At 40.8% G+C, this 72,089-nt stretch overlaps 2 protein-coding genes across 4 annotated transcripts; one reads left to right on the forward strand and one right to left on the reverse strand.

Annotated features, from left to right (window-relative positions):
• Window positions 1-7,563: 7,563 nt before the first annotated feature.
• Window positions 7,564-41,109, forward strand: FAM117B (family with sequence similarity 117 member B; the record flags this gene model as incomplete). The annotated part of the gene is given in 10 exon segments (XM_083372038.1): window positions 7,564-7,699; window positions 7,702-7,750; window positions 7,752-8,503; window positions 24,465-24,613; window positions 27,662-27,754; window positions 28,294-28,407; window positions 31,552-31,695; window positions 32,442-32,667; window positions 33,631-33,751; window positions 35,287-41,109. Coding segments are annotated over 10 exon segments (2,103 nt in total). The 3' UTR covers window positions 35,606-41,109.
• An 8,281-nt stretch (window positions 41,110-49,390) lies between these two features.
• WDR12 (WD repeat domain 12) lies at window positions 49,391-70,291 on the reverse strand. 3 transcript variants are annotated; one of them, XM_083352888.1, is made up of 14 exons: window positions 70,139-70,291; window positions 68,201-68,295; window positions 67,340-67,434; window positions 65,907-66,013; window positions 64,022-64,137; window positions 62,352-62,506; window positions 61,247-61,292; window positions 59,674-59,765; window positions 57,676-57,816; window positions 57,463-57,568; window positions 55,062-55,194; window positions 54,259-54,331; window positions 50,099-50,178; window positions 49,391-49,831 (listed from the first exon to the last, which is right to left on the reverse strand). In XM_083352888.1, exons 1-13 carry the CDS (start codon window positions 70,177-70,179, stop codon window positions 50,101-50,103), a joined length of 1,278 nt encoding a protein of 425 aa, XP_083209014.1. In that variant the 5' UTR covers window positions 70,180-70,291; the 3' UTR covers window positions 49,391-49,831; window positions 50,099-50,100. The 3 variants fall into 3 exon arrangements, 2 of the variants coding, with proteins under 2 accessions (XP_083209014.1, XP_083209015.1); XR_014491240.1 differs by lacking the exon at window positions 49,391-49,831 and adding an exon at window positions 51,296-51,352 and having other exon boundaries at window positions 50,107-50,178; window positions 54,258-54,331; XM_083352889.1 differs by lacking the exons at window positions 49,391-49,831; window positions 54,259-54,331 and having other exon boundaries at window positions 50,155-50,178.
• Window positions 70,292-72,089: the final 1,798 nt, after the last annotated feature.

A 72,089-nucleotide genomic window follows, 5' to 3' on the forward strand; every position in this document is an offset into this window, starting at 1 on the left:
GACCATTGGATACATACCGTACTACTTCAATGTTCCTTCTATAGAGCTATTTGGAAAAACCATATCCTCCCCATAATTGATAAGTATCTTGGTTGTTCGGAAAGTATTTATCTCCAGTGGCTGCTTAAGGATGAGCAGGCAGTGATCACGGAGAGGTGGCTAGGTTCTGTGCAGCAGCACTGGCGATTCACCAGAAACATAAACAAACATTTTAGTTCTTTTATAATTAATTTTATTACCGTATATACTTGAGTATAAGCCGACTCGAGTATAAGCCGAGACCCCCAATTTCACCCCCAAAAACTGAAAAAAGTTATTGACTCGAGTATAAGCCGATCCGCCGTTCTGCAAGCCTCTGCCGCCAGCAGAGGCTCGATCCGCCATTTTGCAAGCCTGAATACACAGGAATACCCTGTGTAGCCGCGGCTCGTCGGCAGGTCTCCGTTCCTCCTGCCGACCTTTGGGGAGGTTTGGGCGCCTCCCCAAACCTCCCCAAACCTCGGCAGGTCTCCGTTCCTCCTGCCGACCTTTGGGGAGGTTTGGGCGCCTCCCCAAACCTCCCCAAACCTCGGCAGGTCTCCGTTCCTCCGCGCAGACCTGCCGACCTTTGGGGAGGTTTGGGCGCCTCCCCAAACCTCGGCAGGTCTCCGTTCCTCCTGCCGACCTTTGGGGAGGTTTGGGCGCCTCCCCAAACCTCCCCAAACCTCTGCAGGTCTCCGTTCCTCCGCGCAGACCTGCCGACCTTTGGGGAGGTTTGGGCGCCTCCCCAAACCTCGGCAGGTCTCCGTTCCTGTTTGGGGAGGTTTGGGCGCCTCCCCAAACGTCCCCAAACCTCGGCAGGTCTCCGTTCCTCCGCGCAGACCTGCCGACCTTTGGGGAGGTTTGGGCGCCTCCCCAAACGTCCCCAAACCTCGGCAGGTCTCCGTTCCTGTTTGGGGAGGTTTGGGCGCCTCCCCAAACCTCCCCAAACCTCGGCAGGTCTCCGTTCCTCCGCGCAGACCTGCCGACCTTTGGGGAGGTTTGGGCGCCTCCCCAAACGTCCCCAAACCTCGGCAGGTCTCCGTTCCTGTTTGGGGAGCTTTGGGCGCCTCCCCAAACGTCCCCAAACCTCGGCAGGTCTCCGTTCCTCCGCGCAGACCTGCCGACCTTTGGGGAGGTTTGGGCGCCTCCCCAAACGTCCCCAAACCTCGGCAGGTCTCCGTTCCTGTTTGGGGAGGTTTGGGCGCCTCCCCAAACCTCCCCAAACCTCGGCAGGTCTCCGTTCCTCCGCGCAGACCTGCCGACGTTTGGGGAGGTTTGGGCGCCTCCCCAAACGTCCCCAAACCTCGGCAGGTCTCCGTTCCTCCGCGCAGACCTGCCGACCTTTGGGGAGGTTTGGGCGCCTCCCCAAACGTCCCCAAACCTCGGCAGGTCTCCGTTCCTGTTTGGGGAGGTTTGGGCGCCTCCCCAAACCTCGGCAGGTCTCCGTTCCTCCGCGCAGACCTGCCGACGTTTGGGGAGGTTTGGGCGCCTCCCCAAACGTCCCCAAACCTCGGCAGGTCTCCGTTCCTCCGCGCAGACCTGCCGACCTTTGGGGAGGTTTGGGCGCCTCCCCAAACGTCCCCAAACCTCGGCAGGTCTCCGTTCCTGTTTGGGGAGGTTTGGGCGCCTCCCCAAACCTCGGCAGGTCTCCGTTCCTCCGCGCAGACCTGCCGACCTTTGGGGAGGTTTGGGCGCCTCCCCAAACGTCCCCAAACCTCGGCAGGTCTCCGTTCCTGTTTGGGGAGCTTTGGGCGCCTCCCCAAACGTCCCCAAACCTCGGCAGGTCTCCGTTCCTCCGCGCAGACCTGCCGACCTTTGGGGAGGTTTGGGCGCCTCCCCAAACGTCCCCAAACCTCGGCAGGTCTCCGTTCCTGTTTGGGGAGGTTTGGGCGCCTCCCCAAACCTCCCCAAACCTCGGCAGGTCTCCGTTCCTCCGCGCAGACCTGCCGACGTTTGGGGAGGTTTGGGCGCCTCCCCAAACGTCCCCAAACCTCGGCAGGTCTCCGTTCCTCCGCGCAGACCTGCCGACCTTTGGGGAGGTTTGGGCGCCTCCCCAAACGTCCCCAAACCTCGGCAGGTCTCCGTTCCTGTTTGGGGAGGTTTGGGCGCTTCCCCAAACCTCGGCAGGTCTCCGTTCCTCCGCGCAGACCTGCCGACCTTTGGGGAGGTTTGGGCGCCTCCCCAAACCTCCCCAAACCTCGGCAGGTCTCCGTTAATGTTTGGGGAGGTTTGGGCGCCTCCCCAAACCTCCCCAAACCTCGGCAGGTCTCCGTTCCTCCGCGCAGACCTGCCGACCTTTGGGGAGGTTTGGGCGCCTCCCCAAACGTCCCCAAACCTCGGCAGGTCTCCGTTCCTGTTTGGGGAGCTTTGGGCGCCTCCCCAAACCTCCCCAAACCTCGGCAGGTCTCCGTTCCTCCGCGCAGACCTGCCGACCTTTGGGGAGGTTTGGGCGCCTCCCCAAACCTCCCCAAACCTCGGCAGGTCTCCGTTCCTGTTTGGGGAGGTTTGGGCGCCTCCCCAAACCTCCCCAAACCTCGGCAGGTCTCCGTTCCTCCGCGCAGACCTGCCGACCTTTGGGGAGGTTTGGGCGCCTCCCCAAACGTCCCCAAACCTCGGCAGGTCTCCATTCCTGTTTGGGGAGGTTTGGGCGCCTCCCCAAACCTCCCCAAACCTCGGCAGGTCTCCGTTCCTCCGCGCAGACCTGCCGACCTTTGGGGAGGTTTGGGCGCCTCCCCAAACGTCCCCAAACCTCGGCAGGTCTCCGTTCCTGTTTGGGGAGGTTTGGGCGCCTCCCCAAACGTCCCCAAACCTCGGCAGGTCTCCGTTCCTCCGCGCAGACCTGCTGACCTTTGGGGAGGTTTGGGCGCCTCCCCAAACGTCCCCAAACCTCGGCAGGTCTCCGTTCCTGTTTGGGGAGGTTTGGGCGCCTCCCCAAACCTCCCCAAACCTCGGCAGGTCTCCGTTCCTCCGCGCAGACCTGCCGAGGTTTGGGGAGGTTTGGGGAGGCGCCCAAACCTCCCCAAAGGTCGGCAGGAAGAACGGAGACCTGCCGAGGTTTGGGGAGGTTTGGGGAGGTGCCCAAACCTCCCCAAAGGTCGGCAGGTCTGCGCGGAGGAACGGAGACCTGCCGAGGTTTGGGGAGGTTTGGGGAGGCGCCCAAACCTCCCCAAACAGGAACGGAGACCTGCCGAGGTTTGGGGAGGTTTGGGGAGGCGCCCAAACCTCCCCAAACGTCGGCAGGTCTGCGCGGAGGAACGGAGACCTGCCGAGGTTTGGGGAGGTTTGGGGAGGCGCCCAAAGCTCCCCAAACAGGAACGGAGACCTGCCGAGGTTTGGGGACGTTTGGGGAGGCGCCCAAACCTCCCCAAAGGTCGGCAGGTCTGCGCGGAGGAACGGAGACCTGCCGAGGTTTGGGGACGTTTGGGGAGGCGCCCAAACCTCCCCAAAGGTCGGCAGGTCTGCGCGGAGGAACGGAGACCTGCCGAGGTTTGGGGAGGTTTGGGGAGGCGCCCAAACCTCCCCAAACAGGAACGGAGACCTGCCGAGGTTTGGGGAGGTTTGGGGAGGCGCCCAAACCTCCCCAAACAGGAACGGAGACCTGGGGAGGTTTGGGGAAGCGCCCAAACCTTCCCAAACGTCGGCAGGTCTGCGCGGAGGAACGGAGACCTGCCGAGGTTTGGGGAGGCGCCCAAACCTCCCCAAAGGTCGGCAGGAGGAACGGAGACCTGCCGAGCTTTGGGGAGGTTTGGGGAGGCGCCCAAACCTCCCCAAAGGTCGGCAGGAGGAACGGAGACCTGCCGAGGTTTGGGGAGGTTTGGGGAGGCGCCCAAACCTCCCCAAAGGTCGGCAGGAGGAACGGAGACCTGCCGAGGTTTGGGGAGGTTTGGGGAGGCGCCCAAACCTCCCCAAACGTCGGCAGGTCTGCGCGGAGGAACGGAGACCTGCCGAGGTTTGGGGAGACGCCCAAACCTCCCCAAACGTCGGCAAGTCTCCGTTCCTCCGCGCCCTGCCTGCCTGCTTCTTTCCGCTGCGGAAAGAAGCAGGCAGGCAAGGCGCGGAGTTTGGGGAGGTGCGCGCTCCTCCCCAAACCTCCCCAAACTTCGGCAGGTCTCGGACGGCGGTGGCTTGGGAGAGGTGCGGGCGATCCCGGAAGCACCAAAGCCTCGGCCGCGCACAAGTCCTCGGTAAGTTTTTTTTGTTGACTGGAGTATAAGCCGAAGTGGAATTTTTCAGCCCAAAAAGTGGGCTGAAAAATTCGGCTTATACTCAAGTATATACGGCATATGTTTTTATCCAGCATTAGACTATACTCAATGTATTTTTATTGTTAGGTCAGTATGGTTCAGTTTTTCTGAAGCTAGCTGGTTTTTGTTATACTATCTGTAAAATTAGGCAAGGCTTGGTCACCCACTGATTACATCATTAGTTGTAATATATTGCTATGTCTTCTTGTGTTGGGTCTGTTTAGTTTTGCTTTATTTGAATGTTTAATTTATGTGTTGGCCTTTGGTGTAATAATAAATTGATTGATTGATATTATCAATGGCTGAATAACTACATGTCTTTATGATTGGCAAATAAGGGATTCATATTGCTTCCCTTAATTCCAAAAGATATACCTCTAGAAATAATTATTTTTGCTTTTGTATGATATCCTGAAACATCTGCTTGCATCCATACAGCTGTCTCCCCAGGCTATCAGCTCAGAATTTTTGTGGAAAGCTGACAGAATGGTTCCATAATCCACTGAGGTGTATATAAATCAGTGACATATGTTACAGCATGTGGTATAGAGCGGGCAACCAATAGCAAACTGTGGGCATGCGGAGAATGATGGCTCTTATGCAGACTTTCTGGAAGCAGGCATTAGCAAGATGGTTTGGGACACATGAAAGTAAATAAACTCAAGCTCAAACTTAAACAAGATTTTTACAATTTGATGCAGAAATTATTATCTAACTACTACTGTTTGTCTTTAACTAGGCATAATGGTGCAATATTTTTTGAATTAGGGTACCTTAAACTGGCTAACTTACAGAATGCATCCAAAATTCAGGACCCACGACTCTTGTAGAATTGAAATTTGGCAAATTTTATAAAACTTTTTATGACATAAACATTATCATAAAACATTTAATGGTATAATACAAAATGTCATAAAACATTTACTCTGCGCTCAACTCTTAAAGTTTAAGTGTGCTATTTTCAAGGCAGCTACATCTCTGAATATCACCCTAAATTTTTAAGAACATTTCCAGCAAAGGCAGTAGATTAGAAGCTTTGCCATTGTTGAAGGCACTGAGGAAACTGGTAAAGAAATACCTCTGAAATGATGACTCAATGGTCATGGTTGTCTAGTGTTGTTATTTTAACAATGAAAGAATGTAACAGTGCAGGACAGGTTTTACTGAAAAGCCATAATTAAAGAAAGGGTTTAAAGTTACACTCAAATCTGCGAATCTAGTCACTACAACTGCCACTCAAACAATGGTGAAATAAACCATAGTTTCAAATGACTGATGGATCTAAGTGCTGACTACATTGATAAGGCAACTTTGGACAGAATATTTACTACTGTACAGGAAAAAAGTGCTGGTAAGCTTGATTGGATATACTAGCACGATGTAATGTTCGGGATTCAATTTCAAAGATGCCTTGGAGAACACAGGAAATGCAAATATAATTTCTAGATACAAATCACTTGTTTTTTTTCCAAGAATTATACATGGCTTGCAAGGGGCTGTTGGGCGATTCTAGGAAAAAGATGCAACTTTTTAATTAAAGAGTTGCAGTGAAGTTCTAGGTTGCATTCTTGCACACTCCAAAATGCCTTTTTCTAATTACTGCTGAAGCACTGAACAGCCATAGTAGAAACTACCTTTGTTTGGCTCTGAAATTTACACTATATTAATCTCCACACCACACAATTACTGCATAGCTAAAATATTGCTCTTATGAGGAAGAATGGAAAACAAATACAGTACATAAATATTTTGATAGAAGCTGCAGCAGTAGCAGATGGACAGGTTTTCCTTTTTTCATGCAGCAATAAGATGTACAGTGGGTTACATAGGGTGTGGGAAATGATTATTATTTCTTAATCAGGTTTAAACCTGTTCATTTGATTCCTCAAGTACCCCACACCCTTTTCTCAGACTCAGTAGATATTTAATATGGGAAAAGGTTGCAGCCACAGGCATTCAAAGAAGTGCTGTAGCATGGGATCAGAAATTTGGTTTTGTTTTCAGTATAGTAGGAATCAGGTTAAGCCAACCTGGTGCCACCAGAAATGTTGGATTATGATCTTTATCAGCCAGGGATCAGTATGACTGATTACTGGGAGTTATAGAACAAAAACAGTGAAGGTTGAAAGGGATCCTAAGATAATATAAAACTAGTATATATTCAAGTTTGTATTTCTTATGTTTGTGTGTGTGTGTGTGTGTGTGTGTGAAAACATGCTATTAGAAAAAAATATTTACACAATGTGCTTAATCATGTTAAGATAAACCGTAGCTTGTATAATTTTCTGGATTCACATAGCATACTATACATTTGATCACAAATCTGGATTCATAAAACCCTAGATATCTGCTACCTGATTTGCATTTCAGTGGAGCAATGCCATCACAATACATTGCTTGATGACAATCTAGCTACTACATATGTTAATCTATATTAGTGCTTTCTTCAAAGATAGGAAGTGCTGAGCTAGTTGGCAAGCTGCACCCAAGTAAGTAGAATTAATATAGGCCTACCATTTGTTTATTCCTAAACAAGATGATTACCAGGAACCCTGACTGTACTCAGTTGTTTGCTAATTAAATCAACAATTTAGTATATTTCTATAGTTGCTGGCTTTGATAACATTTGGAACCTGTCAGAAGAAGGAAGGTTAAGAGCAGGGGTCTTCAAACTTGGCCCTTTTATGACTTGTGGACTTCAACTCCCAGAATTCCTCAGCCAGGCAAGCTGGCTGAGGAATTCTGGGAGTTGAAGTCCACAAGTCATGAAAGGGCCAAGTTTGAAGATGCCTGGTTAAGAGTATCTGATATTCCATGTCTGTTTTTGGAACAAACTAAGGATCAGCGGTGGATGGGACTGTGGGACAGGAAAGCAGGGTATTCAGAGATGTATCTGCCTTGAAAATAGCACGATTTCTGCAGGGTGGACTGGAACATGCTGAAGACATAGTGAGTAGGCCTCTAGTTGGCTTTATGTGGCCAAAAGCAGAAGCCCCTCGTTCATATACGTTTAACTTCAAAGCTGCGATATTGTGACCAGGATAGAAATGTAAGCAAGCATTCAGCATTTCCTAGACGAAAGGTAAGACTACGAGTGCGCTGAATCATTACCAGATCCCTCCCTCAATCGAGTAGTAGGCACACAGGCGTAGACAGCGCCCTGTCACACGACTCACGCACCTTCCTCTTACGTAGCCCAGATAGGGCCCTGTCCCTTTAAGCCTCACCCCCCCACACACACACCCCTAGACCACGCCCCTCGGCCAATCAGGACGCTGTAGCGGCAGGAACGGAGTCGATGCGCCTCCAATGGGAGAGGCCGGCGAGGCTACTATTGTTGATGAGGCGGCCGGAGAAGCCTCACGAGTGTCTCCCCGTGTGTGAGGATTCAGTGCTGGTGTGGGGGAGGGACGGGGAGGAAGGTGGGGGTTTGGTTGGCTTCCTCGCCTGGCTCTCACTACCGAGTCAGCCTCGGGCGGGCGCCCGGGAAAAAAGACCCAGCATGTCTTCCCAGCCGCGCGTCAGGCGCAGCGGCTCCCCGACCTCAGCCACCACCTCGGGGGGAGGGGGAGCCGCGGCCGTGGCGGCGACGGCGGCGGCGGCGACGGCAGGCGGGGCAGCCGGCACGAACAGCCGCCTACAGCCCATGCGGGCCACGGTGCCTTTCCAGCTTAAGCAACACGGCAGCCCCACGAGGAGCGGCGGCGCCGGCGGCGGCGGCATTCCGCGAGGGGCGGCGGCGGCGGCAAACGCCCCACTCCAACCGCCGCCGCCGCCGCCGCCTCCCTTGCCTTCCGCGCGTGCCGCCAGCCCCACGCGACCGACGCTCGCGAGCGGGAACAACGCTGGCGCGCGAGGGGGCAACACCAATCTCAGCAGCAGCAGCAGCAGCCCGGCCGTGGGCACGCAAACGCTTCTTGGGGCCGCGGGCGGCTCAGCCACGGGGACGCCCTCCTCGTCCTCTGCCTCGGGCTCGGCGCGCGGCAGCCCCACGGGCGGGGCAGGGGCGCGCGGCAGCCCCCCTCGCCCGCCGGCGCCGCCCCTAGCCGCTTCGACGCCTTCGCCTTGCTCGTCCCCGGTTTCGCCGCCGGTGCCTGAGGGCAGCGCCTGTGCCGCCTCCGCCGCCGCCGCCGGATCGTCGGGAGGCAAAATCCGGCATCGCCAGCAACGACGGCATTCGCCGGAGCAAAACGGGGCCTCACCGGAGAGCAAGAGTCCTAGTTCTCCTGTTTGTAAAGGTGAGAGAGGAAACAAACGGTGGTTTGGGAATCGTGCGCTTGATTAAGTGGGCGAAAGGATTTGGGGCCGGTTCCTCCAAGGAATGGCCGAGAGGGCTTCTTTCTCTTTTGTGATCCCGGAGTTGTAAAAGTCCCAAGTTCTGCAGCCTCGCGAGCTGACCACGAGGCGCTAAACTTCGGGCAGTTCTCGTTCTCGTAGGGAAATTCAAATCGGATAGACTCCAGGGGTCGGCAACCTCGGCTCTTTTATGACTCGTGGACTTCAACTCCCAGAATTCCTGAGCCAGCTATGCTGGCTCAGGAATTCTGGGAGTTGAAGTCCACGAGTCATAAAAGAGCCGAGGTTGCCGACCCCTGGGATAGAGACATCTTTTCTTCTTCTTCTTCTTCTTTTTTTTTTTTTTTGGTTTTTCGCCGAAATTCTTTCACTGCTCAGCTACCTTTTTCTTCCTAATTCTAATGGTCCCTGGGAGGGTGGGTGTGATGGTCTGCCACAACCGGCAGAAATAATAAGGCTGTGAAACAACAAGCGTTACGTCTACAAAGAGAGTTTAAGAGATTACAAGTACGTGTCTCGACTTGTCTGCTTTTAAGGCAGATATTCGTATCTATTTTTTTTTTTAATTTTATGCCCTGCTTTTCTTTTTTACATAAACGCACAAGGCTTGCCATAAAACAAAGTGCAAAAGTTTCTTACCATGATTATTAAACAATAAACCTTAGCTTAGAGATAACAGTCTTGTCGAATTTGTCTTTATGAAATGGCTAAGAATGACGTTGGCGTGTCTTTTAAGCCTTATTTTGCCTGATCTCTGAAAACACAAAAGACGACTGTGCAGCAGGAGAAAGAATCAATAGCTACTTTGGGGCTCTGTTAGATTTCATCCTCAGTCCAGGAGGAAGGTGGGCTTGTAGGAAACAGGAATAAGATGAGGTAAATGAAAATGAATGTAAATAACTAGCTTCGGGGGAAAATAATAATTTAACTGTCATCTACAAAAATTGTTCTGTTATTTACCGTATTTTTACAGGCAATAATAATGTCTTGCTAACATGCATCTCCCACATTTAGTTAGATATGCACCACAGAAGCTAGCTGTTTACCTAATAGATTCATGAATGTGTAGAAGAGGTGATAGTTTATTTATAAAATGAGATTAAGTGATTTGTTTGAAATTGGTATAATGCTAGTAATAGTAATGTAGACTACCTCATTATTTTTGGTGACTGACAAGAGTGCCCAGTTTCTGCAAACCAGGGAAAAGTTTGCTTTTACTCTACAGCTCCTCCCCCTTCCCCAAATACCATAAATAACCATATTTTTGTGCCTATATTAAACATGCTTTATAAAATGGTATGTTAGGTATTAAAGAGGCCTATGCTGCTATCATTGCTTATCAGTGGATCATTTCCACTGAATTTCAAACACGCTGGGCAGTCTTCTGATTTATGAGAAAAAAAGCCTGAAAAGCATGCCTGTCATTGGTTAATTCAATGCAATCTTAACTTTATTCAGAAATATAACTGTTGAATTCAACAGTACAGAATTATATCTTAAAGTTTTGGCCCTACTCTGCAAATGACTAAATTGACTTGTTATTGTCAGTTGCTATGGTCTTTGGAAACAGTGACTGCTTTTCAACCCCTCTTCATTCTTTACGAGAAAGTGATATCTGAATTTTCCAAGTGAAACAATGTGGCTATTAGAATGCCTTTGCTGGGCAGGAAACAAGAGAAGATTCAGGTTTGAAGAGGCCAAAGTATAGTATTTATGGTTGAGAGCATTTGGTGTAAGCAGCCTGGGAGTGAATTCTTAAACTGTGTTGCTAGACAGCTTTCCCACATATTATAGATAATCTAAATATAACTTCTTATAAACTCCTATAATGCTGCCAAGAAAACTGTATATGCATAACAGTAATGTTTATATAAGTTTGGGTCTCCATTGTTGGGAGACTATCAGGAGATAGTGGTTACTGGAAAAGAGGATTTAATTTTTACAAATCTAGAGGGCAGCGATGATGTGCCCAGAACATAAGGTCAAGAAAGTTTGATCACTGATGGTGTTAGTATTGAAAGAAAAGTTTCTTGCTTTACAGGGAAAATAAAGTTGGAACTAGAATGTAATGGCATTACCCATCCACCTCCACACCCCCCCCCAAATCTACAACAAAAATTGATTTGATAGAGGTTAATAGTTTTGCAAAGTTCAGGTAACATAAATAAGACTCCACACATTATTGGATGAGCAATGTCAGAATCAAAATACTGTAAGCTACATAATAGTAAACAGAAATGCATCTAGTCAGTCAGGATTCCAATATATTTGATACCAGTATCAAATATACAGATTGAAATAAGGAAAGGTGGAGATGTTTAAACAATATCTACTTGAAAGAACTCACATTCAGAATATAAGATAAGTGCAAAGAACAGATTTGATAAATTTATGAGAAAAAAAGCCTGAATAGCTACTGAATGGAATGAGACGTTGTTAATATCAAAGCCAAAACATGTCTCAAAATGTCAAACAGGAGGAAATGCAAGTAGGTTTCAGGCCAGGCTAATTAAGATAGATAGGATGGAAGATGAAAGCCTTGGGCAACAAGTAGGATGTAGGATGGCTAAATACAGGTAAAGGTTCCCCCGCACATGTGTGCTAGTCGTTTCCGACTCTAGGGGCCGGTGCTCATCTCCGTTTCAAAGCCGAAGAGCCAGCGCTTGTCCGAGGACGTCTCCGTGGTCATGTGGCTGGCATGACTAGACGCCAAAGGCGCACGGAACGCTGTTACCTTCCCACCGTAGTGGTCCCTATTTTTCTACTTGCATTTTTACGTGCTTTCGAACTGCTAGGTTGGCAGAAGCTGGGACGAGTAACAGGCGCTCACTCTGCTACGCGGCACTCGGGATTCGACCCGCCAAACTGCCGACCTTCTGATCGACAAGCTCAGCATCCTAACCCACTGAGCCACCACGTCCCTAAAATACAGACATTCAACCAAATGGCAAAGAAAGATATTTCACTTAAGAGCATCAATAGGTTCAGGAAAATAACAATAAAAATGAGAAAGTATTTTAGGAAAATAAATCTCTAGAAGAATTATAGGTGAAATAGGACTGTTCAAGAATTAGTAAACATATAATAGAGACAAATGAAGTTAAAGGAAAATGAAAAGTGCAACCTTTAAGAATCAAGATTGCAAAATCATTGGGGCACAGAAACATCAGATGGGAAAATAAGTCGGGTAATAGAGCAAGAGAAGAGGTGCACCTTTGCTTTCTTGACAGTGGCCTTTATTTGTAGGTGATCTCAGCACATGGCATGCATTAAAGTTAATGAGTGTGCCAGAGTAACTATTTATTATTTGAGAAACTTATACAAATGAACATGATAGGACTATAAGAACATAGTTTGGAGAACAATTCAAACTTGGAAAGAGTGTGAGAGAAGAATACATCTTTTTTTTAACTTTCAGTGATTATATTATGGCAAAATGGCAAGATTGGAAGAGATGACAGCAAAAAATAAAAATCGGAAACTGAAATACTAAAAAATTGAAATATGCAAAAAATGCCACATTTCTATTCCAAAATAAAGAAGATTTACAGGACCTTATTATGCAAGTAAAATGGAAAACGAAAAATCTTTAACATTTTAGTGGATTTATAGTTGATGACAAATGTGGCAAAGTGTTTTGTTTTTTCTGGAATTCTGCAATATATAACAGACACTGGAAGATTAATCTTAGAGGAAGGCAGTGACAAGCTTAGGATCATAAAGGATAAAGAAAGGTATGATAAAAATCAGAATCAGTAAAGCAATAGTTTTTCCTGTGAAAGGTGGAAAATGAGAAAGAATGAGAGAGAAAAAGATAGGATGGACCCATAATTCAGAGTTGTCTAAGAGTGCTATGAACTACAAAAACAATTGTTTTGAACAGTATTTGAGGCAATTATCAAAAAGCTGAAACTCACACTCCTTGGGGCTGTCATGTGTGAATTGATGGCTAGATAAGCATTTATGTGTGGCAAGACTGAGGATAATAAGAAAAAGAAAAGTGGATAAATGCAATTTAAAAAATTCCTTGAATATTCCTAGAAATATTCCTGAAAATATCCTATTTTATTTCTAAGATTCCGTGTGTGTGTGTGTGTGTGTGTGTGTGTGTGTGTAAACTATAAAATAGTATGAGGCAAAACATCAGTCAAGTATAATCTTTATTTTGAAGAATATTTCTGGGGTATAACTTAAGAGGATCCTTAGAAAATAAAATAATGGTTGTAGCCAAAGAAAGAAAGAAAGTTGAAACCCCAGCAATATAAACATATTGGAGTCATAAAATTGAATACACTTGAATGGTTTAAAGAGGCTGAGTCAAGAGGATTCTTTGTCTTTTGTGGAGTTTAGATTGTACTGGACTGTAATCACTACAGCAAGCAATCTAATGTTAAAATTCTGAATGTGCTTACGGACTCAAGAAGATTGAGAACTCATTTTCATTGTCTTGAAAAATGAATACTTGAGAGTTATGGTGGCTGGGTGTGAAGTTTTTGTAAGCATCCTTGCTATCTTGCTAATTTCAACCTGTATATTTGATACCGTTTGTCCTTTCTTAAGATGAGTTAAGAATTTTTTTAAAGAGCTATCTTAAATGTTCAGGAGCGTAAGTAATAAATTCTTTTCAAAAATACGTTTTGTCTGTTGATAAAATTCACTGCCACATTCAGGCTAAAGTTTGAAAATGAAAGCTATAATTCCGTGGGAGCAGGATTTCCATTTTGTACTCTAGATGTGTACAAACATGTAAAGAAAACTAAACAATATATTGAAAGAGGTAAGAGCTAGCACCAGAAGCAGTAATTTAAAACTATAATAAGGTACATAATAATTTGAAGAAACAAAGCAATTAGAGATCAGCTGGAACTTATTTGTAAACCTCCAGACTCTTTGAAGATAACGCAGAATATAAATATAACAGGAAGTTAGTTTTGACTTTTTGGATTTTGTGCTGCCTTTTGCTCTTTTTAAGACTTTGTAATACCATCCCTTGTTTCTTTAAGCTTGAATTTTGTCCAAAGTTGTATTGGAAAATAAAGAAACAAGACTGAAAGTTCAAGGAGTGGTAAAGTTTGTGTATAAACCTATATATAGCTTAAAACGCTTACAATATTCACATAGACATTGTGGCTTGCAGACTGAAGTTCTTAAATATCCTCATTACATTCATATTCTTTGTCATTCAACTCTGAAATCTTAAGTTTTAAAAATACTAATATATATTATTCACTGTTCCTTCAAAATAATTATTCCACAGTTAGTCATTGCATATTGAGTCAGTTTTGGAAAGTGATTGTTTTAAGTGTCAATTTTTTGTTTTAACACAGCATGCTACAAAATTAAATGGGAGAAAGGTGCTTACTATAATTCTGGGTTCACATGGTGTGGTAGGATGGAGGGTTTGTTGTCAATGTGTGTTGGGGGGAGGCTCAGCTAATCTCAATGTACACATGTTGTACTTTGACAATAAAGGTTTATTATTATTATTATTAAGGGACGCGGTGGCTCAGTGGGTTAGGATGCTGAGCCTGTCGATCAGAAGATCAGCAGTTTGGCGGGTCGAATCCTGAGTGCCGCGTAACAGAGTGAGCGCCTGTTACTCGTCCCAGCTTCTGCCAACCTAGCAGTTCGAAAGCACATAAAAATGCAAGTAGACAAATAGGGACCACTATGGTGGGAAGGTAACAGCGTTCCGTGCGCCTTTGGCGTCCAGTCATGCCGGCCACATGACCATGGAGACGTCCTCGGACAAGCGCTGTCTCTTCGGCTTTGAAACGGAGATGAGCACCGGCCCCTAGAGTCAGAAACGACTAGCACGCATGTGCGGGGGAACCTTTACCTTTACCTTTTTTATTATTATTATTATTATTATTATTATTATTATTATTATTATTATTATTATTATCTCTGTGGCATCAAAGCTGTCTTTACCAATCAAGGTGACCATTCGCAGAATATCTTCTTCAGGAGAATAGATGGATCATAATGCATCTGCAAGAGTAGTGGAGTTCTGTTTCTTGTTGGGCTTTTGGAAATCAGCCAAGATTTAAGCATAAACCAATCTATGCATAATAGAATTTGAAATCTTGCTGATATGCAAGATTTTTCTGTGGGAACAAATAGTCTGAAAAGAACACATCTGCATCAGATTCAAAGCTCATCTACTGTTTTCTCCCATTGTCTCTAATACAGAGTTTCTGTACAACTTTGCTTTCTTACGTGGTGGTTCATTGCATAGGAAGTTGGCTCAAAGATAGATCCCAGCGTGTGCTTGTTAACAAGGACACTGTCTCTAAACAGAGACCAGTCTCGATGACTGGTATGGCAATGATGGTATGACAGAAAGATAGCTAGGTAAGATTTTTTTTACCGAAGACACAAAAGTGTGTAATAGAACTGACATTATTGGGAGTATTCGTAACATGGAAAATGATATATTGCTGGAAAATTTGTCAAAAATGTGGAGTCTGCAGTTCAGTGTTTCTAAATGTCTTGCACTTGGGAACATGGAAGCTTCTTATGAAATACTTTGTGAATGAAATTGCTCTCATTTTTGAATTGGGTGCTGTTTGAAAATTCATGACCCGATTATTGTCCCAATAAACCTAATGATTCAGAACTAGCAATTGCTTCTGAGAGAGAGAAGGCCTCCTATATTTTTGAAAGGATTTGTGTGGAGTTTGTGTAGCAATTAGAGGTTCCCATATTCTGGAACTATTTTACAGTCAGTAAGGTGACTTAGGGTTTAATGGTTTCTTGAATTCTATTGATTTCTCATTGTTGAGAAATGGAGGTATCCTCCTTATCTTTTCAAACTTGTCCTCCAGGATATAGGTATTCTTTGACTTAGGTCCACAATTCGCACCCAAATTTCCATGGCTAAGCAAGGTGGTTGTCAAGTGAGTCATGCCCAATTTTAAGACCTTTTTGCCACGATTGTTAAGCAAATCACCCACAGTTGCTAAATGAATCACACATTTGTGCAGCAAAGCCAGCTTCCAGCATAAACTTTGCTTGTAGGAAGCCAGCTGGGAAAGTCACAAGTGGCTAAATCACATGACCTTGGGATGCTGCAACCATCGTAAATACATGCCAGTTGTCAAGTACCCAATATTTGATCATGTGACTGTGGGGATGCTGCAACGGTTGCAAGTCTGAGGACTGACTATGAGTCACTTTTGTGCCAGTGCCATTATAACCTTGAACAGTCACTAAATGCATAGTTGTAAGTTGAGGACTACCTGTACTAGGAGGAAAGAGAAACAGAACATTTAAGTGCTGAAATATATTTAACATAGTATACTACTGACTACCAGACTCTCTTGATGGCATACAATGGAATTTGTCATCCTTTTTGTCTCCGGAAATCCAAGCTTGCTGTAGGTATGAAGATTTGGTAGATTTTATTAATGACCCTTGTCTACAAATAATAATGATACGGATTTTATCATTTGAAAAAAGGCATGCCACTGTAGAGCCTGGAAAATAAATGGAGAAAGAATAAACCAATAAGCTGAAGTAATTCTCAGAAGCTTTTGTTGAATATGGAATAAGATAATTAGGACTCATTCAGATGTCTAGGTAGCATGTTTAGCATTCATTTTTTTAAAAAGTACAATTTATTTGTTTGTGGGCCTGTGTGCAAAGATTTATATTTTGGTGCCTTTCAAGAAATCGTGTGGTTGATAAAATTGACAGATAAGAATGCATAAGAGTACACAAGAGTACAACAGAATGTAAGACTGGATCTTCAGGGCTTCTACTGTGACATTATGTAAATTGTAGGGCAACTTATTGAACTTTTCCTGATTTGCCAATGCTGTATAAATGCATAAATAGTACTTTTCAGCTAACTTTCTTATCCCTGTTTTACCAATCTTTCAGTCTGAGTTAACTACCCATTCAGTAGGGCTGTGAGAGAAGCAGCAGCTGTTCACATCAATTTTGGCACTAGAGTATATTCAAACCGTTCATTAGCTATTATGCCTACTGTGTGCCAGAACTTATGTGCTGGCATATTATGCAATCCGACATGAGTTTGGCTACTTGCAATTCTCTCTGGATTGTTGCAAACAGTATGGTGACATGATGGAGCACCAGTTTCAGCTAACGGTTAAGGCATTAGGCTAGAAACCAGGAAACAGAGTTCTAGTCTTGCTTGAGAGGTGGCTGAATGACTTTGGGCCAGTCTTTCTCAGGTTCTGGTAAAGAAGTTGGTTGGTTAATTCCTGTTGCAACCAATGGATCAACACACAGCAGATCCTTCCAACTTGTGGGAAAAACATTAGGAAAAATAGAAAATATAATGACATGATGAATGGAGGAAGGGCTAGCATTTTACCTGATTAGATTTACTGGTAGTTAGTTTATTGTGCAGTAATTTTATCCATTAAAAGGCAAAGGAATCCCTGCAGATTTGACTTTGCTAGTCATTGCCAACTATAGAGGGTGGTGCTCGTCTCCGTTTCAAGGCCATTGAGCCAGCGCTGTCTAAAGACATTTCCATGGTCATATGGCCAGCATGATGTCACGGAGCACATTACCTTCCCACTGAAGTGGTGCCTATTTACTCACATTTACATGCTTTTTTGAGCTGCTAGGTTGGCAGAAACTGGGATGAGGATGGGAGCTCATCCCGTTGCGTAGCGCTTGGGTCTGGGACCTGGGCTGCAGGCTTTCTAGCTGTCAAGCCTAATGTTTTAACCACTGCGTCTCTCCAGTTTATCCATTGCCCTGTTATTTTTGAATTGGAAAGCATGTAGTCCTGATGCTCTGCAAAGAAACCCAATTCTGTTTTTGTGATATAAGAGTAGAAGCATTGATGCTACTATGAGGAGAGACATATGCCATTCAGTTCTTGCTTCTGCCCTGAGTTGTTACTTTTCTTGATGTGCTATTTTATAAATTATAGTTAGAACAGAGTAATGTTTTATCTTAATGCTTTTTATAAACATTAATGAAGCAGATGATTAATAAAACATGCCATATATGGACTGTTTTAGAACTATTCTGAAATGGTGTCTGTGCTATAGTTTGATAGCAAAGCCACAGGCGGCTGCATTTATAATAGTGGATTTCTCTACAAGGGCAACCTTGTTATGGAGGTGACCAAGACACTTCTATTTTACCGGCTTTTATTAGCACAAATAAATCAATTATTTCTGGATTGTTATTTTTTAAAAGTGCAAAAATCACGTGCATTTTATTGTAAAAAGTAATCTTTGATAAACTTTTTTATGGATTTCAGAGAAACATTGGACTAGAAGCATAATTATTCCTCTCTGTTCATTTTTTTAAAAAATGCAACTCAGTTTCATTTCCATAACAGGATTTTCAGGATTACCGGTCCTCCCTATTCTAAATACAGTCAATTTTGCAGACCTTTATTTATTTATTCAGATTTATATAGCCACTTGCTCATCTCATCTATATGACTTACAAACAAAACAAATATAAAAACAAAAAGCTTACAAACAAAACAAATATAAAAACAAGGTAAAACAATATAAAATCATACAGAAACATCATAAATGCACAAAACTCGCAGCCAATAATCCATTCATCAAAACAGTCAATGTAGCCATTGTACTGGCCGCATCACATTCACTGTCACTATGCCCATTGGCATTTCTTTAGGTTCTTGTGAAGCCCGGTTGTATGTTATCCAAGTTGTAGTTTTCCCAGGCATGGGAGCAAGGAAATCCAAGAAATAATTAGCTGAGAAATAATTTTATGTATTTTAATGAGCCTGGTTTTATTACATTAGTTAACCAAAATTAAATTATAAAGATGCATTTGTTTTTCCTAAATGAATCAGTATGATTCTACAGGTGAACAGATAAGACATCCACTTTTAATTGATTTCCAATGCATTTTTAATATTTGAGTATAATTGAAAGACTATATTGAGTTGCAATGAAACACACATTAAGCAATCCATTTTATTTGCTGATACTGCTTAATTTTTAGTTCATACAGGAGGTCAATGAATTTTTACCATAGATTTTTTTCTGTAGTGAAGCGAGTCCAATTGAAAAATATTCAGGAATATTGTGTAGGGAGCTAACATAGATTATGATTTTCAATGCCTCTGGGAATGTTTAATTTATCTGTATAGTACACGAATATTGTGTGTTTGTTAAAGAAGATTTTATAATCATATTTTGAGATGAGAACATCAAACGGAGGAAATACTGAATAGTTTTGTAGCAGTTGAGCATAGTGTAATTTGGTCCAATAAAATGAAGGCATTGCTCAAATGCCACTACTGTTCTCATCAGCCCAGCTGTTGTAACTGCTATCTTTAAGCAAGAATATCTCTTGTTATGTAGGTCACATCATGTGAAGCTAGCAGCTGGGCAGTTGTGGGGGAGGGTTTGAATAGCAGAACTAAGGTGAAATGATAATGAAAATACTACATGGGGATAGATTGTATTTTATGAAATATTTTCAGACAACCCAGGAAATTATATGAAAGAAAATGGATTCAGAAAAAAGTTTTAAAATACTTTGTTGGTAGAATTAAGTGTAGGACTACCATATCTAGGTAGCAAAAAAACAAATACCCCCCCCATTAAAAAAGCAAAGAAATTGTTGCCTTCTAAAGCAGAGGTCCCCAACCATTTGGGCACCAGGGACCAGTTCCGTGGGGAGAGGTTTTTCCGGGGACTGGAGGGGGTGTGGTTTTGTGTGCTGCCTGCATCCCGCGGATGGGTCTTTGATTGTGCGGACCGGTTGCTGGCATGCCACGGTCCACTACTGGTCCATGCACCGGGGGTTGGGGACCCCTGTTCTAAAGGCTATTTGGAGTTTTGCCATTCAGATCTGGTAGCCCTAATTAAATAGAGCTTGATATTTGCAGTCTTGAAACTGCTCATATATATTTTGGCATTTGCTTAATTAATACATCTTTGTATCTGGAATTAAGAATCAGTCAAGATGGACAACTACTGGTACAGAAGGGTAAAATATTTCTGGATACTACGTAATAAATTGAGCAAACAAGCAGCAAGGTTATAAAATAATGAAAAATTATCAGTTTAGTTACAGTTGTCTGAAGTATTATGTGACAAGCTGTGTGTCCGTAATATGAAACCACACAATAAATTTCTGCTAGGCTTTTATGTTTCTAAGTTGACCTATATATACCTTCCCTTTAATGGCTTAATGTGGTGGACATTTCATTAAATCTGAACATCTGTTGAATCCAAATGAAATTTTACACTTGTCTGTTTTGTGTATGTGCAAAATAGCAGATGGGATTCAATACATACACAAAAGGATATAACAGTTGGAAGTCTCAAAAACATATGTTTATTAAAGCATATGTAAGGAAAATAGCCTAATTTTAAATACCAGAAAAACCGAAGAGATCATTGTCGATTTCAGAAAAGGGAGGCACGGCCACACTTCTCTGTGCATTAATGATTCACTTGTGGAGATGGTTACCAGCATCAAATTCCTGGGTGTGCAGCTAACGAGTAGGCTGGCTTGGTCACTCAATAGTGAGTGACTGGTGAAGCGGGCACAGCAGCGCCTGCACTTTCTGTGTCGCATGAGAAAAGCACATCTTCCTTCCCCTGTTCTGACCACTTTCTACAGGGGGGACGATTGAGAGCATCCTGTCATACAGCATCACAGTCTGGTTTGGAAGCATCACTGCTTCAGACAGGAAGGCGGTGCAGAGAGTGGTGAGGATGGCCGAAAAGATCATTAGCAGTTCCCTCCTTCCCATCCAGGACACAGCACAGAAGCGTTGCTTGAGCAGGGTCCGTAAGATTATCTGGGACACTACACATCCTGTTCACGACCTGTTTTCCTTGTTACCTTCTGGGAGGAGGCTGTGTGGTATCCAAAGCAGAACATCCAGATTCAGCCATAATTTCATTCCATACAGCATTAACCTTGTGAACTCTCAAGCTTCCTTCTTCCGTTATATATTCAAGATGGACAGTATTTAATATTGATTTGTTATGTAATGTAGAGGTGTGGGTCTATACATGTGTTGTATATAGTATGGTTAGGTGTGGGTCATGTATGTGTTTCACTTGAGAGCGGGCAACTAAATTTCATTTTTGATGTGTGCCGTTGTGCCCACAGCAAAAAAAATGACAATAAACGTCTGTCTGTCTGTCTGTCTGTCTGTCTCTCTCTCTCTCTCTCTCTATCTATCTATCTATCTATCTATGGATTTATTTTACAAACCCAATATGAATTTCAGTTTCAGAAGAAACTGGATGAAATGGGGAGATATTAATTGCCTTGTTGTATATGTCTAAATCAGGTCTCTGTATATCAGTTTTTTTCAGTTTTATGGTGGATTTTTAACGAATATGTTCAGAAACAGTGGCTTTGATTGAATTGCTATATTGCTATAATTAATGCTGGTTCAAAATGAATACTTCTTTTAAAATTGTATGAATAAATTTTTCTATGTATACTGTGTAAGCAGTTGAGTGTTAGCAAATAAAGCTGCAGGACCATGTGCATCATTCAATTGCTCAGCTTAGATATCCGAGTGTGGTACTAGCTGGATTGATTTTTCCACTGATTTAGATCTCTGTTTTAAATTATGGTTCCTGGTAGGTGTATCACTTATGTACTAAGTGTGAAATACCAAAAGTGGTATCTGCCTCATTTGCACCACCTGCCGTACCTTGATGAAGAATCCAAGCCCAAGACATCAGTACATTTGTGCAAACCTAAATACCAGACCCAAATTAAGATCCAAATCTGCATAAATTAGTATTGAAGCACATGATCCGAGGATCCATATTGCAGCAAAAAAACCAGCTTGTTGGGAAAATGGTACATGCAGTAAGAGGTACCCAAATGGACACATCCTTTCATTATTCAAAGATGTCTGGAAAGAGAAAGGATTTTGTTGCAAGTTGATGATCATTTGCAGCAAACCATGGAAAATGCCAAAATAACAAGAATCCCTAGAGCAGTGAGAAATTTGTTTGTTGTCTTGTTAACAAACATTGAAATCAACAATCACATGACAATTGTGGAACTGGTTCTTCAGACTTCTGAAGATTTTCTACAAATCAAGAGAACTATCAGTGATCCTAATATGATCGATGAGAGGCATTGTGAACATGTTCTTCTGTATTTCTAAGACAACCTTGTGAAATTTGGAAAAACTCCTGAAGAATATAATTTGCTAAAACCAACAAATGATACAATTAATCCAGATTTGGTAATCTGGTTTATTGAAGTGAAGTGCAATACAACAGACAGCAGGAATTTGTACTACACAATGAGCCCCTATTGAACATTGAGCAACTGTGCATGTAACTACTTGGAAAGCAATCTTTTTTCAGTAATTTTCATTGATGCACCAGGGGGTAAAGGAAAATACATTTGTCACCAATTTGATCCTTGCTAAAGCTAGGGGAGTTGGAGATGTTGCTTTTGCTGTAGCATCATCTGATATTGCATCAACTTTGATACCTGGTGGTGGGACAGTGTCTTTAAGAATCAACATAACCCTCATAGTGAATAAAAATACTCTTTGTAAATATTGAAGAAAAACCCTTCCAGTACTGCAGATTTGCTTCTTCATGCTTATTTTCTGGGATGAGAACCCAATGATTAGGAGGGAGGGTTTTAAAACTGTACTCTTTAAGTTATATGTGGCAAGAATGAGTCCTTTGGAGGAATTTTAACCATTTGCTGTGGTGATTTCTACAAGCTTCTACTAGTTATGAACAGAGGAAATGATGTTAATGTGAATTATTCATGCATCAAAAAATCATGCTTATGGAGAAGTTTTGTGACGTTTCAGTTGAAAAGCAAAATGTGGTTGGGTGAAAGAGAAGAAAGATATTCTGAATTCTTATTGAATATTACTGAAGAAAAAATTCAGAAAAATGAAGATGAAATAGAAGTGTAAACTAGAATGTGCAAATTTCATCTACCCGACATTCAACAATCCTGCAGAACTGTTCTCAGATATCTTAATTCCCTTAAATGAAATGATGAGAAAAATAAATTTCATGCGTATTAAACACTTTCCTGGAATCATGAAAAATATTGTTCTTTAATGCTGTCAGTGAAAAAACAAACTCCGCTCATTCTCCAGCAAAATTTCCTGATACATTTGAACTCCGGATTGTCACAACGTAAATCGGAATTGAAGATAGAATATCCGATCATTTTAATGAGGAACTTCAATCTTCCAAGGCTTTGTAATGGAATGCGGAAGATCTTGGAAGAACTCCTCAAGAATTTGATTTGATTTGATTTGATTTATTTGATTTATATACCGCCCTTCTCCCGAAGGACTCAGGGCGGTGTACAGGGCAATAAAAATAAGAATACAGGATACAAGATTTAAAGTTAAATGATTGTGCCCAATGTAGTAAGTTAGTTAAAAACAATGTTAAAACCCCAAACCCTTGATCGGGCGTTTCTCAGGGGCTCCGTTCTCACCGGCCACAGAGCCAGCCTCGAGCCGAGCCCCTTTCCTTGAACACGGGGGCTTTTTAGGCCAGAGCTGAGACAATCCGGGCGACCGCTAGGGGGCAGCCGGCCAGAGGCGGAGGGCCACGTGGGGCAGTGTGTTCAAAAATGTCATTATTCCAAGAATTTCGCTCAATTTATCAGGTGAAGATATCACTCTTCAGTGGACCCAGTTCCCAGTATAGTCATGCTTTGCTTTCAGTATACGTATATAAAGCCTAAGGACAATGGAAAATGTGCTGATTTATCTGGAGAAACTGGTATTTCAGCCTGGTCAGCTGTATACTGCTTTAAGCCAAGGAAAAAGAAGTGAGAACATTATAGTATTCTTAAAGAATGGCAGATCAGCCACAAATGTTGTCATCAAAAGCATCCTTTATTAAATGAAAAGCATCTACATTTGCCTTCTATGCATCCTTCTTTAATAAAATGATGTTTTCTTCTTTAACTTTAAAGCCAGAAGAATAGGTGATCATTCTGTTTCTCTTCTTTAGGTATGAAAATGTCTCTGAAAGGATGACCCAATGGGGGTCACACCTTGTCTAGTATAAACTGAAATGCTATTTGACACTAATAATTTTAAATTGCATTGCTGTAAAAGTGTTTCCCCCTCCTGATCGTTGCTGTAGTTATGTTCTCTTAGTTATTATCTCCTTGCAATTTATATACGTGTAAGTTTTGGTAAATGCTTACTAAATGTTGTCTGCATTGTAATATATTATTACTCATTTGGCTTGGTGCTTAAAAATGCATGGAAGTATATTATGTGGGGGGGGGAAAAGTCAACAAGGGACAATTCCAGGTTTGAGTAATTCTTAGGAAAAGTGCCTTTGCAAGCTTGGAAAATGTACCTAATAGACCAGGAATGTCAAACTCGATTTTTTTTCCCCATTGCCGGCAATGGGGTGGGCACGGTTTCGGCCTGACGAATCCAGCCTGCAAGCCAGCAGTTTGACATACCTGTAATAGACTATAGCCATTAGGCAATGAATTAATTTCTCATAATGCCTCTTGGAGACTTATGTTAGGATTAATATAGAAAATTGAAAAGACATCTTTATTTACTTACTATGTTGGGAGCACTGAACTAGGAAAAAATACAGGATTTGTAAGCATTAGGGATGAGCTCTGCTAGGGTGCTGTGGCCTTGGCAGCTGCCCAAGACCACCACGTGCTAGGTTACTGGTACTTCTGGACTCAGATATGTACTCCCTATTGTCCATTGTGCACTTCATGCATTTGTGTATAGTCTACATTTTAGTAATCTATGACTGTTGTTTTAGCATAGGATACCTGAAAAAGTGTAAGGAAAAATATATGCTAATATACTGTAAAGGCTTTTTTTTTACACAAAGTAACAAAAATATAATGAATTTAATGAAATCTGTAATGTGTATTATTTTTGCTGATGGAGTCATATGTGTGTGTCCCATCTAGATAAACCACGGCCACCATCATCAAGCCCTTCTAGTATTTCCCGTCGTACCCCTTCACTAGACATACTTGCTGCTCCGTATCTTGCTGGGCAATGGCCTCGTGATAATCATGGGCAAGTCACACCTTGTATGAGGGATAAAGCCACACAGGTAAGACAGCTTCCATATATTATGCAAAAGAAAGAAAAGTTTTGTTTTTGAAGCTTTATAGATAAGTCTTTATTAAATAAATGCTTCTTTGATTTAATCATGCAGATTATAAGATATACATTCTGTTGTGTTTTTTTAAAAAAGGAATATAGATGAAAAGGAAATGCAGTTACGAATATGCAAAACCTAAATGCCAATATTAAAAGTACATGTTATTTTAAAGATAAAAACTAGAAAACTGTTCTAATTAAAATAGAGTGATAAACAAATTAGGCAATATATGTGTATTAATACAGTAGATGGTTTTCATAACTTTAATAAGTTAGACTGTGTTTATGAAGAGGATCATGAATTTAGTAATGGACAATTGGGTTTTATATATATATTAAAATTATAATCAGCTGCCTGTGGAGCTCCAGATGGCTCCTGACCTTTGCTCTTTTCGCCGTGACCTGAAAACCTGGTTATTCGAGCTTGCCGGCCTGGACTGAGGGATTGGGGTTTTAAATTCATAATTTAATTTATTTTGTTTGGGGCTAAATTTAATTTAATTTATTTTTAACTTTTGTATGTTATATTTTAATTGCCCTGTACACCGCCCTGAGTCCCTCGGGAGAACAGCGGTATATAAATCTAATTAATTTATATATATATATTATTTATTTATTGACTTCATTTACTGTCCCTGGGCAGAAATAACATGCTAAATTGTGGGGAAAAGTTGCTGATTGTCTTTGTATATACTGGAACTTTTGTACATATTTGAGAAATTTTGGAGAATGAAGGGATCTATTGATAATAGCAATACAAAAGAAAACACGGAGAACCCAGAGAACTATACATCAGTCATGACACCAATGCTGGAGAAGATTCTAGAATAGATCATGAAGATCAGTTTGTACATGTCTTGAAAAAAATGCATGATTGTTAGAAGATGCATTTGTCAAGAACAGGTTCTTATTAGATTAAATTTATCTTGTTTATTTTTTTGAAAAAAATTGATTGGTTACTTAGTAAGGATATGGTGAAATATGTCTTCAACAAAACATTTGGCAAAGTACTCCATAATAGTCTGATGATCAAATTAATTAAGTATGGATGATGTGATTATCAGATGAATAGTTATCCTATGAATATGCATATGTACTATAAAATAGATATTTTTTTCAGATTTTTTAAATGCCTTTTTCATTTCTATGTATGCATGCTTTCAAGTCAGCATTGACTCCTGGGGATTGCATGGCTAGTCCCTGCAGTTTGCTTGGCAAATTTTTGAAAGTGGCTTGCCTTTGCCTTCTTCCCAAGTTTGAAAGTGAGTGACCGTTCCAAGATCACTTAGCTGGATTTATGCCTGAGACAGGACTAGAACTCCCAGTCTCCCATTTTTTAACCTGATGCTGTAACCCAGACATGTCAAACACAAGGCCCATGCGGCCCACGATTGGTCAATATTTGGCCCGCGCGGATGCCCCAGAAATAGCGAGGGACTGGACCCCACTGCCGTGGACCCAGCCCTGCCCCATTTGGTGGCCCCCAAGGTGCATGCACAGGAGACGGTGAGTGCGCAGGGGCTGACGGTGTCTGGCAGCAGGGACAACGTAGCCTGCTGTGAATACTGGGCCGGGCCTCCAGCGGCAGCACTACAGTGGTACTGGCAACACACGGAATCGGGGAATGTGATGCACACTGCCGGAAACGCCTACTCCGTCCCATCTCTTTTTGGTTGGAGAGCAAGTCACCACTGGTCATCTCGGCCCCTCATGGGTGTTGCCCTTGGCCTGCAATTGGAGTGCATTCCACCTGCCACAGCCGTGGCTGCTAGCTGCTCGTGCAGATCAATTAGGCCGCTGCCTAGAGCTGCAAACCTGCCCAGCATGAAGGTAGGTGAAATGGTCAGCTAGGAAGCCCCAAGTAGAGGTGGTAGAGAACGCCCAGGGCCAGCAGGCAAAAGGCCATCCCGAGTGTGGAAAGCTGGATCCCCATCAACACTATGGCTGCCCAGGCCCAGCAGAGATAGTGGGGAGGGACGCAATCCTGGCTGGGACTGGACGGCCATGGTGCCAATGAGGATCTGTTTTTCCCCACTCGGGGTGACCTTTTGGTTGCTGGGCATGGCAGTCCTCTACCACGTCTACTTGAGCTTCCTAGCTGGCCGCTTTGCTTCCTTTGTGCTGGGTGGGCCTTCTGCTCTGTGTGGCAGCAGTAGCTTAATGGAACTGCATGAGCTGCTGGCGGGAGCAGCCCAAGGTGGGGGCAAGGTGCATTGGGTATGCAAAGGGAACAGGTTCCACATGTGGGCCAAGGTCAAGATCTGCAAGATGGCTGAGATGACCAGCAGCCACCTGCTCTCCAACCGCAAGCAAAAACAGATGGGACATAGTAGGTGCATCCGGCGATCTGTATCATGTGCCTCTCCCCTACTCTTTCCTACTCTGCCTGCTGCTGGAGGGCTGGCCCAGTATTCGCAGAAGGCTGTGGAGCTCTAGAGAGCACCGGTCGTGGGGTCAGCAGGCTGTGGTTGCTGACGGACCCTATCGGCTCCCATGTGCTCATTGGCCTCTGTGTGCAGGGGCTGATAGTGTCAAGCAGCAGCGGCCCCAACCCCTGCCTCGCCTTGCCCCAGGGCAGTGGCACCCCCACCCTGCCCCCGCCTCACGTCGCCTCACCCCGCAGGACGAGCCTCCTGCCCACCACCCCACCTGCCAGAGACCCCCTGGATCTCCCCCAACCCTGCCCAGCCCCCACAGGCGTCCCTCTCCTCGAGCAACGTCAAGATGGCCACGCTCACCCAGTCAGCCATGACCACCACAGCCAGCCGTGACCACCACAGCCACGCCTACCCAGTAGGTCATGCCCACCCTCTGAGGGCACCGCAATGCTGATGCAGCCCTCAGTGGAATCAAGTTTGACACCCCTGCTGTAACCATTACTACAAACTGGCTTTCTGTGAATACTGAGGGACATTACTGAATAAAACCTAATAACTTTTTAGAAAATTGATTTTAATATCGTAAGCCTAAATCTATTGCCTTTGTCTTTTTTCTTAAGACTGAGAGTGCTTGGGCTGAAGAATACTTGGAAAAGAAAAAGGGATCTCATAAGCGCTCGGCGTCTTGGGGCAGTACAGACCAACTCAAAGAGGTGAAAAAACATGCTGTTTTTCTACCATCTTGATAATAGTTTAGTATAATAATTATACATGCCAGCCACTTCACAATTTAGAACAATGAGAAATATTCTCTTTCTGCATTATAAGGAATTGCTTCAGTAGGGTGAATCCTATTCATAAAACTGAAGCCAGTGATTACTTTTCCCTGCAGCCTTCCAGCTCAAAATAAATGATGAACAAAGGGGTAATTAGGAAAAACCATCCCTCTTTGGGTCATTGTCTGATTCAGAAATGCTAGAGGCACAGTGGCTGCTCAGCACTTGAGCAATTGCTTTCTTTGTTGGTTTTTTAAAATACTTTTTTTTAAAAAACAAAATTAAAAACTGTGTTTATTATTTTCATTTTTTAAAAATTCTCTTTTCTGCTTTGTTGGTAACAAGTGAGAGTGTTACTTGGTCTAAGCATCTGATACAGTAATGTTAGCAGGAGCCCTTATGGTGAGGTTTGATTCAAAAACTCAACATTTCTGTTGTAGATTAAAAAAGAAATGCAAAAACATTTGTCCTTTCAGATTGCGAAGTTACGCCAGCAATTGCAAAGAAGTAAACACAGCAGCAGACACCATCGTGATAAAGAAAGGCAGTCTCCATTCCATGGTAATCATGCAGCTATTAACCAGTGCCAGGTAAGATGAGCTCTAGATGTAAGGTTTGTAAAAGTGGTTGCCAAGGAAGTTGAATATATTTCAGGCGCTGACTTGCCAAAAAGAATGTCTGAAAGCTGCTAGCGCTGCAGGAGGAAGAGACCACTAGTGAATATTGTTTCCACTTCAGTTTATTTGAACAACTTGAAAATAGTTACACAGCCCGTCCAAAATATTTTACTTTAGATACTTGAGAGTGGTTGAAGTCTAAGTTCTGGGTACTCTTAAAGAAAATGGAGTCGTGGTCGGACAAATGAATGATCTTCATTGGTTAGTTGCTCTTGCTGCCATTTAACCAAAATATCTGCTAAATTATACTTTTGTGATTTGGGAATGAAGAGTGCTGTTTTACAGTGGTGCCATTTGTACCTACAAGATGTATCACAGTAACTGGAAGAGCTAAATCTTTGGCAACTGTAAGGTACCATCTTGTCTGTACCGCAAATTAAGTTTAATATCTTTTCTAAACCTTTCAGGATTCTTTACCAAATCCGAGTATATTTTTGGATGGTTTTTCCCCCTTTAACTGTTGATGGTTGATCCTAAAAAGCAAAAGCTGCTTTCCATTTTGATATATATTCATTGTCAGTTCTGTGGCTGTTGTCATTCGTTTGGTTTTCTTTATATTTAGGTCCCATTTTTTTCACTGTTCATTGAGGACTTTTATTATCAGATCTTGCAAATCCTATGCATTTCAGCTATGAGAGTAGTATCATAAGCATAATGCTTATTGATGTTTTCCCCTCCGCTTTTAAATTCATACTCTATCTTTTGATCCAGTTTCCATTAATATGTATCCAGCACATAATTTGAATAAAGAAGAAGATACTGTACAATTTTGACTCCCTCCTTGGCCAACCCAACATGTTTCCCCATGTTCTATCTATGTTATACTGTAGTTTCCTGTTTTGCATACAGGTAGTCTTTAATTTACAATCATAGTTGGGATCAAAACTGTCATTAAGCAATGTCGTTGTTAAGTGAGTCATGTTCAATTTTATGACATTTTTGCCATGGTCATTAAGCAAGTCACCACAATTGTTCACATGGTCATTAAGCAAATCCAGCTTCCCCCATAGACTTTGCTTGTTGTTGGTTCTCTGAATTGATTGCAAATAATCCTTGTGTTACTCCAGGATGCTGCAGCCATTGTTAACTGCATGCCAAGTGCCTCAGTTTTGATGCTGTGATTACCGTTAGTGCAAGGACTGGTTGCAAGTTACTTTTTCAGCATCCTCATATTTTTGAATGCATGTTAAACAAGCACTCATAAGTTGAGGACTTACCTATATAGGTTTTTCACATAAGACAACGTGATGTTCTGGGATACTGATTTTTCTAAGTGCCTTCCATATCTTAACATGATCAACACATTCAAAGTGCTTTCTATAATCAATAAAAACACATAATGACATCTTTTTGTATTCTTGGGCTTCCCACTTATCTAGCACATTTCAGCAATAATCTCTCTTAGTCCTTGGCCTTTTCAAAAGCCTGTTTGAGCAACTGGCATTTCCTTTTCCATGTGAGACTCCAATCTGTGTTGGATGATGATTTTGCTAGTGTCTGAAATTAAGGATATTGTACAATAGTTTACACACTCTGTTAAGTCTTCTTTTTAATACCGAATGTAGATTGATTTCTTCCAGTTTGTTGACCGTCATGTTGTTCTCTGATTTGCTAGAACTTTCAGTGATTCTTCTTCGGTTGCTTGTCATATTTCAGTCAGTATTCCATCAGTTTCTCTAGCCCTCTGACTTGGTAAGGACTGGAGTGCTGATGTAGCTTCCTGTACTAATACTAGACATACTTCTAAGTAGGAAATAGCTTCTAAAGCAGGGGTCTTCAAACTTGGCCCTTTTATGACTTGTGGACTTCAACTCCCAGAATTCCTCAGCCAGGCATGCCTGGCTGAGGAATTCTGGGAGTTGAAGTCCACAAGTCATAAAAGGGCCAAGTTTGAGGACCCCTGTTCTAAAGTATCTGAGATGTTAACATATCTATTGCGCATTATTTCTGTATATTCCCTCCATCTTTAAAAAAAATTCTTTAAATCAGTTACTACTAACTGTCATTGGAACCTCCTGAATTTAGAGATCTTTTGGAAGTTGTTTTTCCAGGTCTATTTCCATCTTCAAAGTCTCTACATTCACAATTGTGATAGTGCTTCTTCCAACCGTTCCCTGAAGCTTTGTTAATTTTTTTTTCTTGAGATTTTTGTCTTGGCTTTGATTTCTCATTGTGACAACCAAGCTCAGAGTGCACCAAGGACCCCACTGTATTTTATAGTTTGGAAAAGAGCTAATAGTTGAATTCTGTCCGGGCTATCATTTCTTGATAGGTGGTGTATTAAGAAAGTAAGTAAAAGAAGTAGAACAATTCTGTTTTAAGTCTTGACAACTGGTTGCTTCACTCGGATCGATGCTTGTTTTGAGCCTCCAGCAGATACTTACACCTCTGACAGAAATATATAAATTTGGGTTGAAATTCCCAAACCCAACTCTGTACTTCAGGCTAAAAATTTCACATTAATTCTTCATAATGCCCATTTTGATATTGTGCATCTTGCATCTCCATAACAAAAAAACTGAAACTGTAGATGCTATGAAAGTGCTGATGGAGAAGCAGAACATTTTCATTGTATTTTCATTTCATGAAATTGAAACTAAATTGAAATTAAACTGAAGTTTCTGAACTAAATTGACTGTTATGTTTGCTAGTTATCTGTTCCAAAACTTTTTGAAGCACTAACCTGAGAGGTATTTTCACTTCCTCTTCATATTTCTAGTTCTGATTCTGAAAACAACTGAGGACCCATTTTAAAAATTAATATTTTCATTGTTGGGTCCTTCCTGCTGGGCATCTGTACCAGAACGGTAGCTTGAATACAGCAGATCAATTGAATGTAGCATGGATATTGTTATGTGTCCACATTTCTATACAGAATTCAAGGAACAAAGATTATAAATACAAAAATGTACACTAATAAAATTAGACATATCTAAAATTCTTCAAATAAACCAGATGCATTTTGTTATTATAATAAAATCTTATAGATAATTTGATTTTCTTTTCTAAATTATATGATATAACCCTGATTTTCTTTTACCTCTGTTGGGTTTTCAGGCTCCAGTCCCAAAGAGCATGCTGGTTCCTGTGATACCAATAGCTAAGTCAAGTGGATCCCGTTTCCGTAATAGCATAGAAGGGTTGAATCAGGAGATTGAAATAATCATAAAAGAGACTGGAGAGAAAGAGGAACAACTTATTGTGAGTATATTTGTACTCAAACAGGCCTTCAGATAAGGAGAGCTGAATCCGTCATGCAGGGGGTTGGACTAGATGACCTCCAAGGTCCCTTGCAACTTTATTATTATTGTTGTTATTATTATAATAATACATAAGCATACCTTGGTATACGTGAGCATATGGAGTATGAAAGAGAAGCTATCATCTTGGAACTGTTACATCAAGACCTGTCTGGGGAAAATATAATATTTAGAATTATAACATTCAGCCTCTATAGACAAACCCAGGAATAAGCATCATGCCTACATACCAGTTTCTTATCACTACCCCTGCTTCATGTTAGCTTTATTCTTTAATCTGGATTTCTCTAAAATCATAGTTCTTGTCTAAACTTGGGAACTGTATTAATGTCAGTAATAGCAGAATCTTAAACCAGAAATAGGCCTTTATTTCTAATTAACACACTTACATTGAGCCTTGTTTTCTTGTGGAACATAAGGAGGAACAGTGGTTATGTATGTGCATGAATTGGAGCTCTAAAGCTCTGAAGGGCTTCTTTATGAGACTCCCAAATCCTTCTTAGGTTTAGTTGGGTTACCTTTTTTGGGGTGGGGGTGGGAAACCTGAAGAATAACTGATTTTCAGTTGAAGAGCTTTTATTGGCAAAGCAATAAAATCATCTTTATTTTTCATTTTATTAAAGTCACCAGACAAGATTAATAGTGTGTGGTGTGTGAGATGTATGTAATATTGTTTTTGTTCGACAGCCACAAGATATTCCAGATGGGCATCGAGCGCCACCTCCTTTAGTGCAGCGTAGCAGCAGTACTCGCAGCATTGATACACAGACTCCAGGTGGAGCAGAGAAAGGCAGTAACAACAGCAGCCGATCTCAGTCTATTTCCCCTAGCTCCTTCCTTGCCATCTCCAATGAGGGCAGTGAGGAGAGCCCTTGCTCTGCAGATGATCTGCTTATGGACCCCAGAGATAAAGGTATTTCCTGAAAAGTGCTCCAATGCTTTCCTTAGGAAATTAGGAAACCTTGTTTGTTTCCCAGGTATTTTGAGTTACAGGCCAAAATTCACAGATTCTTTTGTCAGTGCAGGCAAGGTATTTATCACCTGGCAAAGGGAAGCTCAACTTTGAGTCATATCGTAAACCACTTTTTAAAATGGTTTCCAGTTTCCTGTGCTGTATGAAAGTTTTAAGCACAGGATCTTTTGGGCTAATAGAAGTACTTTTTTCATTTGGGGGGATGGGAGAGAGAAATGGGGGAATAGTTTCTTCTTCATTATTACAAGTGGGAGAAGTTGTATTATTTTAGTTGGGGGGCTGTAGGTAATCGTTCTTCTGTTGCCTACCAGTTTAATTTTATATTTTCTTTGTTCTTAATGGAGGTATATAAATGTTTTAAAATAATTCACATAGGGAGTTGATTGTTTTGATTTGTTTTTAATTAACATGCATGTACATATCTAAGTAGACTCAAGGAGGTGAAGAAGGGAGATGGAGGGGGTCATAGAAAATTGTAAATTAAATCACATTTTTTTAAAGCAAATAAATCAATGTCTACCACCTGGATAGGTATGCCTTTGTTTAGCTGTAGGGCTAAATGCTGCCAGAGGTAATAATAGTTCAGCTGTTACAAGTTGATGAGCAAAATGCCTACATAGGTCAGCCGGTAGGTCTGTGCTTTTCAGCAGTCCAAACTTGACTAATGATCAAGAATTATGTAAGTGATCATCCAAAACATCTGGAGAGTACCAGATTGCTTATCTTTGTATAGCAAAAGGAATGCAGACAGTAAGAAACTGTTTTATGCCAGGTGATCAGGCTTTTGTTTGCCTTTTAACATTGTTAATCAAGGAGCGTGAGAAATGCAAAAACAATCTCATGCTTGTTGCAATATATATATATATCTGTATGTGTGAATAACTGGCACTTTGCTCACTACAGAGAATGGAAACAATTCTCCTCTGCCCAAGTATGCTACATCACCAAAGCCCAACAACAGCTATATGTTCAAACGTGAACCTCCTGAAGGCTGTGAGAAAGTCAAGGTTTTTGAGGAAAGCTTGTAAGTTGCTATGATCTTCATAATTTTTTGAATCATAATATTTCACCAGGCGCCTGGTTTCTAAATTTTGATGGTATAGCTTTATGTTTAATGTTTCTTACTTTTTGGAGTAAAGGAGGACATATCTTTACATGTAGCTTTGTGTTTGTTTTGGGGGAGGGTTATAATTATTTAAAGCAGTTCCTAGACCACTTTTGAGAAAACAGGGATCATTTCCCCTTCCTAGTCATATGCGTTTTGCAGAAATGTATTAACAAAATGTCTTTTGAATGTTTTCCCTTTTTTGAGATCTGAAAAACTCTAAAGCAATGTTTCCCATTTTGGCAACTTCCAAATATGTGTACATCAGCCCCACAATTCTCATCAATGGCCCATTGATTTCTGGGATTTTTAAATCCACACACCTGAAAGTTGTCAAGGAACCACACCCCGTTGGATTTAAAGTGTCAGTGCAGAGCTTTCTGTCTGCACTTTCTTTGGGAGGCTGTGGCCCAATAAAAAGATGACAACTAAGAATAAGACATCTGATACTTCCAGATATGATAGAATCGAGGGTAGCCAACTTTGGCTTCTTCAGGGTTACAGAGGAAAAAAAGAGACTGGTCCTTAGATAAAAGTAGTCCTCAACTTAATGACAATTCACTCAGCAACCATTACAACTGGTCCTTGAAGTAGAACCATTGCAGCATTCCCATGGTTGTGTGATCAAAATTTGATCAGCCTTCCCACGTTTATGACTGCAGTGGTGCTTCAGCTCACTCCTCACCTATCTCCCTCACATCTATGCCTTTTTTGGCTCCTACGTTCTTCAGCCCCTGTCGGCCTAACTGATCTTTGCCATCTTGCTCCTGCTACTGACCAACCATACTTGGCCTGGCCCCTCACAAGGCAGTTGCTGGGCTGCACGAGGCTTTCTTCCCAAGGTCATGCACAGCAGTTTCCTCATGAGACCTGGGGAAGATGCCTGACGTAGCCAGTAGCTGCCTTCTAAAAAGCCGGGGCAGGCATGCGTTTCAGCAACAGAAGCAAGAAGATAGCAAAGGTTAGCTGGGAGGGTGACGGACAGGGCGTCAGGGGCTTTGAAAGGCAGGGTGGCAAGGGTAATTGGGCTTGGGCAGCGGTGCTGTTGGGGCTTCCCAGAATGCTGAGGCTTTGCGTCACGCTATTGGGGGTTTCCTGAGATGCTGTGACTTTGCACTGCACAATTGCATCACTCTAGCAGCAAAAGTTCTGGTCCCAATTGTGGTAGTAAATGGAGGACTACCTATTGTATAACAGGTGTGCCAACAAGTTTTGACTGCTTTATAAATAATCAGACTGGAAGATAAAATTGCTACTGTATGTGGCAGTATTTCCCTCCCCGTCCCCCCCCAGATTTGTGGACAACTCTCATTTAGTTGGGACAAAAAAGAGAAAAGTATTTCATGCTATGTTATACAACATAACATAAACTTTAGGTAATTCCTTGCAGCCTTTAACTTCGTTAATTTTTAACTTCCAAATGTTAACACCCTGTGGTGTTTTTCTGTTTGTAGGCCAAAACCTTTGCATGAGATTCCAGCCTTTTATTGTCCTGACAAGAATAAAGTTAACTTTATTCCTAAAAGTGGCTCTGCCTTCTGCCTTGTCAGCATCCTCAAGCCCCTTCTTCCCACACAAGATCTTACACTCAAAGGTGCTACTCATAATCTGACCGTCACGACTGGTATGACCCCCACGCTGCTGCAACCTCTTTCCATGGCCTCCCTTTCAGCAAACACAGACCAGGAGCGGCTCTCTCGCGGAACGAGCAAAGTAATATCACAGATGTCTGTGCTCCAGCAGTCAGGACATAGCGAAGAAACTGAAGGATAAGCTCCGTGTGGCTATTCGGGGGGCGGGAGGGGGGGCGGTTATGGAAACAACTGTGATTAAACTTTCCAGATGACATCTGTCTGTATCACAACAGATGACCGTTCCATAAACAGGTCATAGGTAGTATCGTATACACCATGCCATGAATGCCAGCCTCCTGTGAGATCTAGGAATAAAGGAGCAGCCAAGAGCCAACTGCATTTTGTCTTGGGATGGTTCGGGTGCAGACTCCAAGCTCCAAGCGTGCTGCTTTGGTACCATAAAGAAGGGAGATCTTCACAACTGGAGGGACCCCACTTTTTTTTTTCTTGATACTTTACGTTTCAGTGAAACTTTTGAGTTTTTGAACAATGAAAAAGACATCCCAACTTTTCTTAGCAGAATATCTGTTTTCAGGAGAAAAAAAAGGAAATCATTAATTCATATGAAGATAGTATTTACAGATGTGCATTTTTAAAAATTTCATCAGGATGATTGCACTTTTCTTGCTACATCTTTTTCACTGGGACCAATGGATTGAAACTTTTTCAGTATTCTGTCATAAGACCAGCTGATTTTGCTCCTTTTCCCAGATTAGTGTAACATCATTCAGACAAAGAAGAAAAGCAATATTGTCACATGCTGAAGGGCGCAGGGGAAGGGGGGAAAAGCACATGTGTGGAATTTCTTGTCTGAAAATAGCATTTTAGTGCACTTCAGCTAATCATGTCATGATTTATTTCTAATATTGTATTTCAGGACATGTTTCCATCCTTTTTTCCCCAGAACGCCAACTAACTGTCACAACGGTGCCTCTTGGGACAACTTAGTTTTTTATGTTACTGTCAAAATCTTGAATTGCCTTTGGCATATATACCTGATTCTATCATGTCTTGCCACTATACTATATAAACCCTGTAGTCATATGATCTTAAAAGGGCCATGCATGCATGGTGGTTTTTGCTTGTCAAAGTACTGTTTTGTGGGTCTGTGGAGGGTAATAGTTTGTCGGGCATGATATTGTTGAAGCAATTTATTTCAATGGACATGTCTCCTTTTGGAGTAGCAATATTGTTAGGGTGTTAAGCTAAGAATCTTTTTATGCTTTCATTGATGTGGCCCATTTCATTTTTAGTGCTTTTTTTTAAAAAAAATGAACTATACTTATGGAAGAATTGAAGATAAGGAATTTCTGTTGTTACGTTTGCTTGTGAAAGGGTCTGAGCTAATATGGATAGAAAAATGTATTTACCAAGCTGATTAAATGGCACAAGATAGAGCAGTTGGGGGAAATAGTTAGAAGTTACATTTAGAAAGCAATATATTCCGGTACCTTTAAGTAAACAAAAATATCCTAGCAGTGTGACCTATTCCAGACTGGCAGATAAACAGACATAGCAGCATCAGCATGTTTTTGATGCAATGTTAGTTGGAAATGGACCACGTCCACCTCAAGTGGATCCTCCATTTGTTTTGCTACATTAGTAATACAATATTTTAAATAATTAACTCCTACATTGTTTGGCCTCTTGGTTCTTGATAAAAAATAATCAACTGAGTAAAAACTTGCGTTTTGACTTACCCAGGTAGATGGTTGCTTTGTCCACTTAACAACATAGGTTCTGATGCAGAAACGCTAATGCTATAATAAGAGCTGTTCGTTTTTAAGGTACCAAAAGACTTTTTTGCATCTGCTGCCAGAGAAGCCCTGTTCTGGTATTTCCTGAATGGATGGAGGGGAGAGAGGAGACTGCACTTTCTCCAGCCTGACATACCAGTAAAGGCTCTGAAAGATAGCTGGACTTGCATGCAAGATCACTATGTTGTTAATGTGATTCTGCATTCTCCTGTAGTCCATTCCTAAAGCAAGTGAGGAGCAGTATTTGCTTTTGTGGTACATGAATGTACCAGATTAGAGCTCTTCAACTTTTTTTCTGAACATATGGAGGTTTGTGAGAGTAGAGATGACGTTATATGCCCAGGTCTGTTTTCTCTCCACCGGTCCAAGCAAATGCATGAAGGGGCTGGACAGACAACGCTATCATTGTGGAAGTCTTTTTAAAGTATTATTTGATTGCTGTTGTATTTCGATCCTATATTGTATTGCTTTATTTTTATTTCTGTTTTATTCTGTATTCAGATATTTTAGCAGAGCAAAATAGTCTTACACTCGTTCCACAGTCTTAAATTTGTGGGTCATCTAGATTTATTGTATGAAACATTTATAATGAGAGAGCTAAGTATTTCTTATTTGACTTAAAGGTATTTTAATTTTAGTTTAAAGCAGATGTAGGTTGTGTGAGAGAACAGTATCTTGCAAAAAAGCATTGCTCAAACAATGTGAAGCCTCTTACTGCTAGACACATATGTGCATTCTCAAAATGTTTAATGCTCCAGCTTTATGAAACGAGAGTTGGATATATTTGTGCAAAAGGATATCTGCACTTTATCTATATCAACTCCTGTTGTTTCATGTTAAGGAAGCAGTTTAGATTTGACAGATTATGTCAAATCCTTCAGGGGATTTGTGGAAATATTAAAGGGCCAAATTGTAATTAGGAATAATGAAAAATAGTGGGTCTTTGACCCAAAACACTTTGTTTTCATGGATCTGTGTAAGGTGTGTTCAAGTTGAATATATTGAAATCTTTTAGATATGATTTTTACTGTCCTCATTGATACCAGAACAAGTGTTAGTAGTAAATGACTCTCAAGACATTTGAGGCTGGCCTTCAAATGCACATTTAAAAACCTGACATTTCAACTTTTATTAAGAGAACAGAATTTATTTATCCCCTCTGATTGTAATAAATTGAGGAGTTGTATATCAGCAAGGGCTTGATTAAAATATTTCCATTTTTATGCAGTGAGAGGACTCAGTTGATTTGCAGCCACGAGATGTTAGCTCATAGCAACCATAGTTTTTGTTTAGAATGGCCATTTTTATGTTTCTTCAAACCTCATATTAGCTGTCTGTGTGGTAAGTTACCCCTCTTTGGTATGCAAGCATTTAAGCTAATGATTTCAAGAGAGGTAGGAATGATAAAGTTCAAGGAAATTTGTAAAAAACAAGGCAGAGAAGTCGGACTCTTTTTCCACAGTCAGAGCCATTGTACTTCCAAGTCACCTGGAGAGCTTGAAGTATTCTCTCTTCCAAATGCAGCTAAAGAACTTGGGAGATTGTTGAGAAGCATTTTCCAGGAGTTGGTTTGAGAAAGAAGATGATTTATTTGCCTTTTATGATTCACGGTTAATAGTTCATGAGTCCTACTATCTATTTGAAAAAAATGAGAAAGGATAATTCCTCTTATTCCTAAAGGCAGTCACCAAAGTGGAACGGGGTGTTCTTCATGTACCGTTGCCCCTTGATCTCTTTTGTCCGAGAGCTGCCAATATTTCCTACTTCCCAATCATAGGGGAGTACATCTTGTTTTCACCCAATGTGTAGATAAGCAGCAACATTGAGAGAAGGGGAGAAGAAAAATTGGGAAAATGAAAGAAAGCAAAACAGATTACCCAAAGTTGAGGACAGGTTTCAGATGGCAAAATGAGATTCAATGAACAACACATAAAGACATCCTTCTTTCTTATCACTGTGCCTCTTTGCAAGTTAGTTAAAAATGTATTCTACATGAGTTAGAAGTTTTTGGAGTTGAAAATCAAGAAAAAAAAACAGAAAAATAATGGCCTGTTTAATATAGAAGTTGTTTGCTGACATGCAAATTGAACAGAAGTGGTCATGTGGCAAACATTCCTGAAATATCTCAAAAAAAAAGAATCAAATTATTGTATCCTGTTTTTGGAAATAGAAATTACAACATAGTAATGTAACTTACGTGAAGACATTAAAAATCCAATGTCTTCAACTTTGTAATCATGTCCAGTGTCAAGAAATGTAACAAGAAATGCATTATTAAGAACTGAGTAAACAATACATATTTGCTGACTATTTTCTACACATAGGTTATAAAAGATAAGAGAAAAAGGAGATTCTTGCCAGATCAAAATTCATCAATAGGCCTGCTCTGGAGTGTAGTATATAGTTGTATTTCCATCACCAAAGGAATAAACAATTATATTGAGAACAAAAATCCTTTGATATTGCTTTGTACACCCTGATAACATTCTGCTCGTGTTTTTGGAGTGCATTTAGGGAAAAGAGGAAACCTTAATAATCAGAAGTCTAGGGATAGCACTGAATTTTGCCTTGATGGCTTGTTTGTTAGTCTAAGGCAGGGGAGTACTTTAAATGATACAGATAGCAAAGTTCTGCCCTGCAAAGGCCTTGGAGAACAATGCAGGTATTCCTCAACGTACGACCACAATGGACTCCAAAATTTCCATTGTTAAGCAAGACTTAAGGTAGGTTTTGCCCCATTTTACGAGCTTTCTTGCCACAGTTGTTAAGTGAATTGTTTCCAGTTGTTAAGTTAGTAACACAGTTGTTAAGTGAATCTGGGCCCCCCCACTGACTTTGCTTGTCAGAGGGTCACAAAAATTCTCACGTGACCCAGGACACTGCAGCGGTCATAAATCTATGCCAGTCACATGACCATTGAGACGCTACAATAGTCATAAGTGTGAAAAACAGTCATAAGTCACTTTTCTCAGTGCTGTTGTAACCAAGTGGTCATTGAATGGTTGTAAGTCAAGGACTACCTGTAACAAATTGCATATATATGCTTAATGCTTACAACATGAGATGCTGCTTTTTTTTACTTCGGTTTGAACCAATGCTAGTCATCGTAATTCTTGGTTAGAAAAAAAGCATTTCTGATGAAATGGTTGTCTGCTTATGTAAGCTATTGGTGACCTGAAACTGGATCCTATGGAGAAGTTTTGTGATTGGTTTTCCCATGAAGGTAGCTGCACCACTTGACTAGACAGCAAGTTTGAAGATTTTTATGTTTTATAGTACGTGCTTCAGCCTAAAACTCTGTTCAACTACAGTTGTGGCTAATTGAGGTCGTCCGTAGAATATCAAAAAACATCAAAAAGATCAAATTATTCTCTGTGACTTCCTGTCTCTGTCTCTCTCACACACATGAATAGCTAATTTTCAAACATGAGTTAGTGAGCAGGAATGTTTTTATGAGTTCTGGTTTCCACATTTTGTTTAGCTATAGATACGACCAAATGCCAATAAGACGTTTATGAAAGTTGTATCTTTCCTCCCACCCTAGTTCTACCTAAATATTGTATAAGTAGCCTCTTTACAGCAGTTCACTGCCAGTAGTACGGGGTGTATTTTCCTTCCAGGTTCATCTTGCTAGAGCCAGTACTAAGGATAAAGGTGTTACAGCTATGTGCTATAATTGCAAAGGCCAATTACGTTTGAATATGTAAGATTTTAAAAAAAATTTCTTCTCAGTGCACACTGGTGTGTTTGGGCATTTGTTTTTCTATTGTTTTTATTTTAATGATTAATGTACAATATGTCAACAAGAAATTTTATTGAATTTTTTTACAAAAAATGTTTTCCTCACCTTTATGGAACTTGTACACTTTCAATAAATACTTCAACAAAATCATGTATGGCGTCTGTTTTTCCCCCGTTTGGTTATAATGTAACACAGAAATCTCAATTTTGCTTCCTAGAAGGTTTAAAATGACTGAAAAACTGAGGGGTGTGTGTCAGATTGCTTTATCCCCACAGAATCACTGGTGTAAAATTGTTTATTTTGAAACCAATTAATTAAGGTAATATTGAAAGATTTTCAAAAGTTACTTGTAGAATTTTAATCAATTGTTTGACATGGATATTCTTCTTAAGTGAGCTGAATTCATGCTCTTTCTCTCTCTGATGAAAACCCTGAACAGCCTTCTCTGAAATGAGTTCAGACTTGGTTGCTTTAAAGATGAAATATGAAGAATGCACAGTGTGTGTGTATGCTAGCTACATACGGTATTATGAAAACATTCCAGTCTGTCTATAACCTTCAGTTGGGCAAAACAGTGCATCACGTGGCAACAGCTTTTGAATCAACATACCTCTAATGGAGTATGTTATGAGTCCAAAATCCAGGACTCATTAACTCCATGGGAATGAAATTTGGTATAATAGTGGCCACCTCAGCACTGCCATGCTGCCGCAGTCAACCATAGTCAAGTGATCATTATTCCCAATGCTCCTTGCTGGCTTCCCATGAGGAAAGTCAAAGGGGAAGCCAGCAAGAATTAGGAAGGTCATTCTCCTTCTCTTTTTAGGTAAGTATGAAATGACCCAATAGATCATAGGTTGCCTGGTAATTTGTAATTACTAAAATGTGAAAGGAATTTTGCTAACAGATGGACGTTCTAAATAATCATAGTTATTTCTGTTTTCAGTTGCTTCAATATGTTGTTGGCTCTTGGAATAAAAAAAATCTTTAATTTGTTTCTTTCTTCCTAAAATGTAGTAATAAAATATCAATTCTTTTAAAATATGTTTGTTAGAAAGCATATAATAAGCTATAGATTTCTAATGTGATCTTGATTACATAACAGCAAAAAGACTAAAATTGCAGGGGTGACTTATATTTTGAAATGGGTTTTGTTTACATCATGACAGATACTTCTTGCTACAGATAACTGTAGCAAGAAGATAATGTTTATCTATAAATAACTCGTTCTTAGGTGGTGGCACCACAGCTGGGAAACAAGTCAAATAGCTAGACTTTAAGGAGAAAACCCTACACAACCTCTGACATTATGAAATTCAGGTTAAATGTTTAAGCATAAGAAAATGTATTGGAGGAACTACTGAAGCTTCAAATAAACACTTTTGTGCCCATCAGACTCATTTCATTTTTAAAAATATCCCTTTAAAGGGAAATGTTGAAAAATCTTTGAAGTGCCTGCATTGCCTTGCATTGTCTACCGTGCATTCAGAAAGGATTCAGGCCCCTTTCACGTTTGGCAATTTTGTTATGCTGAGTGTAGATTACTGTATGTGAGCATGTCCCTCAGCCTATGTAATTCCTAAATTGATTCTTGAGAAATAAAAATGTTAATGGCCCCAGACCAGTGTTTTGTTTGGCTAAGGAACAATCTCAACTGCTGGTTTTTCATATGTATTGTACATACATATGTGTAGATGTGTGTGCATTATTTGACTTATCTATGTCAGTCATTTGGTGAAACTAGATTAACTCAACATTCCAGACATGTGGAAGAACCCAAAAGGTTTTTCTGACTCTGGAAAAAAATATATGAACGTATCAGAACTTCTGAGTTTCCAGAGTTTTTCCTCAAGCATATTGATTACAAAAAAGGGCATGTTCTGCAACTAAACATATGTATGGACATGCATACATAGAAGCGAGGAAGAAAGAATCTCAAGGGGAGAAATGCAAAGTATGCCAAAACACCTTTACCAACTTTTTTGTTAGCAATACTACCTTTTCCCAAAAATAAAACCTTGCAGTGTTTTGTATAAATAATATTTCTATATACATCCTCCAAGGCAGAATCAGCTTTTATTAAATTACAAAACAACATTAATTGATCAATTGAGCTGCTAAAACAAATACCGTATTGCTGTGCTAATATTTGTTAAAATCCTTGACAACTCATTCTGGGTTCTTTATTAAGGGAGGTTTTTGCATGACAAGATGTGTTAAGTTAACAAGTTAATTAACATGCAAGTACCACAACTTTACTTCCACATCCACCCCAATTTAGTGCTGCATTTTAATCAAGCTTTGTGGACATTTGTGTTGTTGGAACCTGAAGCAGCTGCAGTTTGAATTTTCCAGAAACTGGGAATACATCCAAGATTTCTTTGAATGTGAAGGAACAGTTTTTGGAAACCAAGTATGTCAGCCATTTCACGCTGGGATGTTAATGTTTACTTAATGAACTGTGTGTAGTAGTGTGGTATCTAGAAATGTTCTCTGGTTGCTGGAGCTGATTTCTGACTGTTGAAATGTGTTCAGATATGTTCTCTGCTGCTTCCTCAGTCAGAACACTGGAGAAAGATTGTTTTGGCTATATGCATATTTGCCTAAAAAAACGTATAGCACGTCTTCAGCTTATGAGCACAATTGGGACAGGCATTTCTGTCATAAATCATTGATTCCTTCTTGAATCTAAGTAGAGCTCACCCACAACTGGAGTTAAATTCTTCCTTTTAGCCATGTGATGTTTCCAAGGATTTTATTTTATTTTATTTTTTTTAAAAAACCGTATGTTGAATTCTTCCCTTGCTTGTTAATTTCAAAGACCTTAAACTTTGTGTACTAGAAGAAGGTACCACTCCACATGCTATGGTGTGCAGCTGGTCAAAGGGGCATTTCTAAAGTTTGCACTGTTAGAGATACCTGTTATAATCCAAAGGTCTGTGTGGATACACCATTCATCCTTATTCCCTTTACCCAGTGCTGAAAAGCCACTAGGTTTGCCTGGCAGCAAGCTTTCCTAAAAGTGATCTATAAAACTTTGGGTGCCACATTGAGAATTCATTAGAAGACATCATGATTTGCCTAACTTAGGATTGTAGGAAAAAGTGGAACATTATGAGATGAGCGGTGGATTTATCTATAAAGTCACTAGCTGCAGCAAAGAGTTTTCAGGTTTAAGCATTTCCCATCGAAACCCTATAAGGAAAGTTTGCTTTTGTGACTTCTCAGTTGGCACAATAAAGATAGGCCTCTGTGCTGTGACGATTAGGAAGTTGGTCTAGGATAGGGGTAGGCAACCTTGGCTCTTTTATGACTCATGGACTTCAACTCCTGGCTCAGGAATTCTGGGAGTTGAAGTCCATGAGTCATAAAAGAGCCAAGGTTGCCTACCTCTGGTCTAGGAGTAGGAAGATCCAGGTTCAAGGTCACCCATAGCCAGACATCCTTTCAGCCCAAACTACCTTCTATTGTTGCACTTAGAACAGGGGTAGGCAACCTCGGCTCTTTTATGACTCATGGACTTCAACTCCTGGCTCAGGAATTCTGGAAGTTGAAGTCCATGAGTCATAAAAGAGCCGAGGTTGCCTACCCGACTTAGAAGAATGTAAGGAGAGATCCCCTTGTAAGGGGGTTGGAGTACAATGGTCCATCAGTTCTCCAGGAGCCAGGCAGTTTTGCTCCTGATTTTCTCAGGTGTGCCTGAATGGAGGTACTTTTCTCAATCGGGTGTGGGTTTTTTTTAATTTCAATCTGAAATTGGAGGATCCCTTCAGGAGGGGGAAAAAAAAAGAAAACCCAAACTATTCCAATTGAATAGATTTCCTGCAGCCTCTGCAAATGATGAATCTTCTGAGAAAAATGGTCAAAATATTTAAAAATGTGTCTTAATTGTTGCCTGCTGCTTTGGTTGCCAGGTAACTCAGGAAAGGCTTCACATAATTCTATGGTGGTAGTTGCTTTCTGTAAAGTAATAAGATGACTAGGCATGTTTCTCCCTTCCTCCTGAAGGAAGGGAGAGGTCTTTGCTTCCTGCTTTCAAGCTTTCTATCAAGATAATTAACATTTGGAGACAGTGGCAGTTGGCTCTTGTGGTGTGCCCATAAACCACTGGTTGAAGAGCTAATTGCTGAAATCTTGATATAGCTTTGTGTTGTGCGTGCAACATTGCTGCCTAAGAAACAATGTGGATATACAATGGAATGTACTTCTGTGCATTATGCTTCTAACTAATGGTGATGAAAAAATATAAACCCTTACTTGGAGCCATGACTAGGATTAGCCAGTTCCAAACCACCACTGTCTACATATCACTCAAAGAAAATGGATGCTGCCTATTATTTACTAAGGGTTTCTGCTAGGAACATGTGACCATTGCAATCAGTGGTGCTGCCAGCAAAGCCTCTGATTAGTTGCCACTGGAAATAGTGCCTGGAAAACAAAAGTGCCTGATGTTTTACATTTATGTAAATTATGTTTTTTCCCCCCTTCTCTCTTTCCAGCCTGAACCACTACTAATCACCATCACTATTTCACGGAATGGAAGCATATGAGCCATTAGCTGAGAACTATATTGTGTGTTTGTGCATGCATGTGTGTATAAATGTATATCTGTATCCAAACACAGAAATGAGGCTAATGCTAGGTTACTATTTACCAGCTGCAAGTAAGAGATTTATTATAATGCCAGTGTGGATTAAGAGAAGCAAAGGCTTAATACTTAAGTAGACATCTCTAAGAACATTCCTATTCCATGATTCTACAAATCCTTAGCAGTTTTTGTTATATTTATATAAAAGGAATCCAGAAAACAAATTGGTACATACCAATTAAATGTAAAACAACTTATTTAATAAATATGTGTATACATGTCTACGCTTATGTAAATCTGTTTTAGGAAAAAATTCATTTTTTCCTCAACTATATTTATAGAAGAAAACATAGCTAAAAATAAAGAAAAAATAGTTGTATTCAAATCAGCTGACATCAAAATAAATTATTTACTTAGCATACTGACCTTTTCAAAGACTTTTTCAAAAGAACATTGTTACCAAAACCTAAAAGTATTTAAAACTATTTTAGTTTTTTTCTGAATGTAAATTATAGACAATAGGTAAACTGCAATCGAGATGGTCTGAAAGGCTCAGTGGAATATAATAGTTTGCTATTCAGTGAGGCTTACATCTGAGTAACCATGTCTAGCATCTCACTTCAAATTTTAGGATGAGCATCTTTTCATCAATGCAGGTTGTAAAACAAAGGAAAATTCATTTCATTTGTCTTCTGGCTTAGATTGCCTGACCCAATTCTCTGCTTTCACATTTAATTTGTCCAAGCACCAGCTGCAAAGTTCTCTAACAGAGCAGTACCATTCTGTTCTATAGCTAGCACTGTTTCTGGTACAATTCCCTCTGCCAAAGTTAGCAAGTGATTGTCTAAGCACAATTTAATTGCCTACCTTGAGAATTATATTACCTGAATACCTTAGTACAATTAGTTAGCTTCTTAAAAACAGATCAAATAAATTGAGATTTTAATTTAATACACACCTTTCCAAGTAATCCAAAATTACCAAACTATTTTGTTAAAAAAAACTTATATTACAATAGCAATTCGCAGTGAATTATAGCCCAAATAATGGAGCCAGTGTGATATAATGGTGAAGATGATGTCCTAGAAATCAAGAGATGGTGAGTTCTAGGTTTCAGGATAAAACTTTAATAATAATATATTGTATCTCTCTCACTGGATCAAAAAGTGAATACAGATAGCATGAACATATAATTATTTTATATTTTTCAAATAATGTCTTTTTAGTTTACATTGGCTTGCAGGTATGCATCAAGAGACAGATCAAAGTTTGCAATTCTATTAACATTTAAATAGTTTAAGCCACAATTTTCTATTATGGCACAGCTGCACCATAAATGTAAAAGGTTTGTGAATATTGCATTGACTTTCCATCAAAATCTACTTAAATGGTAAAGGGAAAGCAAGTTTGTAATTGCTGTGTTCACGTGCTACAATCAGCCTAGTTACCGAATTAAGTCATTTTCTAGGTTCAGACAATCTTTTCATTTATTATTTTCATCACATTACTCTACTGCCCATCTCACCAAAGGTACACTAACCAAATAATATACAGTAGACTAGGCTCAGGTAGTACACCAGACTAGTAGTTCTCACCATGGACCCCCTTTAAATACCTTTTATGGCCACAGACCCGGGACACAGACCACCAAGGCTTAATTTAATATTTAAATCATAACATTTCTTCCAAGCTTTCATGGACCCCATGACATCGCTGCAACCAGGGGTCCACGGACCACAGGTTGAGAACAACTACACTAGACCATGATGGTGATAGTGACGATAATAACTTTGTCTGTGAGAGCCACTTTGGTGTAGTGGTTAAGGCACCAGACTATAAACTTTAGTCCTGCTTTAGGTGTGAAACCAGTTGGGTGACCTCGGCCAGTCACTCACTCTTAGCCTTAGGAAGAAGGCGATGGCAAGACGCTTCTGAAAAACCTTGCCAAGAAAATTGGAAGGGATTAAACCAGGAATTTGGCATTAGACCAGTGAACAGGAATTGAGACTAACTACATAATTATTAACATTATATTCCAGGCCCATGGAGGCCTACCATACTGAAATTATAACTAGTTTCCGGAAGGCCATGTAAGCAGGAATTCTTGTTGCCTGGGTGTTCTGCTTCCCATTTGCTACAGGAAATCATTAGCAGAAAAAAAGCTGGTTTGTGTTTTAGGGAGGAATGAAATCCCCAGCATAGCTTGGAAATTAAAGCGTATGTACTGTAAATACAATAAAAATATGTCAACCATATATTAAGAGTAAAGAGAAGTCCTGGCAATAAAGGTCTGGGGAAAATGAGTTTTTCAGGACTCTTGGAAAATCCAAAGATGATCCCACCCAAGGGGAATTTCACATGTGAAACAGCATTCCACATCACTCCAACTTCTTCCCCTGCATGATTCGTGCTTAGCAAGTATTGAGCTGGGATGAAATCGACAGGCAGTTTCAGGCTGATCATAAGTGCAGAGATCATGCTGACTAGTTGCACCAAGTTGCAAACCAAATACAAAGTTTATTGAGGACAGCAAATTTTACTAGTTGTTTCAGTGCCATTGTGACTTTGAACGGTCAGTAAGTGAGTACTTGTACCTGTAGTTACATCAGTCTGGGGAGAACTGATCAATCTGGACAGGGAGAACTGCTAAGAACTAATATGATGGAGTGATTAGGCTGCTGCAATAACACAAGGGGGATGCTGCTTCAGATCAATCCTTGGCCATGGAAACATACAGTGTGAGTGGTTGATCAACCCACTCAGCTCAGTTTTTATTATGGGGAAAAATGGGGGGATGGAGCACTCTGCCCAAGCTCTTGAATGAAACACATGATATACATTTTACAAACAAATGATGACATGAGCTGCCTGGTACCCTGTATAATTTTATTTATTTAATTTTCTATTTTTTTTTCTTTGTCCCCTCTACTCTACACATTTCCCTCTTCTCCTTTCCCTCCCTTATTTGATCATTATTTTCATTTTTCCTTGTATTTTTGTTTTATATTTTGATTAATAAAATATTATTAAAAAACATTTTTTAAGCAATGAGAAGCACACTCAACTCCCCCGCCCCACCCTACTTTCTCCATGGCCCCAAAGTGGAAGTCTTTTACAAATGTTACTTAGTTGTTAAAGAGTTTTCTGTTGAACTGGGAATCTTCTGCTGTCTTTAAAGATGCACTTACACTGCTAAAGTATCAGGAGGGACCCGGTTATAAGGCTAAAGGCAAGAGGTCCAGGAATCCATGCTAAATGTTGCCCAGGACTTTAGAAAGGCCCGACTGACATACCACAAAAATCCCTTAAAAGCAACTGCTTTTGGGTGTCAAAGAAGAAGTACTTTGCTGAATATTACATAGGTAATTAAGGAACAGTCTGAAAATATTCAAGACTTGATTCAGTTTTGGGCAGAAGAGGAAAAGGCATTTATACGGAGCAAGGCGCTATCAGAAATAAATACAAGTAGAAATATGTATTGTCACCTCTAACCCTCTGCAGCTAACTGTTCAGTCTCTTAAGGATGACATTCAGAGAATGTCCATGAAGTAAGAGGAAATTCTCAAATTGGCTCTGGGAGGATCACGTGGTTCCAGAGCCTATTTCAAATTCAAAACATCAAAGACTTCCTCAAATAGATATCCAAGGTACAGTGAAGAATTTGGGACTATCAGTAGGAAATGTCTTAACCAAGAATAAGACTGACAATGTCTTAACCAAGAATAAGACTGACAAACTGACTGATTCTAGTTGCTTCTCGTAACTCAGCTGAAATGGAAAGCTTCAAAGGTTTTACCCCCACCCCCCAAATAACCATGCATTTTATCTTATCATCTCTTCTCAAAGCTAAATGTATTTATTTAATTAAAAATTCTTAAAAACATACATTTTATAGAATCACCATTAGCCATCTGCAATAAACAGATTTCCAATTTAAGGACATTTCTTCTCAAATGGTGTGGGAAGTTGAAAATTATAATGAACTGAAACATTGAAATATAGTTGCACAAAATAAGATTATGTTAATAACTGATATAAATACCATACTGAAATCCAGTATCGTGTTCAAACGGTTAAAAAGTTTTGTACTGTTCATATATGTACATTAAAAAAAGCTTTAAATACAAGGACAGCAATTTCAACCCTGAAGAAAGACAAGGAAATCAATTTTGCTCCATGCCGCAAGAATACACATTTGACTCGCTCCAGAACATCTTTTTTACATACAGCAGGACACTTTCTGTTCATATACGAGATGAAGATCTAGCAGAATCCTCCCTAGAGGAAGAAGAAATTAAATTTTACCAATTCGTCATTGCTAACCCCTAGGTCAGTTCCCACACTGTTCTGGAAAATCACTAGAATCTAATGGAAAAAGAAGGAATGAACAAACACCATCTCTTTAAAAGGCAGTGTTGAACTCACAAGAACTTTTAGATATAGCCTATGATTTGTCTCGCTATGAAACAACCCATTTTCTACATATGCGGTAAACAAGGTAGCCTGTAGGGGAAGAGTTTTTGCTTTAACTGTCCTCTCACTTACTTTCATGCTCCAACATCTGAAGTGGCTGCTTGGTATCTGTAGCAATACAGTTTGTTGTCTGCTCCACCACTCAGCAGCAACTGTAACATAGAGGAGGAAAGGATCAAATTATAATAAGGCACTATTACAAACTGACTGTTTTTCCAATCAAAAGGGATAAAAATGCAAAGTAACAAAGTCCCTGAAAACTGTTTTATTTAAATAATAAAAAACCCACCATAATATTTGTTTCTCTATCATTTCCAAATAGCAGGAAAATATTCTCCTAACAGCATTATCCCCAATATGGAAAAAACTGGGGGGGGGGAGGAGGAGAGAAATTCTCATGTTTGATCACTATATCATCAGAGTATCATGTGGGGGGAAAAACAGTAACATAATTCAAAATGTAGCGTATCCCTGGGAAGTCTCTACTCCTGTATTTGAAAAGGAAGCATTTTTACATGCAATAATATTTATAATTGCTTGGGCATGTTCTGTTTCTTGTTCATGCAACTCCAGCTCAATTTTGTATCACGATGTCGGCTAGATTAAACATGCTTTAACAAACTGCATCAATATAATTTAATAAAAATAATTAACACAACATAGCAACTACTCAACTGTAAATTAACTCTGGGCGATGTACAATAAAATAGAAAGTGCAGTATAATCATTATAAAATAAAGAAATATTAAAGAAATAAACAAGAACCAATAGTGAGTCTAGCTAACAGGAGCCCCCAATACCCTAACCAAGGCCTGGAAGAATAGCCAGGTGTTTAAGGCTTTCCAGATGCCATCAAAATGGCAGCCACACGGACAGCAGGAGGAACTTCACTGCAGATAAAGCACACTTCCTGGTTCACAGGAGATGATATTGTTTAATTGAAGGGCCTCAGCATGCCAACTTTTTTTATATTGAACCAGCTAGGCTGATACCATGAAGAGATAGTTAGGCCAGGTAGGGCTTTATAGGCCATAAACCAGCACCTTGAATTGGATGCCAACTGGAAGCATGCCAATAACCAGTGCAGAAATGTTCCAGATGAACATCAAGGCATACCTATCACCATCCACACCTTTGCATTCTGGATCAGCTGGAGCTTCTAGGTATCTTTAAAGGCACCCTGGTGGAAAGAGCACTGCAATCCAGGAATCAAGCCATGATGGTTTATTTAGCAAGTCTTGTTAAAAAAATCACTTGTGTCATACTCACTTCACATAAGAAGTGACTGTTTACAAGATGTGCTAAGTAAACCATCATGGCTTCATTCGTAAATGTTTAAACCATAAACAGAAGGGCAGTTTTAGTAAGGAAATAAATAAATGCATACATGAGTAACAATAATTTGCAATATAGAATGGCCACAACTGTATTACATTAAGCAAAAATTAACAAATCATAGTATGTTCTTTTATCAGGACATTCTGAGGTAACCTTTGGTCTATCTAATACCAGAGAGATGAGAATTCATCCATAATTGGGAGAAAGGTAGAACTTGCACTATAAAGTAAAAATATTGCTGTCCTATAAACCCCGACACTAAAAGGTTTAGCTTATTTTGTTAGAGTGGGCGGTGAAGGGGCTGCAACTGCTTGAGAATTTTGCAAAGGGATCTTTCTGCGCAATTGGTTGAATCACAGTGCAAACCAAACCAAACCAAACCTGGATGCAAGCATGAGAAGGAAGGAAATAAAATAATTTGTATCTGCTGAAACACAGTTCCAGTTTACCATTTTTTCTTCAGCCAGTTTTTATTACGGTAACATAGCTTCCTTTGGTTCAGTGGTTTTGGTTTTGAAGAAAAATGAATTCTAAATATTTAGAATATAGCTGGGGTGAGATTGAGGAAGAGGACAGGGCCCTTGGGACTGCAGACTCAACCATTTGTTTACGATATCCATCTCCCTCCAGGCTTGTCAAGGCTGCTAGGTGATTGGATCCATGCAGCAGTGTCAGTCTCTTTGAGGGAAGGAGTGTTTCTGTCTGCCTTGAAGGAAGCACAGTGCACCTCCTCCTGAAAAAGCTACTGCTGGTTCCAACAGTGTGGAAAATTTCCTGTTTTCAATTGTCCTTTTTAAGAAGTGGCTGGCTATAGCTCCAGATGGCCCTTTGGCAAACATCTTATCCAGAGTTGGGATGGAGTAGTGCCGCCATCCTCATTCTCCCTGATCCCTCAGTGGCTTTCAGTTGATCATGGGTGTTCTTCTGGGCCATCTGTAAGGATTAGGAGGGGGCAGCCTGGCGTGGCAGTGCTTCTCTCCCCTTTCTCTGTGGGCAGTACTGTTCTAATCAGCTGGGGTGGGAGGGGTTGAGACTGAAGGCCCTCACTTGTGGGGTGTTTCAAGCCTTCACACTTTTACCCCTTCTGTTTAATATTAGCTACGTGAGGCTGTGTGTGAGTCGAGTCATCCATTGGTTTGGGGTTGACAACAATGCTGTCAAAATCTTGTTCGAGTGTCTGGTAGGTGTCAGAATTTGAATGGAGAGGAACAGACTCAGGCTCAATCGTAACAAGACTAAGTGGCTTCAGTATTTGAGACCCCAATCCCAGCAATTTTCTGGATGGGGTTACATATCCCCATTTGGGCCTTGTGGGCAATCCGAGTTTTTCTAGACTCACAATTTCTGCTCAAAGAACAGATGACAGCTGTGAGCAAGGAGGCTTTTGCACTGGCCATTCATACCCCAATCACCACATGGGATGATTGCTGCTATGTGCTGTAGACAGAGCCGTCCTGGGAAACCACCTGAAAGCTGCAGGTGGTCCAGAATGCAGGGATATGGGCAATGATGGGCATGCTGTGATATGCCTGTGTAACATTGCTGCTCCACTACTGACCACTTATTTATTTGACTTTCTGATACCGGCTCCTTTATGACCACAATTGAGTCCAACATTTCTGTTGCTAAGTGAAACATTTGTTAAGTGAGTTTTGCCCCATTTTACAATCCTTCTCATCATAGTTGTTAAGTGAATCACTGTAGTTGTTAAGCTAGTAACACGGTTGTTCAATGAATCTGGCTTCCCCATTGACTTTGCTTGTCAGGAGGTCGCAGAAGGTGATCACATGACCCCCCAAGGCACTGCAACTGTCATAAATATGAGTCAGTTGCCAAACATTTGAATTTTGATCATGTGACTACAGGGATGCTACAACGGTCATAAGTGTGAAAAATGGTCATAAGTCACTTTTTCCAGTGCCGTTGTTAACTTCAAATGATCACTGCATGAACTGTTGTAAGTCGAGGAGTATCTGTACAGATTTTCATGCTACCATTGTAATTACAATCTTTCATAAAATTATTATTTAAAAAAGGCCTCCATGGCACAGGATCTTGCTATCTGAGGGGCTACCGATCTCTGATCCATCCTGCACAATCATATAAAGTGAGTATGTTCTGTGTCTCAACAATCAGACACAAGTCATTTGATGGGAGTTGGCCTTCTCTGTCATGGTAACTGCCTCTCATTTTTATAGATGATTCCTGGGGCGAATGTGCTTAGATATCTTAGCCCTTTGAGGTAATCCTGGAGAAATTAAGGAGTTGTTTCATTCTAAAACAAATTGTCTTTATTCTCCCTAGTTTGGAGGCATTAAGAAAAAAAAGGCATTCCTTAAGTCTCTTGAAGACTTAAATCCTCAACTACCAACTCCTAACAGATTGCAATGTCTGATCTAGCCATCTTAGAGGGATCATGTTACTTGACTACACCCTTGCTTTAAAAACAAGGGCAATCTTAGCCCTAAGAAAACCGACTCTGCCCCTATACTGTTTGGGCTATGTCCCCCTTTTCTGGCATTTATACATTTGCATTTGCATGCATTTGCATGAGATTCATGTGAGTTAGTATGCAATACTAACTTCTGTACCTTTTAACATTAACAATAATTTCAATTAATTTTGTTCCTTTTGTAAGTTTGGATAGTGGCTATAATTCTTTCTACTGAGAAGTAAGAAGCACCTATTTCCATAATTAAAGATCTGCAGTGCCCACATCTGATTCCTGCATGTCTCATACCTGTTCTGTCAACTGTGTCTGTACACACCCAAGTTTACACAAACAGAAGATACTGACAAGAGTCCTGGAATATTTTATGCGATGCAGAGTTAAACATTAGTTCTGTACTCAGTTTTCATCCGATTCTATACTTTCTTGAAATATCAATTCTTACCCCAGCTTCAGTCCACTCCACACAGAAAACTTTGTCTTCATGAGCCGCCAAGTCATAAAGAGGAGCTTTGCAACTGATGAGATATAGATTATTAAAGCCAGTTTTAGTGTTGTGTTGTTAGTGTTCTGTTGTTAACCTAAATGGTACGACTCTGATAGTTCTTTGCTGAAACAAATAAAGTTCCCTCTCAATCCATTTTATCTCCAACTCCTTTTTCTCTATTTTCTTTTTCTTTAAATCTAAATCTACCAGGACACATGTATTGTCCACCCATCTTGAGATGAAAGAAAAATCTTACTTAAGTTGATCCTGACTCCTGGTAATGTCCATATAGAAATGCCATTTTCTTTGCTATGATTTTTTTCCCCAATTTCCGAATGTACCATGTAGCTTTTTCAAGATCAGGCATGGTATGATAGCCTTGCAAGTGCTTTAGTACTAAATTCAGATTAAAAAACCATGTTGAACTCTATTCACAAGTTAAAAGTGATTATATCACTTAATTTATTTAATTTATATGCTGCCCATCTCAGTCACAGAACTCTGAGCGTCTTACAATGTCATGTATTGCACATGCATTCTGGTAGAGAATTTGGAGGCACATTTTGCAAAATTCACTTGCATGTTCAGATCTAATGGCTCACCAAGAGTATCCTTGAAGTAAGATTTATTAACCAATGGGGTATATTTTAAAGCAAGAACTTGCAAAACCTTAAAACTGTAGTTCTTCATTTTGTGTGTCATATAGTAATCTGAAATCATATATAAAATGCAACCAATGAGAACTTCAGATTTCAGCTTACCTCCTTGTATCCCAGAGTTTGACAAAGTGATCTAAAGAACCAGAGATAAGTTGCTGCTCTTGAGTAGGAGACCATTTCACTGAAGTCACCCAGCCAGTGTGTGAGGTGAGAGAAAGTAACACCAAAGAGCCATCTGAAACAAGACAGATTCAATAGCCACAAGGTACAATATACTACAGTTACTGAAAAGAAGCCAAGATGAACTCGTACTTGATACAGAAGCTTGTAATGGTCTTTTTTGGGGAAAAAAGAGCCAGAAATATAAAAAGATTATTCCTTTGTAGGGTTCTGATTTTAGTTTGCTAAGGTAGAAATTGATAGGCAATTTGTTGTAGTGATGCTGGACTATGGATGGGAAAAGCTGAGTTCTAGTCTTGTCCTAGGCACTCAGCCAGTTGGGTGATAGTCATTCTCTTTCAACCAGTAATGATATGTGGGAAAGACCTTAGCAGAGGAGAAGAGATACTGCTTAGAGAATGTCATATAACAGAGGGTATAGCCCTGCCCCCACTGGATAGTGGGTGGGGCAAGAGGCTTGGAAAGCCCTCCTTAGTTTCTTAAGCAGTAAAGGAGATGGCAGATTTGTATTTTCAGACTTGCACGCTTGCTATGCTGTAGCCTTAGAATAAAGCAGAATTACCTCATCTAGTTGGGCTTCCTGTCTGGTCTGTCTGCTATTAGCTTCCCAGGTAGACCAAGCAGAAAAAAACCAATGATGAGCTAAATCTACTTTATTTTAAGGTTACAGTAACAAAATCTTAAAGTCCAAAAGTCCAAATCTCCTATAGTCTCTTTTTACCACCTGAATAGTTAGGCGGATCTTTTTAAAATTTCTTTCTCTGCCTATTACTTAGTTGTGGGTGACTCATCCTTTTATCTGATCATCCCCTAGCAGCATCCCTCTCTACCACCACCCACCCGACCTCCTTTTATATGGTCATTCTCACATTCCATTATATCACTGATATCAATCTTGCAAGTCTGAAAGTACAATTCTCCCACCATCTTTTTTACAGCCCAAGAAATTAGGGAGGGTCCCTTTTGAGCCTTTTGCTCTGCCCACTATCCAGCTGTGAGCTATGCTTTTTCTTATCTGACTATTCCCTCAGCAGCATCTTTTTGCCCCATTGCTCAAGCTGTTTCCCACACACTATTACACGGCCTTACAAAGACATCCCATCAAACCATTTCCAAAAATGTTGCCAAGAAAACTTCAGCACTGTCCATAGTCACCAGCAGCCAACACGGACTCGAGGGTCCACCACCACTATCACTTCAAGATATTCCAGACAGGAAACCAAAATGTTAAGTAATAAATACTACCCTTATTGTAAGGTTACAGTACTAGAAACGTGCAGTATGAAAGCATCTCTCCCTTCTCTTCCTTTACTTCCCAGAGAACTAGTAAGGGACCCTTCTGAGATCATTACTCCACTCCCTTTGCACTCAAATTTTGCTAATCAGATAGTTGTCTAGGTTGCAGCTCTTTCTCCTGTTTCCTAAAGTTATTCTTACAGCCAAGCAACTAACACAGGGTAGACTAGAACAGATGGCATCTCAGCTAGATAGAGAATGATAGGGGAATAATCCTATCACAGTCTTACCTGTGCTATTTGTGACCACCATTCCAGAGCTCAACCACTCTTGAGCTGAATAACTTCCTTTAAAATGTAAACTGGATTGTTAAAGTGTCATTATATAGAAATAGGACACCTATTGACCATGAGCAGTGGTTGGATTCAAATATGTGAACAACCGATTCTCTGTGTGGATGCCACTTCCAGAAGTCCATTCTGGGCCTGGGCAACAAAAAATTAGCTACCGGTTCTGCCGAAGTGGTGCGAACTGGCTGAATCCCACCACTGGCCATAAGGAGAGATAGGGGAAGCTGCCATATCAACTTCACTGACATGGTATGACTAGTAGAAATGTTGCAGAGAATAAGGGAGAGATCTTTCCCATCATCCCAACCCTAACCCTGACTCTTTGATCTAGAGATGCTAGGATCTTCTGCATGTAAAGTTATGTCCTCTATCACTGTGTTTGCAAGAAGTGAAAGAGAAGGCGAGACGTGGCCATTACTTTCCTGCCACATCAAAAATGCCACATGATTATTAAAAGTATAACCAATTTTAGGCAGGCATTACAGAGGTTTTTCAATTCCACAGTTGACATGTGAGTAGCCACTCCTGGTTCGAAAGCCTTATTAGAAAGCACATTCCAAAGTACATGAACTCTGTACAATGCTACATCAATTACTCAACTCAGTAAATGAGTGACTTTAAACTTTAATAATCAAGGCACTGAAAAAAATCTTATATACATACATACAGATACGTGTATGTATGTATATATGTGTCCGTGCGCACACAAACACACACACACACTCACTTCTACTCACCTTTGCTCCGAGGATCCCATAACCGAATGTGTCTGTCAGTGCTTCCAGAGGCTATACGCCGACAAAGTGGCGAGTAGGTTATTGAATTAAACACTTTGTTTCCTGTCTATGATACAATAAAAAGTGTAGTAAATAGCATTTTATAGATATCCCCTTTTGGAAAAAAAATAAAACAAATTAAATGCAGTGAAGTCATGTTAAAATGGCATTTACCAAAGTGGATTTAAAGCTTCCAGTTTCAACATCCCAAATTTTAATTGTGTGGTCCCATGAAGCACTGCAGATTTCATCTGTATCTGACCAAAGTACGGAAGAGACGGATTCAGTATGACCAGAGAGGGTTGCAACGGGAGTCTAGACATGAGGAATAAAGACCAATAAAAAATGGCCAACACTGAGTTTTTTAAAAATGGAAAAATCTGATTATCAATTAAAAACTAAATTGGGGGTATCTAGTTGCATAATGTTGCCACGTAACATGGAATTTTCCATGTAGTTACTAAGAGCTTGAGAGAGATGTTACTGTAGAAAGCATTAGCAGGACATACTGGCATATGGGCAGATGAGTAGAACCCAGGCATGTCCTAGTTGAGAGTGTGGTGGCGCATCAGCTTCCTCTGTTCCTGGAGGAAACTGATTATCTCGACCCGTACCAATCGGGTTTCAGGCCCGGATACAGCATGGAGACGGCATTGGTCGCGCTGGTGAATGATCTCTGGCGGGCTCGGGACAGGGGTTGCTCCTTTGTCCTAGTCCTATTAGATCTCTCAGCGGCTTTTGATACCATCGACCATGGTATCCTTCTGCGGCGTCTCAGGGGGTTGGGAGTGGGAGGCACCGTTTTACGGTGGTTCTCCTCCTATCTCCTGGGCCGCTCGCAGTCGGTGTTGACTGGAGGGCAGAGATCCACCCCGAGGCCTCTCGCTTGTGGAGTTCCTCAGGGGTCGGTTCTCTCTCCCCTCCTGTTCAACATCTATATGAAGCCGCTGGGTGAGATCATTCGTGGTTTCGGGGTGGGGCATCAGTACGCTGATGATACCCAACTGTTTTTCTCCACCCCGAACCAACCCAGCGATGCCCTCGCCGTGATGTCCCGTTGCCTGGAGGCGGTTCAGGTCTGGATGGGGAGAAACAGGCTTCGCCTCAATTCTGCCAAGACTGAGTGGCTGTGCGTATCGGCATCTTGGGCTAACCAGATTATTCCACCTTTAACGATGGGGGGTGAGGTGTTACCCCCCCCGTTGATAGGGCTCGCAATTTGGGCGTCCTCCTGGATTCACGGCTCACTTTTGAAGATCATATAGGAGCCGTGGCCAGGGGGACTTTTGCCCAGGTTCGCCTGGTGCGCCAGTTGCGACCCTATCTGGACCGAGATGCCCTACGCACAGTCACTCATGCGCTCGTGACCTCCCGTCTAGACTACTGCAACGCTCTCTACATGGGGCTGCCCTTGAGGACCACTCGGAGGCTTCAACTGCTGCAGAATGCAGCTGCGCGAGTTGTGATGGGGGTTTCCCGATACTCCCATGTAACACCTCTTCTCTGCGAGCTGCATTGGCTTCCGGTTGCCCTCCGGGTGAGATTCAAGGTGCTGGTGATGACCTATAAAGCCCTGAATGGCTTGGGCCCGGGATATCTGAGGGAACACCTGTTGCCCGCATCAAGCTCCCTTCGTCCAGTGCGCTCCCACAGGGAGGGTCTTCTCAGGGTGCCGCCGATAAAAGATTGTCGGCGGATAACACCCAGGGGAAGGGCCTTCTCTGTGGGTGCGCCTGCCCTCTGGAACCAGCTGCCTGTGGAGCTTAGGACTGCCCCCGACCTCCGCACATTTCGCCGGGACCTGAAGACCTGGCTCTTCGAGCTTTCCGGCCCAGGCTGAGAATTTTTAACTGGGTTTTTTAATTCTAGGGATGATTTAATCTTTTTTAATTTGTTTTTAACTTTTGTATTGGTTGTTTTAAATGCCCTGTAAACCGCCCTGAGTCCTTCGGGAAAGGGCGGTATATAAATTTAATAAAATAAATAAAATAAAATAAATAAATAGTCAAAGTTACATTCCTTGAGAGTTCAGCTATTTAAGTGAACTGTGAATAAAGCATGCCCTGTGACCACTTGGGGGGGAGATCACTATCAACTATCACTATCACTATCAACCCTGGCAGCTGCCTACATGAATCAAGCCAAGCCTGACTCCACTCATTCCTTTCTTACTCTTGTTAGTCCCAGCTGCTCGGTTTTTTGCTTTTTCCTTGGTCTGTTTATTACTTCCTCCATCTCTGCTTCATCCTCTTCATCGGCAGGCACTGAAATGAAAAAGAGATAAGATAAAGAAAGGGAGGGCAATAATCACACACTCATAATCTCACATAAACACAAATAGCCTAAATTAGCTGTAAGTTATTTTTTACCTCTTGGGTTTCAACACATTTTCAAAGCTCACTGAAGGAAATGGAAGAAGAGAAATAATCTGGATCCTTTCTTGGATGTTATTAAGCAGACACTCTGCCTGCCTATCTATTATCTACCTACCTACCTTCTACCTATTAGCATTTTCTTAAGCACTCTCCTCAATTTTATGAAATGTGTAGGATAATTCAATCCAGCCTCTTGAGAAAGACCAACCTGTTTTGCCCAGAAATGTTTTATCTCTGATGTCTTGAGTCTAGCCAGTTAATCAAAAATGAAATCCACCTTGCTAACAACCCTTGTGCAATGAAAGGGTCTAGTCTTCATTTCTTTATTATACAAATGAGATGAACATATGAAGAACGGTTGCAGGACTTGGGTTTGGCTAGTCTAAAGAAAAGAAGAAACAGGGGTGACATGATAGCATTATCCCAGTATTTGAGGGGCTCCCACAAAGAAGAGAGGGTCAAATGAGCCTTGATGGAGCAGTGGGCTAATGCCTCCTTAAGTAACACCAGCTGCCTGCAGTTAGTGCAGGTTCGAGTCCCACCAGGCTCAAGGTTGACTCAGCCTTCCATCCTTCCGAGGTAGGTAAAATGAGGACCCAGATTGTTGGGGGCAATAAGCTGACTTTGTAATAATGCCGCTGGGGGGGGGGGCGAAAGCCCTAATAAGCAGGCATATACATAGAATGAAGGCTATTGCGAAGCACATTGATTTGTGCTTTAGATTGTAAGCCACCCTGAGTCTTCGGAGAAGGGTGGGATATAAATGGGATTAAAAACAAAACAAAAAACTATTCTCCAAAACACCAGAGGGTAAGACAAGAAACAATGGTTGGAAACTGACCAAAGACAGAAGCAACCTAGAATTAAGGAGAAACTTCCTAAACAGTGAGGACAATTAACCAGTGGAACAGCTTGCCTTCAGAAATTGTGGGCTGGAGATTTTCAAGAAGAGACTAGACAGTCACTTGTATGAAATGGTGCAGGTTCTCCTGCTTGAGCAGGGGGCTGGACTAGAAGACCTCCATGGTCCCTTCCAGCTCTATTCTATTCTAAATGGGATGGAGCTAAATTCTGGAATTGAATTCCATCTATTCAGGCTTCTCACCATGAAATTAACTTATCATATGCTTTACAAGATGTGCCATTTAATATATGACTGTTTCATACACTGCAACTATAGAGTCAAAAGCAGTACCATGTGGGTAGGAATCCACAATTTTGCACTAAAATGCTACATTTAGAATTGTATGACAATAAACACAGCATGTTTCCACCATGGAAGTACATTCACAATTGTTAGGAAGATACATGTGTTGGAGGGGTGAGCTATGGGCAAAAAATAATGCTTACATCTAAAATATTTCTCTTACCTGCAGACCATATCTTCAGCATTTTATCCCAGGAGCCACTGCAAAACTAATAAAAAGTACAAAATTTGAATAAAAAGGTAAATACCTGACTTGATCTGATTCCAGCCTAAATTAATATGCTTGTGTTCAAGCCAGATTTGCACTGAATCCTGGAAAGTTCCTCATCATTTGCTCTCCCCACATGCCCAGCCTGTCCTGGGGTAGAGTTGCTGCAGCAGCAGAGAAGCTGATGCTTCAATTACTTTGAGATATTGTCCATCAGTGGTAGAAAAAATACTCCCAGTGATTCCGACAATACTGAATTGTACAGAGGCCTCCAGTGTCTTCTTGGTCTTAAAAATGTAAAATCTCTGTTGCCACAATGTTCCCCAACCCTGCTGCCCCCATTATTTCACTAATCCAACTCCACCTCAGATTAAGAGGCATTAGTGTCATCAACAAATAATAATGCAATTCATACATGATATGACAGAAATGCCTAGAAAGTCAAGGATGAAAGAAAGGGAGGACGGAAAGCCAGCATATGTTATTTGTTAGATAGATAGATAGATATCTCCTTTCCCCTACCTGAACCTGCACTCTCCACTCCGAATCCATGGGCTTTTGCAAACTCTAAACTTCTGTATTTCATCAAAACTTTGGAAGGAAGTGCATTTAAAGCCCTTGGCAGTTAAAAACTGATGTTATTTAAAAACGCCAGAACTTGGGAAAAGGTCAATTAGAGGGCCAATGCCAGCCATCATCTTACAAGGCCTGGGATGGAATGTTAGCTAGATTCCCAGAGGGACAGGAGTACATTCCAGAAGAGCAAGAGACAATGCAGTTTAGATATTTTGTGTGAGAGATAGAGGGTGCAGGTGAGTCCTCCTTAATAGTTTCCAGGGTATACAATTTATGCGGTGCAAGTAGTCTGCTTTAGCTTGGCAAGTGTCTGTAAGTGAGGAGCAATAAAGAAATCTGCTCACAAGAATCACAATGTGTCTTTCTTAATTTTCAGAGCCTTACAAGGCCACGTTATGAGGCTTTGGTCTGAATGTTCAAAAGAACTGGAGTAGTGTTTACAGTACAGCACACCTGTCTACTTTTAAGAAGGCACATAACTTACTTTGGTCCTCGAACTATCCACTGCTACAGATTCCACACTTCCTGCATGTCCCCTGCAGCAATGAAGAGCCCTCACTTTGTTCCTTTCCACGTTCCATTCCCAGAGGAAGATAGTCTGGTCCATAGAGGCAGTGAGCAGCAAGCATGACAAGCTGTCTGAAGAATATAGGCAAGGATACACTGAGCAGCATTTCCTAAAACCAATCATCCAATTTCACTCTACCCCCAGAATCTGGTAATGGGATTTTTTAAAAAAAGCAAAACTCTACAGCAAAACCATAATTAGATTTAGGACACTGAGCTTGTCAATCAGAAGGTCGGCAGTTTGGCGGGTCGAATCCCGAGTGCCGCGTAACAGAGTGAGCGCCTGTTACTCGTCCCAGCTTCTGCCAACCTAGCAGTTCAAAAGCACATAAAAATGCAAGTAGAAAAATAGGGACCACTGCGGTGGGAAGGTAACAGCGTTCCGTGCGCCTTTGGCGTCTAGTCATGCCGGCCACATGACCACGGAGATGTCCTCGGACAAGCGCTGGCTCTTGGGCTTTGAAACGGAGATGAGCAACGGCCCCTAGAGTCGGAAACGACTAGCACGCATGTGCGGGGGAACCTTTACCTTTTTACCTTTTTATACCTAAAGGAATACATACATTTTAAGGAATATGAAGATCAGTGGTAATCCATAAGTATTGATTACTGTTGTATGAACCAATAATCCTACATAAGTAGGATCTGTCTGAAAAAGTAATAGGAATACATGGGATTCTGAGAATCATTTAATCCGCCTCTTAGGCCATACAGCTCCTCTCAGCTCCTGAAGGTCAGCCTCTTGCACAGTGATTGCCTATGTTTCTAAAGGTGAAATCTAGATGTTGCTTTAAAATCCGAAGGCACCTGGTTGTTTTTTGTTTTATTTTTCAGTAAACGTACGGAATCTAGCTACTATATTCCTTTGCATCTTGCTGAAATGCCAACGTGGATCACTGTTACATAAACATATGCTACTAAGAAGACAACACTTTCTGGCGCTGTAAATTAGAGACATAGCTCCATTGCCATTATCCACAGCTACGTCAGAAACACAGCTGAAGGATAAAAGACAGTCAAACATCCTCTTTTATACTAGGGCTGGGTCATAACTGGGTCCCTTTCACTAAATCTAGAGTAAAAATTAAGCCATCTTTTTATGCATTTTAAAACGACATGTAGCTCAGTCTTAAATAACATAAACGCTTCCCCCCCTCCCACCTTTCCCCAGTTTCACTATCTCTCAAAACATGAGAGGCCAGGAAAAATGCCATCACTTCAGGTAAGCAGAAGTCTGAAGCCTCTTGCGCTATTGTTCCTGCATGCAAACAACACCAGGACAAAAATAATACAGCCCATTCAAATCTGTGAAAGATGGGAATGCTGCAGATCTTTTTTCCAAAAAATCTTAAGAAATGTGAAAGAAAGAATTTGAAAGAAAATTGAAGGTTTAACAACTGTTAAAAGAGACAGCCATCACTTAGTGGAAAGCAAAACAGCAACAAAAACCCAGAGCTGACTACAATATTGCCCTGTTCACCGCCCTGAGTCCTTCGGGAGAAGGGCGGTATAAAAATTAAATTAATAAATAAATAATAAAATAAAATAAAAGTCTATCGCAAGGTTTTGATAGACTTTTTTACTTACCTTTTTTAACCCAAGCTACATCTTTTACCACATCTACATGCCCAGCAAGTGTCATGATAGGTTTGCCTTCTACTGACCAAATCCGGGAAGTCTGATCATAGGAACCAGTCAAGATCCTATAGGAGTCAGAAGTAAAGAACATTTTTGAAGGTATGTACAGCTCTTAATCAGTTTCTCCTCTAAAAATGTCAAATATACCTGTCATGGTTCCGATAGATGAAACCAGTAAAAGAACTTCAAGGCAAGAATTCTTCCTTAAAGAACATTTTATTAGGAAACAAAGTATAGGCACTTACATAGTTGAACCCAAGACTGAGATTCCCTCCCTCCAGATACAAAGTAACAAGTTGCAATTCCCATCCCACAAACGCTGTCATCACATCCCCCAATTAATGCCAGATGTGGGTTTTTCTCACTGGCCTCTCAGCCTGCCAAACCCTTATCAGACTATGTCCTTGAGTTCCCACACCTCTACACTGTTATGGCTAGCTAAACCCTCAAGCATTTACCCCATCCCCCACTTCTATATCTGAACTCTAAATTATGGGAAAGGCATGCTAGAAGCAAAAGTAAAAATGGCTGCTGATTCTCAGTTGTCAGAGCGATGACGTCCATTGTCACAGTGTTGACAATACCTACTGAACAGAACTTTCAGATTCTATGCAAAGCCATATTTTTGTAAATGTAATGCTAAGATGTGACTGGTAATGAGTTATAAATACTGTGCATAGTTCAAAGCAACTGACATTCTCCCATTTTTTTCTAGAAAAATATAGCTACTCCCCACTAATTCTTATTGTCCATGTAGCCATATAGCAACCATTACAGTTTACTATTTGAATGTCATATCAAGGTGTTTATGAGGTTCAAACTCTATCTGCACTATTTAGAAATTCCATATTTGTGATTTGTACCAGAAACAATTTAAGTCAGGCCAGAACTTGGCTATTACAACTCTGAAAATACCAACTCCACCCCATACCCATTCATTCTCCCATTAATTTACAAAGAAAAAATCATGGCAAAAAAAGTAATCATATTTTGCCGATCATTCTGTGAGAAAAAAAGCCACTAATATAACATGCATGTTTAATGTACCCACTCAGTTTAAAGCAACAGTACAATCACTTTTGGCATTTGTCTGAAAAGAATGGAAGGAGCTTATTATAATTTAAGCTTTGCACCCTTATTTTTGAGGCCTCAACTTTTCTATGATAGCAGCTGTGTATCTTATTAACCTTTTTTCTTTCAACGACCTGCATCGGAATGGAGTCGGGGCAACTAAATGGAGTTCAAGAATTTACTAGCCAGATGCCCTTCCTGGTGCCAATTACTCAGTGTGCCCAGAGAGAGAAATATCTGCCGCTATATAGGATCAAGCTCACCACCTCCTGACTGTGAGACAAGAGCTCTACCTCTAGGCCACCATGCTGCTCAATTTCACTACTTTACATATTTATGAAATATTAATCAATAGAAGGAGTATTTATTTATTTTCTTATTTTGCCTGGCTATATTAGCATAGGATAAGACCACTTTAAATGCACCAATTACCTAAAAACATGATGTAGGGAAGAAACATGGATTGTAAGAATTTCTGAAAGAAGCAACAGTGCGTCAGAGAAATTAGTCTTAAAACTGATTTAAAAACTTTTGGCAAAGGACAATGACCATCCTAATATAGCTGATAAAAATTAAATAGTTCTGGAATGAGCATCTCATTCCTGAACTACTGGTGCACAGAAGAAAGGGGCAATAAAAGATGGATAAACTTCTAGAAGAGTAAAGCACAGGAACCTATTTACAAGGAAAGCAAGCTTATATTAGTGCAGTGAGCTGTACGAGAAATCGAAAAGAGCCAAAAGCGAATTTAAAAATCCCTTGCCATTCTTCTGTGGCTTCAATAGAACTGATCCAGTCATCATGTAGCATGCACTCTTCAGGCTGCGGTGCTGTATACTTCTCTACATATTCAATTTCTACTACATCTTCCTGTATGTGGAAGAAAGAAAGAAACATCGACTACTGTACTATAAAACAAAATCCAGGAGTTAAGCCTACAATCCCACATGCTAGGAATGGAAAACATGTTGCTATATTACATAAACCCAATAGATCCTAGCCAGCACAGCCAGAATTTAGGAATGCTGTGAGTTTTTATCATCATCATCATCTAGAAAATGATAAGTTCCCCAGCCTTGCTACTGTCCCTTGCTGCGGTTCAATGGAATCAAGGGACTATACTTCCAAATCAACATATCACTTGCCCATATCACTCATCCATTGCATTTGCACTCTAGAACTGTCCATTCCATGGTGGAAATTACTGAGTTAGAATCAGAATAGTACTATAAAGTTTCTACTGGTCAAAAATACAGTTAAATGTATAACCTAAAAAAAGTAACTTCTTACAGTCATTCACTTTTCATTAAAGTGTTTTTTAGTTTGGGAAAAGTTGAACAAATGTTGTTTGTATCCAGTTTTGACTTCCATTAGCCTAACAGGTAGAAGGAAATAGATCTGTTTTTTTTCTCTTCCTTCCAAATATGCTCCAGATAGTTGGGGGACACTTTGTATAGGTCTGCGTGGTACAGAGTATGGACAGGTAGGAGCTCTGCTGCTGGGCATGTTCAATCTATTCACATGAGACTGAATCTTACACTTTCAAAATGAAATAAATGCAATCTTTGCTTAGAAATAGTAATAGGCACTAGAACAGTACCCGGTTACTATTGTTAAGCAAGAACCTCACTTTAGACTTCTTGTCGGCTTCCCCGTTGACTTTGCTTGTGGAAAACCAGCAGGGAAGATTGCAAGTCAAAATCACATAACCATGGAATGCTCTGAAATCTGGGCTGGTTGCCAAGCAGCTGGAACACAATCACAACTGCGGGGATACTGTGGACAACTGGAACTTTGGGGACCGATCGTTAAGTGCCACTAATTCAATGCCATCACAACCTTGAGTGGTCACTGAATGAGATGTCAATAATTGAGGACCACCTCTACTATATTAGTCTTATATCTGTATGCTTGCAAGTCTGATAGTTTAAGTCATCATTAGAAAAGGCATCATTAGAAGTGGCTACCAATGTACCTATTAATGTAAGTGAATACTGGTTGATACTATGTATCTCAAAACCCTACAATGCATGAAGCAGAGATTAAACACAAATAAACAGGCAGCATACCCATTAAAGTCTTCCGCGTAGCTGCCAGGAAGAAAATTGCACTGCATTTTTAAAAATACATTTCTGAGAAATGTTAAAAAATCATAACATTCACCTCTTTCCTCAAAAAAACATTAAAATGGCTTACTGTTGAAATATTTTCCATTTCCATGTGTTTGACAAGAGACATGCGCAAGAACTGTCCTTTGACAAGGAAGTCAAATTCCACATATTTGTGATCGTCTAGAAACAAATCAAAGGTATCAAGCTACATAAGTTACAACTTACATTAAGAGCAGATTTGGAAAATGTATGGTCTCTAAGATATAGTTTCTCTTTCATTGTTCTTGAATTTCTTTTAACAAGTTTATTCTCCAGATCTCTAATAATATTACCAATACATATAAAATGGAATGCAGCATCTTGGTTGATTTGCTAGATTCCTTTATAAAATATATTACTTGTTCTGGATTTCTTTGTAAAAACAATCATGAGAACAAAACTGAGTTGCTATTGCAGACAATCTGGCTTTATTCCAAAGCTGCCAAGATAAACAAATTGTCTGTGTAAAGAAACATCCAGGGAGATTTTTTTTAAAAAAGTTTGCTCTCTTTAAAAGTAAATGAATATTCAACCATAGGTAAATACTATTATATTTTGAATGGAATACCCAGCCTGACATCGGTATCTCTCAGTCTAATCTATTTTTCCATACTGTGGGAAACTCCATATGCCCTGTCCTGGATTGGTGAAAGAAAGCATAGAGCTCAACAATCCATTATAATCTAGTGCATGGATTACATTATAATCATCTCTAATTTGTTTGATTAAATAATGCTGAATCTGAAAAATATATAGTGAAGCAATCAGTTATCAAAATAAGTCAAGTCTGCATAATTATAAATCAAAAATAAATGTGATTAGTTGTATGTTTTTGATATCTGGTTTTACAATACCCCAGAGGGTTAGAATCAATATTAATGGAACCACATCACAAATATAAACGTACCATTTTTAGCTTCCAACAATTTGTTGATAATGTTACTGAGGTCAGCAACTTCAGAGGTAGCTTGGATAGAAAAAGGAACATCATCTACTGTATATCTATAGAAAGAAAAGGATCACATACTTTAACAAAACATGGCATCTCAGACCTTCAGCTCTCTCAGGGAAAAATATGGCTAATAATTTGGGTTTTCAAGACTCCCTGCTCAGTTTGGGATTATTTGTTTATTTAATGTTGGATGAAAATAAATGTTGAAATGTTAATCAATTTTGTAGATTGTACAAAATTTTGCTAATATCCTACAAGAGAAATAAAATTCAAAACAATCTCAGGTGAGAGAAATGAAATAACAGAATGACATTTAACAGAAACATAAAATCTAAGGATGAATATTTGGCTTAGTAATGATGCTTATGATGAAATAAGGTCTTGAAATAGCATGTATTGCAAAACAAATACAAGTCAACAGTTTGATGTGGCTGCGAAAAAAAGACATGCAGTGTTAGGAAAAATTCACATTTATTGGATGTGTTCAAGCAGAGTCTTGACAACTGTCTGTCTAGATACTTTAAGTTCTTGTACTAAGTTGGTGGTTGGGTTCAGTGCTCTAAAAATGACACTTTGCAGTAATATGATTCTAAGAAAACCAATATGATAAACACAATACAACTGTAATGCTTATGAGGGTACAGGTTTCACATGACTTTTCAAACCCTAGGTTGACATTAAAATCATAACTTTCTGTTATAAATCCCAATCTGTATAAAGCTAGTCTACCTCAGAGGGCACCACAATGCCACAACCAATTCAGAGAAACCAAGTTCAATAGCAATGAGCACCCAGGTGGTTGAAAGCTTTCATGCATGAAAAACTATACAGTTCTAACATGTTCTTCAAGCAAGTTTAGTTTCCGACTAAATCTTCTACAATTCTTTGTCATTAGTTATGCAAGCTGAATTTGTTGGGACCCGAAAATACACCTCTTTGGAAGGCACCAAACTGCCTATACATGTTTTATTGTATTTCATTAAGAGTACATAGTTACGCTCATATAATTCGGCTGCAGAATCTATGAGTTAATAATTTTTAGAATTTCTTTTTATTTCTCTTATACATTCCCCCCCAAAAAAAAAATTGGTAAAAAGTGTTTTTACGAAAAAGGCTGAACCAGGCAACGCTATTTACATACAACAGGTTCCCCACAAGATAGAAGGTAGGCGTGGTTCCATTAACTACGGAACTGGGTAGGCACAGCTCCCGGGTCTTGTCTACTTTCCTTCCTTCCTTGGTTTGATCAGGAAACAAGAATTCTTGCCCACAGGAACTCCTCTGAACACAGACTAATATGGTTGGTTATGTACTATCAAGTCAGCGTTAACTGCAACAAATATCACTTCAAAATCCCGTTTTTGTTTCAATTAGAACTCTGTTGCATTCAGTGCTTAACAAATGAGCTGACTGCCATTCCAAGAACCGGCAACCAATAAGAGTTTATTATTGTATACAACGTTGCTCCCTGAAATCGTGGATGATGGGTTTTTAGCACTCAAATTACATTTGGACTTCCCCAACAAAAGGCTACTACGTGGCCATTCAAATACAAATTGCCTAAGTTACCCAACTGCCCTAGTTACTACTGAAAGCTTGGTTACAAAACGGTACGTTTGCAAAGCCCCAGATGCGCTCCGGCTACGAAGAGCGGCCCGTTTTCCGCACAAGATCTTGGAGACAGCTCTCCAAAATTCATTTGGGCGGAGATGCCCGCCCTCCCTCTCAGCTTTGCTTTGAATGAAGTCAAAGACGGCAAAAGCTTTGTTTCGCGTTTGGACCAAAAAAGAGAGGGAGGGAGCCAAAGCTAAATTAGCGATGGTCCCGAGGAGAGACCCTGGAAAAGTTGCAGCTCCAATTCTCTTTCTCTGAGTCTTTCCCGTTCCCACTTACGTCGTGTTGCTGGTGAAGAAGCGAGCCTGAAGCTGTGCCATAGCAAAGATTACGGCCGGCGAGCTCCACAGCGGGCACGCAACACGCGAGTAGATGCCCGGCCTCTCTAAACCCGAAGATCCCACGTGGCTGAGAGTCCCCTTCGCCCAGTCCTGCAAGACTCATGGATAGTTCGGGGAATGATTAGTAAGGTCTGCTCTTAAAGGTCAAAACACCCAGCCTTGGAGTTTTAATATTTCTTCTTTCCACGAGGCGGAAGGAGAGATCCCTGATTTGGGGAGCATTTTCTTCTTCTCTTCTGTAACCCGTGTGCTGTCGCAGAAGAGGTTGACGTTCTTGCAACCCCGAGCTTCCACCAAGTTTATTCTTGGAGAAACACGTGAGGTTTTGCAACGGCGGTTCGTAGGAGTTTTACTAAAGCCCGGCTCGTACCAATTCCGGACAGAGGGTGATTCTGTCAATGTCAGTATTTTATATTTTATTCTCTCGTAGCACTGATAATACAGTAGCCCAGGGGTAGGCAACCTCGGCTCTTTTATGACTCGTGGACTTCAACTCCCAGAATTCCTGAGCCAGCTATGCTGGCTCGGGAATTCTGGGAGTTGGAGTCCACGAGTCATAAAAGAGCCGAGGTTGCCGACCCCTGCAGTAGCCCAATGGAGGGAAGAATGACTAAATGTGTCCCGAAGATCGCAAATCATTTCTTTAATTCTGTAATTTTTTATTTTTTTTCCCTCTGTCCTTTTTTTTCTCTTGCACTTTCTGTTCTCTCTCTTCTGAGTTTAGTTTGTCTTTATTTTTATTTATTTATTTAAATAAATAATAATAAAAAGAGTAGCCGAATGGCGACTGTTACAATGTTTGGGGATTTTTGTGTGCATTTTTTCTTTTTGCAAACAATTGCCTTACTGCTGCCGCCGCCGCCGCCTCCCAAAATTAGCATTAATTTAAATCGGGATGATGTAATTCAACCATTCCCAAGCTAGTATTTTCTCAAATGCCTGGGAATTAGAAGAACTGAAATCCAGCCCACAGAAGTGCAACAAGCTTGATAAAGCTGCCTTAGTTTGATAAAGATGTCTTAGTTTTCTGGTGAGGCAAGGGTTTCCCAGCTACTATACTCCTTTTCATTATTTCATTAGCTAATTATCATTTCAACCCTCTGCAGAATTAATTTAAGAAAGCCCTTTCAGGGAGTACGGGAATTCCCTCTCTGGAGGATCACATTACTCTAACTTTACTGCATAATTTAGCGTGATTACTCAGAAGTAAATCCTTCTTCAGTGAGGGCGTGTCACGTTGAACTGAAGTTTAAAGCAGGCACCCGCTTTCTTCCGCTAAAAAATATGAGGTGAACGGAGAACGTGTGTACAGTATTTAGGACGAACAAGATGAATGAAACGTGCGGCCATCTTAGACTACAATTCCCATGATGCAGCTCGCAACATATCATACTTTCGAGCAGAGACTTCAGCTCCTGCCTTCCATGCTATTTTTATCTGGGACTAAAAGCGGTGACTTACTGTGTTTAGTAATAAGTTATACTGAATATATAAACTATGAATTCCGGGCTGCCTTATATAGATTGCTCAGGTGGGCAGGATGAACATATTGGAAAAAGAAATCAGTTTTAAAATTCGAGCTTTTGGATATATGCCTACAATGTGGTTTTTGAATGCGTAGCTTCAAGTACGGTATGTTACTAACTAGACAACCCGTGTCCCGGTTGGTTCATCGTTTCAGAATCCTTACCATAATCCTCAGTACCTTCAACAAGATAGAGCTTCTAATGTACTTATTGCTTTCACTGGAAAAATTGGGATACATTCAGAAATGTATCTGCCTTCAAAATAACTCATGTTCAATTGAACAGCACAAACTTCAGCATAGGAAATGTTTTATGACTTTTTGTATTATATCACAAAGTGTTTTTGATGTTTATCTCATAAAA

This window comes from Vipera ursinii (genome assembly GCF_947247035.1).
Source record: "Vipera ursinii genome assembly, chromosome: 1".
In the NCBI taxonomy this organism is placed as follows: domain Eukaryota; kingdom Metazoa; phylum Chordata; class Lepidosauria; order Squamata; family Viperidae; genus Vipera; species Vipera ursinii.

Excerpts from the sequence above, each read along its gene's own strand:
- WDR12 (XM_083352888.1), bottom strand. The coding sequence starts at position 70,179 with ATGGCACAGCTTCAGGCTCGCTTCTTCACCAGCAACACGAC. Across the intron at positions 66,014-67,339 it reads AAATGGAAAATATTTCAACA|GAAGATGTAGTAGAAATTGA; the intron begins GTAAGCCATTTT and ends TTCCACATACAG. Across the intron at positions 55,195-57,462 it reads ATGGGATCCTCGGAGCAAAG|ATGGCTCTTTGGTGTTACTT; the intron begins GTGAGTAGAAGT and ends GTCTTGTTTCAG.